This window comes from Salmo trutta, chromosome 4, assembly GCF_901001165.1.
Source record: "Salmo trutta chromosome 4, fSalTru1.1, whole genome shotgun sequence".
Classification (NCBI taxonomy): domain Eukaryota; kingdom Metazoa; phylum Chordata; class Actinopteri; order Salmoniformes; family Salmonidae; genus Salmo; species Salmo trutta.
The window spans coordinates 34336835-34408923 of NC_042960.1; the positions used below are offsets into that span (position 1 = coordinate 34336835).

The 72089-nt window shown below is 42.9% G+C and overlaps 1 protein-coding gene across 2 annotated transcripts; it reads right to left on the reverse strand.

Moving 5' to 3' along the window:
- Positions 1-8242: 8242 nt before the first annotated feature.
- On the reverse strand, positions 8243-58774 carry LOC115192275 (rhophilin-1). Of its 2 annotated transcripts, XM_029750586.1 has the most exons (16): positions 58576-58774; positions 58231-58324; positions 46960-47075; positions 40981-41109; positions 36372-36447; positions 36214-36291; positions 35748-35872; positions 34044-34210; positions 33580-33767; positions 30676-30832; positions 30374-30499; positions 28169-28363; positions 16511-16587; positions 9474-9620; positions 9193-9345; positions 8243-9059 (listed from the first exon to the last, which is right to left on the reverse strand). In XM_029750586.1, the coding sequence occupies exons 1-16, from the start codon at positions 58602-58604 to the stop codon at positions 8850-8852; spliced, it is 2067 nt and encodes a 688-aa protein (XP_029606446.1). In that variant the 5' UTR covers positions 58605-58774; the 3' UTR covers positions 8243-8849. The 2 variants fall into 2 exon arrangements, with proteins under 2 accessions (XP_029606446.1, XP_029606448.1); XM_029750588.1 differs by lacking the exons at positions 46960-47075; positions 58231-58324; positions 58576-58774 and adding an exon at positions 41198-41639.
- Positions 58775-72089: the final 13315 nt, after the last annotated feature.

Below are 72089 nucleotides of genomic sequence, written 5' to 3' on the forward strand. Positions count from 1 at the left end.
CATCTCTGCACCCCACACATTCAATTATCTGTAAGCTCACTCAATCAAGTAGTACATTTCAAGCACAGATTCAACCACAAAGACCAGGGAGGATTTACAATGCTTTACAAAGAAGGGCACCGATTGGTAGATGTGTAAAAAAATGTTCATTAAATAACAGCAGATGCTGAACATCCCTTTGAGCATGGTGTTTATTAATTAGGCTTTGGATGGTGTATCAACACGCACAGTCACAACAAAGTTACAGGCATCCTTCCTAACTCAGTTGCCGGAAAGGAAGGAAACTGCTCAGGGATTTCACCATGAGGCCAATGGTGATTTTAAAACAGTTACACAGTGAAACTAGGTACTCCACAATACTAACCTAAATGACAGAGTGAAAAGAAGGAAGCTTGTACAGAATAAAAAAAATCCAAAACATGCATCCTGTTTGCAACAAGGCACTAAAGTAATACTGCAAAAAATAAAAAGGAATACAAGTGTTAAGTTTGGAGGTTGCTGCATCATGTTATGGGTACTGTATGCTTGCCATCGGCAAGGACTGGGGAGTTTTTAGGATAAAAAGAAACAGAATACAGCAGAGGCAAAATCCTAGAGAAAAACCTGGTTCAGTCTTCTTTACAACAGGCACTAGGTGACAAATTCACCTTTAAGCAGGACAATAACCTAAAACACAAGGCCAAATCTACACTGGAGTTGCATACCAAGACGATTGAATGTTCCAGAGTGACCTAATTACATTTTTTAATTAAATCGTCTTGAAAAATCCATGGCAACACTTGAAAATGGCTTTCTAACAATGATCAATAACCAATTTGACAGAGTTGAAGAATTTTGTAAAGAATAATGGGCAAATATTTTACAATCCAGGTCTTCAAAGATCTTAGAGTCTTACCCAGAAAGACTCACAGCTGTAATTGCTGCCAAATGTGTTTCTAACATCTTTTGTCTCAGGGTGATTACTTATCAAAAAATATATATTAGTGTTTTATTTGTCATAATTTTTCAATAAATGTTCTTCCACTTTGACATTACAGAGTATTTTGTGTAGATCGCTAACCAAAAATGACAACTAAATCCATTTAATCCCACTTTGTAACACAACAAAATGTGGAAAAAGTCAAGGGGTGTGAATACTTTCTGAAGCCTAAAATGTTTCTAAATAATCTACAAGATCAGAGTATTCTTTAAATCTACCAGTTGGGTGTGAAACGGAGACGAATATACATATATTTAGATGGATTTCTTTCATTGATCCCTATATTCTTAAACGATGTATTCTAGCAAGTCTGTCAACAAAATTTGAAATAAAGGTACACACTTATTTAAAGGAATGGCTTAATATAAATGTGCTGAAAACCCTATTGAATGAAAACTCAATGAAAAAATCTGTTGGCCAGCAAGCGGGAGGGTTTTCAGCAGTTGAATTACATTTATTCAGTGCGCATTTCACACCTGCATTAAGTAAGTCTGAATACCAACTATTTAGAAGTGCATAGGAAAGTTGTACTTTTACTAAATGTGAATCAGGCCCTATGAGAACAACCAGAAAAACTACAATAATATAGTTTAAATCTACTGACACAAGACAAAAAATACTTCTCACTCTCAATGAGTCTGTCCACTACTATGCATGTGCTGATGTACTACATGTCTCTACATGTGTGCAGTAGCCTAGCTCTAGTGTGCATACATTGGTTTGTTTGTTGCTTTGTTTATTTATTTATTCTTGGTGAACAGGAGTACCTCTAAATTATGGAGTAGCAGTCCCCTTTCTCTCCTAAAGAAAAAATAACATCTGTCCGCCAAATGGAGAGCTTAGTGGTATTGTATAATTAATGGTAAAAGCCTCCAGAGCCAACCATAAAATATACATCTACTAGTCTGGACCTCGATAACAAAGAGAGAGAGAGAGAATGTGGAGGGAGGAGAGGAGATGGAGGGTGAGAGAAACAGTCAGTGAGGTAGAGAGAGAAGGAAAGAAGAGTTTGAGGAAAAAGGTTGAAAGGAAGCACATATAAGTATATTTCTCTCTTTGTAGCAGTGAGTGGATTGAAGAAGGGGTTTGTGAAGATATAGTACGGTCACAAACTGACTCTCTGAAACTGTGAGTCTCACGTGGTACCCCTCCAATCCTCACCTTCATCCAACCCCACCCTCTATCCTTCTCCAATACCACACTGCCCCTTTCACTACCCTCCAACTTTCCCTGGGGCTGGAAGTGTACAAGGCCCCTGCGTTGACGCCACAGTGTCATTGGGTGGCTGGTGATGTGTCATAGGGAGGCTGAATTTGCGGGTGTTAAAATCTCGGCTTTGAGGTAAATAGTGTTGTGAGTGTTATATCTGAGTGTTGATTCAAGTGGGGTTAACACCAGTAGGATTGAAATTGACAAAACATGCGGCGAATAAACAAAGTGTTGTCCAGGTGGTGTTGCTATTACTGAACTGTGATTAGTTAATTTCCATTAACTGTCTTGGAGTGAAAAAGACATAGGAGGGGTCTCATGATCATATTTCCCAGCATGCTTTGTTGCAGGTTGCTTTTTATAATAGTTTGTTTAAATAGCTATGTTTCTGCATGCACATTGATTGATGAATTGATCTTATACAGCACAAAGATAAATAACATACATTTTTCTAAACTAATCCAATCTGTAAAATGTATTTCACCCATTATTGAGCTGGTTGTTCCAGTTTAAGGTTTAGGTAGGGTCAATTATCAATCTTCTCTACATTGGCAGTCATTTTAACTGCAGATTGCGGGTGATGCCAAGTTCAAATTGTTGGATATTTTTTAACTCCGGCTAGATTCCAATGGGAATTACATAACACTTTACAAGCCAGCATAATATGACTTGCCAATGTGACCACTGCAGTAGCCTGAAACTGCAGTAGTTTCAGACTACTGTATTAGGATAAAACTAGGCTGTCGAAGTACGGTATTGTCAACAATACATTTTTACTGTAATCGAATGATGCTAAAATATTATTTTAGACACTCACTTGGTGAAGGCTACAGGAATGACATCCATTAATGCAACAACCATGTCTCTGTCACTAGCAAACACAGTCAGGGGTGGTACAGGTACCTCTAAAATTCACTCGAAAGGCAACCTGGAAAATAAATATGTACACAATAAATATGTTTACACCCTACAATGTTAAAACAACACCCAACAACGTGATACACCACAGGTGTTAATTCCCTAACACTGAAAAGTGTAACAGCATCAGCTCTAATAAAGAATGGAATGGAATCCAGATTGATTTATAGTTGGTCAGCTGAGAACATGCAGAACCCTGGACCTCGACACCAACACAGCATCTGATTGGCTGTCAGGGTTGAACAGGAAGATAGGGTGGAAGTCCTTAGCTAAGGGTAGCGTAATGTAACCCTAACCTATTCAAAATACTCACTCACACACCTCACCGACAGACAGAAATAATCTGCTGCTCAGAGGATACACACATCACACATACACACTCACCATGAAGCCAAGTTGTAAATTAAAGTGTTAGTGATTCCTTGTTCTATGATTGTTGTCCACCCTGAATGTACTTTTTTTTAACCTAAAAATGCATATTGCTCACACACACACACAGATGCGTGCGAAAACAAACACTGCAGACTTCCCTGGGTTATCATCGTGTGGTGCTGGGCCTTGGCTTGGGTCAATAATTCCCAGCTGCTTTGTTCATTGATTACTGATTGAAAAATTGTTGTCTGAGGAGTAAACACAGGAGCACTCTGCCTAAGGGTCAGAGGGGAATACAGATCCACTTAGATTTACAACTGGACTGATAGAGAATGTGTGTGTGTGAGAGAGAGACAGAGAAATAGAGTGAGTGTGAGTATGTGCATGCACAGGGTAGTACAGAGGCATAGAAATCTGTGTAGATTCATGCAAGAAGGGTTTTAGGAGAGCATCATGGCATACGTGACCTACTAGGGAGATGCCTTGCCTATTTATCTTTCTACTCTGTTATTTATTTATCTAGAGATGGGATGCCCGAGAGAGACAGTCCCTATGAACTGAAAAAAATCTATCTGTTTTCAGATCTCTCTGTGCCTCAATATTTACATGCTGGCTTCTTTAGTGATAACCATGGTACACATGTTATACATATCTATCACATGCACAATACACACACTTCAATGGATCAAAGCATTTATTTTACAAATAGCAATGTTTTCTATAATGGGTTCCCTATTCCTCACAAATTTTCATACATACACTACATGACCGAAAGTATGCGGACATCTGCTCGTTGAACATCTAATTGCAAAATCATGGGTATTAATATGGAGATGGTCCCCGCTTTGCTGATATAACAGCCTCCATTATTCTGGGAAGGCTTTCCACTAGCTTAAATTCTTAAATTCAACCACAAGAGCATTTGTGAGGTTGGGCACTGATGTTGGGCAATTAGGCCTGGCTCGCAGTCGGCATTCCAATTCATCCCAAAGGTGTTTGATTGGGTTGAGGTCAATCAAAGGTAGCATCCTGTGCAGGCCAGTCAAGTTCTTCCACACCGATTTTGACAAACCATTTCTGTATGGACCTCGCTTTGTGCATGGGGGCATTGTCATGCTGAAACAGGAAAGGGCCTTCCCCAAACTGTTGCCACAAGGTTGAAAGCACATAATCATCTAGAATAACATTGTATGCTGTAGCACTAATATTTCACTTCAATGGAACTAAGGGAACTAGCCCGAACCATGAAAAACAGCCCCAGACCATTATTCCTCCTCCACCAACTTTACAGTTGGCACTTTGCATTGGGGCCGGTAGCGTTCTCCTGGCATCCGCCAAACCCAGATTCATCCGTCGGACTGCCAGATGGTGATTCATCACTCTGGAGCAGTGGAAACGGGTTCTCTAGAGTCCAATGGCAGCGAGCTTTACACCACTCCAGCCAACGCTTGGCATTGTGCATGGTGATCTTAAGCTTGTGTGCGACTGCTTGGCAATGGAAACCCATTGCATGAAGCTCCCGACGAACAGCGCTTGTGCTCACATTCCTTCCAGAGGCAATTTGGATCTCGGTAGTGAGTGTTGCAACCAAGGACAGATGATTTTTACGTGCTTCAGCACTTCGTGGTCCTATTCTGTGAGCTTGTGTGGCCTAACACTTCGCGGCTGAGCCGTTGTTGCTCCTAGATGTTTCCACTTCACAACAGCACTTCAATTGACCGGGGCAGCTCCAGCAGCGCAGAAATTTGATGAACTGACTTCATGGAAAGGTAGCATCCTATGATGGTGCCACATTGAAAGTCACTAAACTCTTCAGTAAGGCCATTTGACTGCCAATGTTTGTCTATGGAGATTGCATGGCTGTGTGCTCAATTTTATAGACCGGTCAGCAACAGGTGTGGCTGAAATAGCCGAATCCACAAATTTGAAGGGGTGTCCACATACGTTTCTATATATAGTGTACATCTGTCTGCTTTAAAATACTCTCACAAACCAATCTGGCCCCATCTGACACAATAACCTGGATTATAGTGACACCTGCTGGAAACCACTGAACAAAAATTATGCTGGTCACTATTTCTATGCTGGTAACTGAACATAACAACCCTGAGAACCACCGGAACCTGTTAGCGTCAATGGAGACAAATCAGTGAGAAAGAGAGAGAGAGAGAGAGACAACGCATTGGTCCACTCCTTTAATTCATCAACAAAATTCTGTGCAAATACTTCACAAATAACACACATAAAAAGCATTCACGTGCATGCACACGCGCACACCTCGAAAGAGGAATTGATGGTTGATCATATGAGCAGCCAGCCATGATTAGTGTTTCTCATAATAAACAAAAGAAATACAAATCCCTTTACACAATTACACTCACTCAAACAAGAGACCACAGAACACAATGGCAGACTTAATTCACAATCTGAAATAAACATCTCATAATCATTAGAGAAAAAAAATACATAAATGTATTAGAATTTAAAATAGTATTTGCATCCAAATATTGAAAATGTTAACATAAAAAAAATGTGTCTAACAATTTTGTGTCAGCTTTTCTCTATGCTTACATTGATAGCTGGTTTCTACATGGTAGACTGTCCATTCTCCTATTTAACTACTAAGTACCAGACATATAAAAGTCTTTAGTCAATCCCCTAATGTGCATATTATCACGTTAACCATTTCAGTGTCACGACATACGTAGAGCGTTAGTTTTTCCCTCCTATGAAGTCCCGGTGCAATAGAATGTCGTCCAAAACTAAAACATCAGTAGAAAAACTAAAAATACACATAACGCAGGAGGCTGCTGAGGGGAGGACGGCCCATATGTCTGGAACGGAATTCATGGAATTGCATCAAACACACGGAAACCATGTGTTTGATACCATTCCCCTAATTCCGCTCCAGCCATTACCACAAGCCTGTCCTCCCCAATTAAGGTACCATCAACCTCCTGTGACATAACCATTGAAGTGCCTTGTGGGTAGTCATTTGTACCCAACAATCAAGATGACAGAAAGAGAAACAAAGAAAACGGTTACATCAAAAACACTGGTAGGAGCACAGAATGCAGTAACATGGCTACCGCTGTAAACTCTGTGTGCTTCAAGAAGATGCACAAGGCTTTTTACGTGTCTATTTTCAAAGCATTAAGCTAAGAACATTAACAACTTCATAGTTAAGAACACTATAACTACATGGAATAAACTGAAACATTCTACAAGAACCAATATCACTCCATAAAAACACAACCTTATGGAACAATCCTTGGATAGCTTTTCAGAATTCACAGATAAATTGGAAAACTAAATGCATAGAAACTGTAAATGACTTGGCAACAGGAAATACATTTTTTCCATGACAGAATTGAAGTAATTATGGACTGACCAATCTAGTTTCAAATACATGCAATTTAAAAGTTACAATTTTTTTTGGGACATCAGAGCAACCTGGAAGGAATTGTATTTGAGTCAGATAAGGATGTTCATATGATAGGGATGATATACAAAACCTTGCCAGGAGCATATCAAACTGACAAGCTCTTAGAAAAAAAATAAACTATTGGAACCAAAACTTAAAAAGAACAAGATGGAGGGAAAGTTGGAGCATAACTAATTAAATTACAGTTAAGGAAAATGTATGCTTAAGCCAGTATAAACGTATCTATAGAATTGATACAGTACAAGAGACAAAATTCACAAATTCTACAGCACAACAGCAGAGTCATGTCCCAAGTGTAAAACTATAATGGGTGTGTTCATAATTTCACTCTGGAGTGCCAGAGAGTGAGCTCAGAGTGCGCTCTGGGTGTTCGTAATATTCAGAATGGATATCAGATTGTCTATTGTTAATGGCAAATTCAGAGCGCACACTGGACACTCTGGCTGAGGAGTAAGGTTGATCCGAATGTTCTGACCTCACAACGACAGTCAAGCACCCAAGCTAACTGGCTAAAGTTGGCTAGCTTGCTAGCTACTGTACTTCCAGACATAAATGAGAAAACACCTCATTCTGACCATTTTACTCACCCTAGCAGAGCTGGTTAGGGTGTTTTCATGTTGTCTAGAGCATTGGTGACTGTAACTGTGCTGCTGACAACAATTGAATTACGTTTTTGGCTGATGTTTACTGACACCATTCATATTCAATGGGTGTTCGTAAATTCATCAGTTATTCTGCATTCTGGCGCACTCAGACCAGAGTGCTCTGAAATCGGAGTAGATATCCAGAGTGAATTTACAAACGCATCCAATGACTCAATAATCCAGTCTTTTTTGTGGGCGGAGCTAGAAAGTTGGCTGTCAGAAGTATTACAATGTTACTCTTAATCCGTCAGTATGCATATTTCAAGACATGGAATATGGGGGTGTCGTGAGATACCCAATGGGCTGGACGATTCTTTTCTCAATCAATCACTTAGCAAAAAGGTATATTAAAAATGTGGAAATCAATTCATCCGGCATCATTAACACAATAGAAAAATCTAATGATTTATTGTAAAAAAAATTAAAGTGAGTGGGCTACGGAGAGAAAGAAATGATGCAGTTTGAGGCCATGTGGCGGAAAATTATGTGGGCGCTGGAGATGGGGGTGTGTGCTAATGGGTCTGGGCAGGTGTGATGTAGTTGATGTTTGTGTGATGTCATTTGTGTGCTTTGTAAAACATCAAATAAAATTAAATCTTACAACAACAAAAAAGAAGATTCACAATGATCGAGCTTGAGAAAGTAAGAGTTAAACTCAGGTCCTGAATGGATGTAGGTGTGATTGTTGTTTTTACTGTTGAGAGTAACCTCATTAAGACTGGAGTGGAAAAGCAAGACTCTGGGATACAGTAAACAGTAAAACAACATGTTTTCAACATTAAGACAACATGGTGACGTTGTCTTAAGACCAGAGGCTGTAGTTTGACAGTAAGTCCAGTTTATCTTCTTTCATCTCTCTAATGCCCTTTAGCTGTATAGTAAGTCAGCTACAATAATACTGGGCCACAACTATTAGTCTATTTTAAGACGTAATTTACATGATGCTCTTAACCCCTTCAGTGACATATACCTGCAGTTGGCTGCTCTCTAAAACCACTGTAGTTTCCCTGCACATCTGGACATAGAATCCTCCTCTTCTCTTCGAACAATTCTCCTATTGGGAATGTTCCTTGCTTTGCTGCAATAATGCATTACAATATCTAGGAATATCCAGTCATATACAACTCATCCTTGGATTGGAACATGTCCCTTTGACATTCCCTGAGTGGTTTGTCTGTCTATAGCACAGTCTGAAATGGCACCCTACTCCCTAGTGCACTACTTTTGGCTGGAAGTGCACTGTATGGAATCGAGCACCATTTCAGCTTGCCCTCTGTCTATCTCAGTACATGGATTCACTGTCTCTGAGGTTTCCAAACGGCAGACTGAAGGTGCTGCCCAGTCTCTTGGTGACTCCTCCTCCTTCCCTGTTTTTCTTCCTGTTCCAGTTGAGTAAGGAGACGGAGCTCTGGCCCTTAGCCCCACCCATGGTCCGTTGCCAAGCGTTCTCCTTGTCTCCACTGGGGGAGAGCATCACTGACCTCCTCACCACCTGAACACACAACACACATTACTGATGCACCAAAGCACTCAAACACACACACAGTAATACATACAAATCACTCGAACACAAATACAGACCCAACTACCTGTGTTTCGTGTGTGTGCAGTGCTATGAAACATACCTGTGTCTCGTGTGTGTGCAGTGTGATGACGCTGAGCTCCACTCCTCGGTCACTGCAGCTCTTCAGGTTGTGGACCACCTCTCCATGTTTAGCCCACTTACAGTTCTCTCCATCCACCGCCACTATGTAGTCCCCCTCTCTCAGACCTGCCTCCTGAGAACACACACATACACAGTATATTTCAGTGGTGCGTGAAATACTGTACATTTTCAGTTCGAGGAAATAGGAATAATAGGAATGCAAAGAGGGTTAAGACGAGAGACAGGGTACTACTATCTCACCTCAGCACATCCCCCCGGCACTACTCCAGCCACCAGAACAGGAGAATCTCCTCTGAGAGTTAGCCCCAGACCACCCTCCCCTCGCTGGAGACACACCAAACGCACTGGCCCCCAGCGCGCCCGTGCACAGAACACTGACAAGGGACCCTGCAGGGGAGACAGCGAGAGACCATCTTCATTATGACTCATCATTCACTTAAAAAACATCAAAATCAGTCAGTCATCGGCGTCATCATTTACATTTAACTAATTTAGCAGACGCTCTTATCCAGAGCGACCTACAGTTAGTGCATTCATCTTAAGACAGCTAGGTGGAATGAATGTCATCATCATTTTCATCATTGTCACCATCATCAGTCATACCATTTCTATTTTATTTATTTATTTAACTTGGCAAGTCAGTTAAGAACAAATTCTTATTTATAATGATGGTCTGCCAAAAGGCAAAAGGCTTCCTGCGGGGACGGAGGACAAGACAACACAGCATGGTAGCAAAACAACATAACATGGTACCAACACAACAACAGGGTAACAGCACAAAACACAGTATAAACATTATTGGTCACAGACAACAGCACAAAGGGCAAGAAGGTAAAGACAACAATACATCACGCGACGCAGCCACAACTGTCAGTTAGAGAGTGTCCATGATTGAGTCTTTGAATGAAGAGATTGAGATAAAACTGTCCAGTTTGAGTGTTTTTTGCAGCTCGTTCCAGTTGCTAGCTGCAGCGAACTGAAAAGAGGAGGGATGTGTGTGGTTTGGGGACCTTTAACAGAATGTGACTGGCAGAACGGGTGTTGTATGTGGAGGATGAGGGCTGCAGTAGGTATCTCAGATAGTGGGGAGAGGCCTAGAGGGTTTTATAAATAAGCATCAACTAGTGGGTTTTGCGACGGGTATACAGAGATGACCAGATTACAGAGGAGTATAGAGTGTAGTGATGTGTCCTATAAGGAGCATTGGTGGCAAATCTGATGGCCGAATGGTAAAGAACCGCTAGAGAGCACCCTTACCTGCCGATCTATAAATTACATCTCAGTAATCTAGCATGGGTTGGATGGTCATCTGAAATCAGGGTTAGTTTGGCAGCTGGGGTGAAAGAGGAGCGATTACGATAGAGGAAACCAAGCCTAGATTTAACCTTAGCATGTAGCTATGATATGTGCTGAGAGGACAGTGTACCATCTAGCCATACTACCAAGTACTTGTATGAGGTGACAACCTTAAGCTCTAAACCATCAAAGGTAGTAATCACAGTGGTGGGGGGCATTCCTCTTACCAAACCACATGACCTTTGTTTTGGAGGTGTTCAGAACAAGGTTAAGGGCAGAGAAAGCTTGTTGGACAATAAGAAAGCTTTGTTGTAGGGGGTTTAACACAAAATCCAGGGAGGGGCCAGCTGAGTATAAGACTGTATCAACAACATATAAATGGATGAGAGAGCTTCCTACTGCCTGGGCTATGTTGTTGATGAAAATTGAGAAGAGCGTGGGGCCTAGGATCTAGCTTTGGTTACTCCCTTGGTGACAGGCAGTGCCTGAGACAGCAGATGTTCTGACTTTATACACTGCCCTCTTTGAGAGGTAGTTAGCAAACCAGGCCAAAGACCCCTCAGAGACACCAATTCTCCTTAGCCGGCCAACAAGTAAGGAATGGTCTACGGTATCAAAAGCTTTGGGCAAGTCAATAAAAATAGCAGCACAACATTGCTTAGAATCAAGGGCAATGATGGTGACATCATCAGTGACACATACATAACCTGAGTGGAAACCAGATTGCATACCAGAGAGAATACTACAGCCATCAAGAAAGCCAGTCAGTTGATTACTGACTAATTTTCCAACACTTTTGATAAACAGGGCAAAATAGAAATTGGCCTATAACAGTTAGGATCAGCTTGATCTCCCCCTTTAAATAAAGGACGCACCATGGCTGCCTTCCAAGCAATGGGAAGCTCCCCAGAGAGGAGAGACAGGTTAAAAAGGTCAGAGATGGGCTTGGCGATGATCAGGGCAGCAACCTTAAAACTTCTTGCGGATTAGTGGGACGCTAGCGGTGAAATTGCAGAGCGCCAAATTCAAATTAAATTACTATAAATAGTAAACTTTCATGAAATCACAAGTGCAATACATCAAAATAAAGCTTAACTTGTTGTTAATCCAGCCACCGTGTCAGATTTCAAAAAGGCTTTACGGCAAAAGCAAACCATGCAATTATCTGAGGACAGCACCCACCACACAACTGCATAACAAATCATTTTCAACCAGGGAGTTGCGACACGAAAGTCAGAAATGGCACTATAATATATGCCTTACCTTTGAAGATCTTCTTCTGTTGGCACTCCAAAAGGTCCCAGTTACATTACAAATGGTCCTTTTGTTTGATAATGTCCTTCTTTATATCCATAAAAACTCAGTTTAGCTGGCGCGCTTCAGTCAATAATCCACTCGGTTTCCCTCCTTCAAAATGCATACAAAATTAATCCCAAACTTTACCAATAAATGTATACAAACAAGTCAATCAACGTTTATAATCAAACAACAGGTACCCTAATACGCAAATAAACAATAAAATTTAAGACGGAGAATCATTAGTCTTTACCGGAGAAAAATACCAAAGAACGCGCTCTCATTCACGCGCTTGGAAACACTACAGCCAAAATGGGAGCCACCTAGAAAAACTCAAATTTCTGGCTAATTTTTCCAAAAACTAACCTGAAACTCTTTCTAAAGACTGTTGACGTCTAGAAGAAGCCATAGGAACTGCAATCGGGCACGATTTCACCCTATTATAAAAGTGCCAGCCATTGAAATCAGTGGTAGGATGACTTTTTTTTTTTGGGGGGGGGGGGGTGGTTTGTCCTTGGGGTTTTGCCTGCCATTTCAGTTCTGTTATACTCACAGACATTATTTTAACAGTTTTAGAAACTTGAGTGTTTTCTATCCAAATTTACCAATTATATGCATATCCTAGCTTCTGGACCTGAGTAGCAGGCAGTTTACTTTGGGCACGCTTTTCATCCGGACGTCAAAATACCGCCCCCTATTCCAAAGTTAAAGAAGAAAGAGTCTAAACCATCTAACCCAGATGTTTGTTTTTTTTAAGTCAAATTTAAGGAGCTCCTTTAGCACCTCTGACTCAGTGACCGCCTGCAGGGAGAAACTTTGTAGTGGGGCAGGGGAAAAAGAGGGAGGAGCATCGGTGCTAGTCACATTAGAAGGGGTGGTAGATGAGGAAATGTTGGGTGGGCAAGGAGGCATGGAGTCGATTACAAATCCTGACTTAACGAAGTGGTGATTAAAGAGCTCAGCCATGTGCTCCTTGTCAGTAACAACCACATCATCAATATTAGGGGACATGGGGTAGCTGTGAGGAGGAGGGTTTATTCTCCAGGTCGTCACCCGTTTTCCAGAACTTCAACCGTTTTCCAGTTACTTTAAGGAGAACTGCTCCTTAAAGTAACTAACTTTGGCCTTCCGGATAGCCTGAGTGCACTTAGTTCTCATTTACCTGAATGAGAGCCAGTCAGCCTGAGTATCCGTGTGCCGAGTGATTTGCCAAATGGAATTCTTGACGTGGAGTAACTCTGCCAGATCATGGTACAACCAGAGGCTGAACCTGGTTTAAAACTCAAATTTTCTTTATGGGGGTGTGTTTGTTAACAATACCACTGAAAATATTTTAAAAAAGAAGTTCCAAGCGGATTCGACAGAGGGAATCAAGCTGATTCTATATCAATTACAGAGACCAGGTAATGAAGGAATGCTTGCTCATTAAAGTTTTTTTAGGAAGCGTATATGACCAATCAGGACAGGTCGTTTCACTGAGCAGCAATTACGTACACAGGCTGTGATCACTAAGATCATTACAGAAAACACCAGACTGATACCCATCAGGATTATTTGTAAGGATCACATCAAGGAGAGTAGCCTTTTCTGGGTGTTTGGAGTCATATCTCGTGGGATTGGTAATAATCTGAGAAAGATTTAGAGAGTCCCATTGACTTAGGACTTGGTCAGGTGGTTTAAGCATGTCCCAGTTTAGGTAACCTAGCAGGACAAATTCAGATTTAGCTTTACTTCATTGGGATAGGGGGCAGCATTGGGAAGTTTGGATGAAAAGCGTGCCCAGAGTAAACTGCCTGTTACTCAGGCCCAGAAGCTAGGATATGCATATAATTGGTAGATGATTTGGATAGAAAACACTCCAAAGTTTCCAAAACTGTTAAAATAATGTCTGTGAGTATAACAGAACTCATATGGCAGACAAAAACCTGAGAACAATCCAACCAGGAAGTGGGAATTCTAAAGTTCGTAGTTTTGTAAGTGAATGCCTATCCAGTATCCAGTGTCTGTGGGGTCAGATTGCACTTACTAAGGCTTCCAGTAGATGTCAACAGTCTTTAGAAGTTGTTTCAGGCTTCTATTGTGAAAGGAGTGAGAATAAGACCACTCGGAGCAAGTGGCTCAGCTGAAAGCCATGAGTTGTTTATCGCACGTGGCCGTGAGCACGCCGTTCGTTCTCTTTCCTATCTAATGAAAACGGTATTGTCTGGTTTAAATATTATTGAATATTTATGATAAAAATATCGTAAGGATTGATTATAAACATCATTTGACATGTTTCTACGAACTTTAATGGAACTTTTTTGACTTTGTCTGGAAGTTGTGAGCACGCTTTGTGCCTTTGGATTACTGAACTAAACGCGCGAACGGAGGTATTTGGACATAAAGAGGGACTTTATTGAACAAAACGAACATTTGTGTAACATGGAGTCCTGGGAGTGCCACCAGATGAAGATCAAAGGTAAGTGATTAATTTAATCGCCATTTCTGACTTTTGTGAGTCCTCTCCTTGGCTGGAAAATGTCTGTATGGTTTTTTGTGGCTAGGCGCTGTCCTAACATAATCGCATGGTGTGCTTTCGCCGTAAAGCCTTTTTGAAATTGGACACTGTGGTTGGATTAACAAGAAGTTGATCTTTAAAATGGTGTATAATACTTGTATGTTTGAGGAATTTCAATTATGAGATTTCAGTTTGAATTTGGCGCCCTGAAATTTCACTGGCTGTTGTCGAGGTGGAATGCTAGCATCCCACTAATCCCAGAGAAGTTAATGGGCCAGGAGAAAGCTTAGAGTATTCAGGGTACAGGCCGGTGCTGATGGTGGACGATAACACCCAGCAACAGTCAACAAAGAGCTATTTGAAAGTTTAACGCTTAACACCAGCAAATCAAATAGTTTGGGGACAGACTTGGAGTAGACAACCGAGCAATGAATGTGTTCCTTGGTAAAAGATTGCCACTCCACCACCTTTGGAAGATCGGTCTTGCCAAAAAAGGTTATAACCAGAAAGGTTAACATCAGTGTTCAAAACAATCTTTCTTAACCATGTCTCAGTAATGACCAACACATCTGGATTGGAGCTGTGAACCCACACTTTCAATTGATCCATTTTAGGTAATAAGCTTCTAGTGTTAACGTGCAGAAAACCCAGGCTTTTACGAGAGCAGAAATCAGTGAAGCAAATATCAGAGCACAAATCAGAATTGGAACTAGCAACAGTATATGGGCCAGGGTGTACATGCACATTTCCAGATATCATCAGCAGTAATACAATCAGGGCACGGCAGAAGACAGGCAGATCTCTACAGTGTTGATTTATGACACTTGAATGTGCATTAGATGGCAACAAAATCATATTGTACAGCAATTTCATCAGGTAACATGAATACAAAGAGGTGGTTAGAATAGGATGGGAGGCCAAAAGTCTGTGTAACCAATAGAGACTCAGAGTCCTGAGTGTGGGAACAAACAGTCTATCCCAAGGTTGGGTAAACAATGAAGTTCATAGTCAACAAAGCACGCAGGAGCCATGAGGCAAATAGCATAAAGCACAAGAAAAAAATAACGACTTGGGGCTAGCCATTGTAAGTTCAGAGTCACTCGCCCCAACAGTGCGTGTGTGCTGGAGGCGAGCGAAAGATCGGGAGAGGGTGGAGTGTGTTGGGGGTACCTGTACCAGACAGGGAGAGACAGCACTTGGCAGACAGTGAACAGAAGGCTAGGTGGAATCCAAGCAGCAGTCCAGCAGGCAACGGGAGTAGGTGTCACACCCACTTAGGAGAAGCTTTTTTTGGGAGGCAGATTCCTTGTAGAAAATTCCAGCCCATCTAGCTAACGTAGCTAGCAAGTCTGTCAGTTTTTTTTCCACGTGGAAAAGGAGGTCGTTAGCTAGCTATATCTCTTCAGTTTTGGCGAATGGTCCTTTACGACGTCCAAACAAAGTTGTCCTGTGGTTGTTGTATTTTGGAGATTATATTCTGATGTGATTAAAGCAACAATATTGTTTCTTATTGAGTTAATTTACAATTGAAGTGTCACGGCTGCATATCAGTTCAAAATAGAGGTGAATCCAGGGGGTACTGTATTGTAATGACCTCTGCACAGATGGAGGGGGCTTTAAAGGCCTCTGCATTTGGGTGGGGAAGGCTGTGAAACTCCCCTATCATTGTTTGGGTTAAGGGCTTTGACACTTTTCACTTCACACCTCAGTGCTAATTGTCTGATGTGTTCTGTCCTAGCACCCTTGGTAGCCTTAACTTAGCATTCAGTCCCTATAAAGTAAAATATATCACCGTAATTTATTTTCTTCTTGGCTTTAAAAGTAGCTTCAGACTAAACATTACACACTCAGTTCCAGGTTGGATGGTGTTTTCAGGTTTCTTGTGCTTCTTTGCTGGTCGTTGGTTTGCCAGAGCATTTGGTGTACAGACCTTGGAAATAAGAATCTTTGGTAGTAGGAATCCTTCCAGGTAATTTTGGCCAAAATCAGGTTGTAGGTTTGGAGTTTTGATTTGGAGTGAAGGTTATGTTGTGGGGTGTAGAATCCTGTATATGTCCTTGCGGAAAAATCCATGTTTACCTAAATCTATCTTTTTGTAAAAACATGCTGGAAAATGCTCATGATCTCTCTCTCTCTCTCTCTCTGCACTCTTGTGGACCACCAAAAATAATATTAAATAAAGACTTACCAGCCTTCGGAAGATGTCAGTGACTTGGACAGTGGAGAAATTGGGTGGAATTATATCAGGCTTCTGCTGTGTTTGAGCTGAGGAAGAGGGAGACAAATGATCAATTACTGTTTCTCACAGATACAGGTAAATCGGCCAAAATAAAGGAAACACTTGAGTAAATGAGGGATACAAAGTATTTTCAAAGCAGGTGCTTAGGGTCATATATAAAAATGCCCAGTGCCCCATTATTTGTGTGTGTGTGTGTGTGTGTGTGTGTGTGTGTGTGTGTGTGTGTGTGTGTGTGTGTGATTAGATCTCAACCCAATTGAACACTTATGGGAGATTCTGGAGTGACGCCTGAGACAGTATTTTCCAACACAATCAACAAAACATAAAATTATTGAATTTCTTGTAGAAGAAATGGTGCACAGCACACTGGCCAGTGTTTATTTTTCAGTGTAACATTTCTAGCCTTATGATACAAGTATTGCATAGTCATAGATTATAATGATAGCATTTGCCTTGCTACTCACTCAGTGAAGGCCACAGGCCTTTAGAATGAAATAATTAAAACAACCATGTCTCTGTCACTAACAAATACTGTCATGGGTGGTAACTCTACAATTCACTCAAAAAGAAAAAGCAACCAGGAGAATATGATAATTAGGCTTTACACAGTATAGTTTTAAAACTCCAAAAAAATGATTTACTGTAACACTAAAAAGTGTTAATTTCATACAGTGAGAAAGCACTGTGTCATCAGGGCAAAGGGTGGCTACTTTGAAGAATCTGAAATATAAAAACTATTTTGATTTGTTTAACACTTTTTTGGTTACTACACGATTCCATGTGTTATTTCATAGTTTTGATGTCTTCACTATTATTCTACAATGTAGAAAATAATAAAAATAAAGAAAAACCCTTGAATGAGTAGGTGTGTGAATTTTTGACTGGTTCTCTCTGTGTGTGCGCACACACACACACACACAGTTATTTATTCGCCTTCATAATGCATCTTAATTAAAATAGGACAAGTTTGACTAGAGCGCATTTAACTCTGGCCAATACTATACAGTGCATTCGGAAATTATTCAGAACCCTTGATTTTTTCCACAGTTACAGCCGTATTCTAAAATGGATTAAAAAAAAGTGTTCCTCATCAAATCTACACACAATACCCTATAATGACATAGCGAAAACATTTTTGAAAATGTATTAAAAAGAATTGAAAAAATAAATACCTTATTTACATAAGTATTCAAACCCCTTGCGATGAGACTAAAATGAGCTCATGTGCACCCTGTTTCCATGGATCATCCTTGAGATGTTTCTACAACTTGATCAATTGATTGGACATGATTTGGAAAGGCACACACCTGTCTATATAAAAAGGTCCCACAGGTGACAATGCATGTCAGAGCAAAAACTAAGCCATGAGGTCAAAGGAATTGTCCGTAAAGTTCCGAGACAGGATTGTGTCGAGGCACAGATCTGGGGAAGGGTACCAAAAACAAGTCTGCAGCATTGAAGGTCCCTAAGAACACAGTGGCCTCCAACATTCTTAACTTCTCTAGAGTAGGGGGCAGTATTTTAACGTCCGGTTGAATGGCGTGCCCAAATTAAACTGCCTGCTACTCAGGCTCAGAAGGTAGGATATGCATATTATTAGTAGATTTGGATAGAAAACACTGACGTTTCTAAAACTGTTTGAATGATGTCTGTGAGTATAACAAAACTTATATGGCAGGCAAAAACCTGAGAAAAATCCAACCAGGAAGTGTGGAAATCAGAGGTTTGTAGTTTTTCAAGTGATTGCTTATACAGTATACAGTGACTTAGGATTCATTTTGCACTTCCTAAGGCTTCTACTAGACGTCAACAGTCTTTAGAACGTTGTTTCATGCTTCTACTGTGAATATGGAGTGATCAAGAGGGCCTGGAAGTTGATGAGTGAGAAAATGACATGAGCTCAGAGGCTGAGTAGTCTGTGCTGCATAACAAAGGAAAACCAGGCAATATCTCAGAGGAATTATTTCAGAGTAAGTGTCCTCTGGGATTGATTGCTGGTGGAACCAGTTTAGAGTAACCAAAAGTCTGGTTGGTTGGATTGATCCCCAGCAGACCAGTGAGGTCAGTTAGGTGAGGGACCAGAGCCAGCGGAGTCTGTGTGTCGCTGTTTGAGTCTGAGTGAGATACTTGAATAGATTAAATTGGGCATTAGAATAGACAGGTATGCCCTGGCTTACAATCGTTAGATGTTATTGTGAGAGTTTTGTAATACCTGACACTTCACCACAAGTGGAAGTTAGAAAATACAAAGTTAGATTGGACTTTTGGGACCGTTACACAATTAGATAGGCGACACAGGTATTCTGTAGGTAGTTTTGCATATCTAGATAGACAAAAAAGGATCTATACCACCATTATTGCAGTAGGTGAAATTCTCGTGTGGAGGCAACACCCTGCCCTAGGCCCATCGAATATACAATATTTTGATAATGGTATGGGTTTTCCTGTGTTTTTGGAAAGAGTCTAAAGTATAAACAGCGCTAAACGGTTTTCTTTGTCTACCACTCTGTGTGTGTGTGTGTGTGTGTGTGTGTGTGTGTGTGTGGAACAGGCACCATGGGAGCAAGGGACATGGTATTCCAGATCCCCCCCCCACAGGGGCCCTGAAGGTCATGGCAGATAAGTGGGGAAGGGACATTCTGGACCAGGTGCAATTATGGCATAGGGAAGGTGGTTTTCCATTGACAGGGACACTGAGTTTAACAATGTTAGACAAAGTCAGGGAGAGAGTGTATGGGTTAAATATAGAAAATGGGAAAGAGGCAGAAAGGCATGCATAAAGACAGGATCCATTTAGGGGACAGCCCCATCAGAATATGGTAGTGCAGACTGAGGAGGAAGGGAAAACCGATAAAGACGAGACAGTGAGAAAGAACAAAAAGAGGATGAGAAATTTCCCCCCATCTACCCAGTGCTGCCAGCACCAGTGGCCGCAGCCGGGGGAGGGGCCAACTACCATCGAACTACACCCCGCCAGTCGACTCAGACCCCCCCCCCACTGCGCCTCCTCCCGTGTTTCTTGGGTCCTCTTCTTTGCCGCAGCAATGGGCAAGCTACTCATGGGCTTGGGCCTGATGGGGAGCTCGGGCATGGATGGAGGAGTGACAGGAGGGACCAGACAAAAGTGAAGGAGACAGCAGCCCCCATCAGATGACGGCGTTGACACATCTCTTGTTTCTCCCCCCCTCAAGGATCATCTTCGAAGAATGAAGGATCTGAAGGGCACACCTGCTACGTTTCAGCAATATCCTCTGATGGCGTGTCCCAACCCCCAGCAGCTGATGACGCCGCGGCAGCGGACTGGACCCCCATTGCCTACATTCAAAGGACCTGGAGGCACGATGAAATCAAATACATTGTTGAGGACCTGCCTGACCCTAGCAAAGATGCAGTACAGTTTGCAGCAGAGATTTGAGTTTTAGCTGGACAATACAAGCCCTCAGCGGCTGAAATAGCTCACATCTGCAAGAAGAAGCTAGGGTTGAGGTGGGCTGATGTACAAGGAGACTTTGATCTCAATGAACTATGGGCAGAAAATGGTGGGTACCAAGATCAGTTAACAACTTTGATGGGTAGGGTCACGGCAATGTATCCGGCCAAAACCGATTGGACAGCCATTCGAGCATGCAAGATGGGAGAGGAAGAGACACAAGAAGACTTCCGAAAAAGGTTAAAGACCTGTTTTAGGCTGCACTGTGGTATCAGGCCGAATGAAGCGGCCTATGGAGACCTGCTGACGGACTTCCTAGTGAGGGGCCTGGCACCTGACCTGGAGAGAGTGGTGAGAACGATGTGCATCAGTTGGGAGACTAAGCCACTGGCAACTGTGGTGCAACACTAAGCACGCTGAGAGACAGCAGTGCACCCAGGTGAAGGCACGGGTCAAGAGGGAGAATCTGAAGAGTACCGAACTTAGGAAGGCTCAGCTGACGTTCTACCAAGGGGCAGCGGGTCAATGCACGGCTGGAGGAAGAAATTGCTACAACTGTGGTAAGCCTGGCCATTTTGCTGATAGCTGCCCAGAAGGACCTCAACAAGCAAAGATGGAACGACAGGGGCGGATCCAGAGGCCTCCCCTCGAGGAAGAGGTCCACTAGGAGGACAATCACTGTGGTATCCCCCTGCCCAACAACAACCATGGCAGCAACCAACCAACCGAGGGAGAACATTGACGGGTGAAGGAGGTAGTAATTTAGTTAGAATCGTCAGAGCTACCAGAACATTTGTTTTTAAAGAGTTTAGCCAACAGTGGAGGCTTGCGTCAATGGTGAGTCAATAATATTTCTTACTGATACGTGAGCTGTGATGTCTATGATTAACTGTAAGGCTAATGAAAATCTCCCATGTCTAGTGAAACAGTCAAAACTGTAGGGGGCTTCAGGCCTCCCATTCAGAGAGCATGTAATCATGCCTCTGCCGGTCTCCTTTTGTGAGGAAAAGTGTCAACATCAATTTCTCTACTCTGACCACTGTCCTGTCAATCTGATGGGCAGGGACCTCCTGTGTAAACTGGGCATCAGCATAACATGTGGCCCAACCGGTTTAACCGTTATTCATGAGGAGGAAGAGGGGGAGCTATTGATGTTAATGTCTTTGAGTTGTGTGACTGGTATTACGCATGGGACGTTGATAATGAGGTGCCCAACATTGCCCCATTGGGGCCACAAGGGAAGATTCATGTCTGAAGCAGGCTTACATTGCACCTCCATTTCTCGCCATTGACAAGAGACCTGAGATATGAGAATAAATGGCTGTTAGAAAATGTAGCGCCAGAATCTATCCAGTGTGAAGGTTTGTATTGTAGCAGTGATTTCTGTGCTTTGGGGTTATTCTAACCCCTGCACACAAAGAGCTCTACATGTTTGTAGAGTGAGGGAAAAAAAGTATTTGATCCCCTGCTGATTTTGTAAGTTTGCCCACTGACAAAGAAATGATCAGTCTATAATTTAAATGGTAGGTTTATTTGAACAGTGAGAGACAGAATAACCACAAAAAAATCCAGAAAAATGCATGTCAAAAATGTTATAAATTGATTTGCATTTTAATAAATAGGCCATGGTGGCGAAGAATTTACAATATAGCAATTAAACACTGGATGAATGTGCATGTAGAGATACTGGGGTGCAAAGGAGCAAGATAAATAAATAAATACAGTATGGGGTAAGGAATTTGGAGTGGCTGTTTACAGATGGGCTATGTACAGGTGCAGTGATCTGTGAGCTGCTCTGATAGCTGGTGCTTAAAGCTAGTGAGGGAGATATGAGTCTCCAGCTGCAGTGATTTTTGCAGTTGGTTCCAGTCATTGGCAGCAGAGAACTGGAAGGAAAGGCGGCCAAAGGGGGAATTGGCTTTGGGGGTGACCAGTGAGATATACCTGCTGGAGTGCGTGCTATGGGTGGCTGCTGCTATGGTGACCAGTGAGCTGAGATAAGGCAGGGCTTTACCTAGCAGAGACTTGTAGATGACCTGGAGCCAGCGGGTTTGGCGACGAGTATGAAGCGAGGGCCAGCCAATGAGAGCATACAGGTCGCAGTGGTGGGTAGTATATGGGGCTTTGGTGACAAAACGGATGGCACTGTGATAGCCTCCAACACTCTACTCAACAAATTGGATGCAGTCTATTTTAGAAATGACATCCCCGAAGTCGAGGATAGGTAGGATGGTCAGGTTTACGAGGGTATGTTTGGCAGCATGAGTGAAGGATGCTTTGGTGCGAAATAGGAAGCCGATTCTAGATTTAATTTTGGATTGGAGATGCGCAATGTGAGTCTGGAAGGAGAGTTTAAAGTCTAACCAGACACCTAGCTATTTGTAGTTGTCCACATATTCTATGTCAGAACCGTCCAGGGTAGTGATGTTGGACGGGCGGACAGGTGCTGGCAGTGATCGGTTGAAGAGCATGCATTTAGTTTTACTGCATTTAAGAGCAGTTGGAGGCCACGGAAGGAGAGTTGTATGGCATTGAAGCTCGTCTGGAGGTTAGTTAACACATTGTCCAAAGAAGGGCCAGAAGTATACAGAATGGTGTCGTCTGCATAGAGGTGGATCAGAGAATCACCAGCAGCAAGAGTGATATCATTGATGTATACAGAGAAGAGAGTCGGCCCGAGAATTGAACCCTGTGGCACCCCCATAAAGACTGCCAGAGGCCTGGAGAACAGGCCCTCCGATTTGACACACCGAACTCTGTCTGAGAAGTAGTTGGTGAACCAAGCGAGGCAGTCATTTGAGAAACCAAGGCTGTTGAGTCTGCCGATAAGAATACGGTGATTGACAGAGTCGAAAGCCTTGGCCAAGTCAATGTAGATGGCTGCACAGTAATGTCTCTTATCGATGGCGGTTATGATATCGTTTAGGACCTTGAGCATGGCTGAGGTGCACCCATGACCAGCTCTGTAACCGGATTGCATAGCGGGGAAGGTACGGTGGGATTCGAAATGGTCGGAAATCTGTTTGTTAACTTGGCTATCGAAGACCTTAGAAAAGGCAGTGTAGGATAGATATAGGTCTGTAGCAGTTTGGGTCTAGAGTGTCACCCCCTTTGGAGGGGGGTATGACCGCGGCAGCTTTCCAATCTTTGGGAATCTCAGACGATACAAAAGAAAGGTTGAACAGGCTAGTAATAGGGGTTGCAACAATTTTGGCAGATAATTTTAGAAAGAGAGGGTCCAGATTGTCTAGCCTGGCTGATTTGTACAGGTCCAGATTTTGGAGCTCTTTCAGAACATCAGCTATCTGGATTTGGGTGAAGGAGAGATGGGGGAGGCTTGGGCGAGTTGCTGTGGGGAATGCAGAGCTGTTGACTGGGGTAGGGGTAGCCAGGTGGAAAGCATGGCCAGCCGTAGAAAAATGCTTATTGAAATTCTCAATTATCGTGGATTTATCGGTGGTGACAGTGTTTCCTAGCCTCAGTGCAGTGGGCAGCTGGGAGGAGGTCCTCTTATTCTCCATGGACTTTAGTGTCCCAGAACTTTTTTGAGTTTGTGCTACAGGATGCAAATTTCTGCTTGAAAAAGCTAGCCTTAGCTTTCCTAACTGCCTGTGTATATTGGTTCCTAACTTCCCTGAAAAGTTGCATATCACGGGGGCTATTCGATGTTAATGCAGAACGCCACAGGATGTTCTTGTGCTGGTCAAGGGCAGTCAGATCTGGAGAGAACCAAGGTATGTATCTGTTCCTGGTTCTACATTTTTTGAAAGGGGCATGCTTATTTAAGATGGTGAGGAAGGCACTTTTAAAGAATGACCAGGCATCCTCCACTGACAGAATGAGGTCAATATCCTTCCAGGATACCAAGGCCACGTCAATTAGAAAGGCCTGCTCGCTGAAGTGTTTTCGGGAGCGCTTGACAGTGATGAGGGGTGGTCGTTTGACCGCAGACCCATTACGGATGCAGGCAATGAGGCAGTGATCGATGAGATCTTGGTTGAAAACAGCAGAGGAGTATTTAGAGGGCAAGTTGGTTTGGATGATATCTCTGAGGGTGCCCGTGTTTACGGATTTGGGGTTATTTCTGGTGGGTTCATTGATCATGTGTGTGAGATTGAGGGCACCAAGCTTAGATTGTAGGATGGCTGGGTGTTAAACATGTCCAAGTTTAGGTCACCTTGCAGCATGAGCTCTGAAGATAGATGGGGGGCAATCAGTTCACATACGGTGTCCAGAGCACAGCTGGGGGCAGAGGGTGGTCTATAGCAAGCGGCAACGGTGAGACTTGTTTCTGGAAAGGTGGATTTTTAAAAGTAGAAGCTCGAACTGCTTGGGCACAGACCTGGATAGTAAGACAGAACTCTGCAGGCTCTCTCTGCAGTAGATTGCAACACCGCCCCCTTTGGCAATTCTATCTATCTTGTCGGAAAATGTTATAGTTAGGAATGGAAATTTCAGGGTTTTTGGTCGTCTTCCTGAGCCAGGATTCAGACACGGCCAGGACATCTGGGTTGGCAGAGTGTGCTAGGGCAGTGAATAAAACAAACTTAGCGAGGAGGCTTCTAATGTTAACATGCATGAAACCAAGGCTATTGCGGTTACAGAAGTCAACAAATGATAGCGCCTGGGGAATGGGAGTGGAGCTAGGCACTGCAGGGCCTGGATTCACCTCCACATCACCAGAGGAACAGAAGAGGAGTAGGATGATGGTACGGCTAAAGGCTAAAAGAACTGGTCGCCTAGTACGTTCAGAACAGAGAGTAAAAGGAGCAGATTTCTGGGTATGGTAGAAAATATTCAAGGCATAATGTACAGACAAAAGGTATGGTAGGATGTGAGTACAGTGAGGGTAAACCTGTGCATAGAGTGATGATGAAAGAGATAGTCTCTAGAAATATCATTTAAGCCAGGTGATGTCACCGCACGTGTGGTAGGTGGAACTAAAGTGTTAAATAAGGCGTATTGAGCAGGGCTAGATGCTCTACAGTGAAATAAGGCAATAATTACTAACCAAAACAGCAATGAACAAGGCATATTGACGTTAGCAACAGGCATGCGTAGCCGAGTGAACATAGGAGTCCAGTGAGTGGCTTCCGGCTGCTAGCGGCCGGGGCTAGCAAAAGGGCCTTGGAGGGATGTTGCGACGGAAGAAAGTCTGTTGTGGCCCCCTCGTGCTATTATGTCGGCAGACGGATCAGCAGGGTTCCGTGTGGTAAACCAGGCCAATTGGCAAAAAAAAGAAAAAAAGTGTAGTGGCCAAAGAATTTGTCCGATGGGCCGATGTGCTCTGGATAGCTAGCAGTCTGTGGCTAATATGTTAGCGGATGGGCATTCAGTGGAGAACACGACGGCGGAGCCAGTTGAGAGAAACCCCCTCGGGCGAAACACGTCGGTGGTCCACTCGTGATGGGTCGGCGGGGGTCCAAAATAGGTATAGTAGCCCAAGGAGTGGCTGATGGACCTCTTTGGCTCGCCGGGAGATGGGCCTAGCAAAACTAGCGCCAGGCTAATTGGTTCTTGCTTCGGGACAGAGATATTAGCCAGGAGTGGCCATTTGGATAGCAGTTAGCTAGCTGCGATGATCCAGGTGAAAAAAAGGTCGGAGCTTGCGGTAGGAATCCGGAGATATGGAGAAAAATAAGTCAGATTTTCTCTGGTTTGGGTTGCGCTGTGCAGACTGGCGAGAGTTGTCCGTGCTAGAGGTAGCTGATGACCGCTAGCAGTGGCTAGCTGACTACTAGCTAGTTAGTAGTCGGAGTTCCGGTTCAGAAGACGGATCAGTAGGGTTCCGTGTGGTAAAACTAGGTATAGTGGCCAAAGAATTTGTCCGATGGGCCTCTTAAGCTGACAGTCCGATGTGTTCTAGACAGTAGCGGGCCGCAGTTTGCTAGCAGCCAGTTAGCTGGTAGCAAGTTAGCTGGCTAGCTTTTGATGGGGGATCCGGATTCTTAAGTATAAAATAGCAGATCCGTACCACTTTGGGTGAGGCGGCTTGCAGGAGAGTATATTCAGTCCGTAGATGGAAAGTGATATTAAAATATATACGAAAAAAACCCCAAGGAAAAACGATGTTAACATGGGGTAGGAAGGGACAAGACAATAACACACATCCGACTGCTACGCCATCTTGGAACATAGCGATTGCCTACGGGCAAGGGATAAGTATGATTTTGGCAGGATGAAGGGGGCTGAGCCCCTTGTAGTCAATCCCAAAGATACCAGGCGCCCTTCCAGAGCACAGAATCCACTTAGTAAAGATGCTAATTGCAGGTATCACACATGAACATGCTCACTGTTAGAAAACAGAGCGTTAGTCCTGTGTCCATAGTCACCTTGCAAAACACCTATCTTGCAAGTAAGAAAGGACTCGGACACGAGCAAACACAGCATCACCTATGTGGTTCCCAATCCTACTACACTGTTGTCTGCAGTTCCAGCAAATTGGTTTTCAGTTATTGATTTGGCTAATGCGTTTTTTTAGCATCCCCGTGGCACCAGATTTTCAGTTCTGGTTTTCTTTTACGTTCCTTGGCAAGAGATTTACTTGGACCGATGGTCCCCATGGGGTACACGGACTCCCCCCGCAATTTTTTAAACCGCATTGGCACAAAATTGAGGGTTTCCTTCCTCCGGAGGGGAGCACTCTAATACAGTACGTGGATGACTTATTGCTATGCTGAGACTCTCCAGTCCTGTGAAACTGACACAAGAGCTCTGTCAGAGAACGGCCAAAGTACCAAAAGAGAAGTTGCAACTAATCTCCCAAATGGTTCAATATCTGGGTGATGATATCACTCCCAGCTGGGCACAGAGAGTGCAAGCCATTCTCTCTGTCTCACAGCCTGTTACCAAGCAACACATGATGTCACTGACTGGTATGGCAGGGTATTGTAGGGTGTGGCTGTCTGACTATGCTGAGGTTGTCCAGCCTCTCTCTGATCTCACTTATGGTCACAAAATGGCTATGAATGATAAGATAAAGTGGACCCCTGAGGGTTTAACGGCCCTGACAAAACAAACAACTTATGACTACTTCCCCATGCTTGGGGCTCCCTAACCACTAAACCATTTAATCTGTTTGTGTGTGAGAAAAATGGTTTGGGGTCTTCTGTTTTGACACAGGAACATGGAGGAAAGCAGAGACCAGTGGGTCACAATCCTAAACAATAGGACAGTGTGTCGAGAGGTTTGGTGTGTTGTTTAAAGGGCGGTGGCTGCTACTGAAACTGTGTTAGCGTGTGCAGATATTGTGGCTATGTGCCAGTTAACTGTTCACGTCCTACATGCGGTCCATGCTCTTATTTCACAGGCAAAGAGAGCACACCTGACTCCAGGGAGAATCAGAATGTGCTACTTGCAATGTCTCATGTGACCCTGAAGAGGTGGACTGTGTCCAATCCAGCTACACTGTTGCCGACCCCTGATGACGGAGAACCTCATGACTGCACATGAAGATGGTATCCAAACCAAGGTCAGACTTAACTGATGTACCAATACAGAATGCTGATTTGGAATAATTTGTGGATGGCTCAGCTCAGAGGTCTGACAAGGGAGAACCACTTGTGGCTTATGCTGTAACAGCATCTACCAAACTTGAAAGTGCTAAATTACCCTCACACCTCAAGCTGCTGAGTTGTTTGCTCTTATGAGAGCTTGCATTTTGGCTAAAAGGACAAACTGTTACCATTTACACTGACAGTAGATATGCATTTGGCGTGGTACATGCTTTTGGAACCCTCTGGAAGCAGCGGGGTTCTCTCACGTCATCAGGTAAGACAATCTCACATTCGAAATCGGTTGACAACCTTTTAAAATTTTTGAAAATAATATTTCCCTTTATTTGGAATGGCAAACCAGATCAAGTTAAATGAGCATATTTATATAATATTATAAATAATATTTCTATAATTAAAACTTTTAAATATTAAGGCATTAAGCCTCTCAAAGCCTAAATTAAACTGTATATACAATTTCAGTACAAGTCGGAAGAGTCAATAAAACTCTTTTTCAACCACTCCACAAATTTCTTGTTAGAACATCTACTTTGTGCATGACACAAGTCATTTTTCCAACAATTGTATCTCTTTACTGAAAAACTTGCTCTCACACACACACACACACACACACACACACACACAGTCTAATTACTGGTGCTCACACTTACAAAACACACTCACAGTGTATCTCGGGAGCCTCTGCTGTCTCATCGAAGTCGTCCTCTCGGTCCATCTCAGAGTATTTGTCCAAAGAGCGTTTGTGCACGAAGGAGAGCACCTCCTGTAGAATATCCATCTTCCTTAAGATCTTACACAGACCGTGTACTCTCATAGCTTCCTCATGTCTGATCAATGCACGACGCAGGTGGGCCTTACCTAGAGCACGCACGCACACACAAACACACAGGAAAAGCTTTAGCAGGACCTCAAAGGCCATGCTTGCAAATCAAATATAGATACAGTTGAAGTCAGAAGTTTACATACACTTAGGTTGGAGTCATTAAAACTAGTTTTTCAACCACTCCACAAATTTCTTGACAAACTATAGTTTTGGCAAGTTGGTTAGGACATCTACTTTGTGCATGACACAAGTCATTTTTCCAACAATTGTTTACAGACAGATTATTTCACTTATAATTCACTGTATCACAAATCCAGTGGGTCAGAAGTTCACATACACTATGATGACTGTGCCTTTAAACAGCTTGAAAATTCCAGAAAATGATGTCATTGCTTTAGAAGCTTCTGATAGGCTAATTGACATCATTTGAGTCAATTGGAGGTGTACCTGTGGACGCATTTCAAGGCCTACCTTCAAACTCAGTGCCTCTTTGATTGACATCATGGGAAAATCAAAAGAAATCAGCCAAGACCTCAGAAAAAATTTGTAGACCTCCACAAGTCTGGTTCATCCTTGGGAGCAATTTCCAAACACCTGAAGAGACCACGTTCATCTGTACAAACAATAGTACACAAGTATAAACACTATGGGACCACGTAGCCGTCATACCGCTCAGGAAGGAGACGCGTTCTGTCTCCTAGAGATGAACATACTTTGGTGCGAAAAGTGCGAATCAATCCCAGAACAGCAGCAAAGGACCTTGTGAAGATGCTGGAGAAAACAGGTACAAAAGTATCTATAGCCACAGTAAAACGAGTCCTATATCGACATAATCTGAAAGGCCGCTCAGAAAGGAAGAAGCCACTGCTCCAAAACCGCCATAAAAAAGCCAGACTACGGTTTGCAACTGCCAATGGGGACAAAGATCGTACTTTTTGGAGAAATGTCCTCTGGTCTGATGAAACAAAAATAGAACTGTTTGGCCACAATGACCATCGATGTTTGGAGGAAAAAGGGGGAGGCTTGCAAGCTGAAGAACAAATCAAATTTATTTATATAGCCCTTCGTACATCAGCTGATATCTCAAAGTGCTGTACAGAAACCCAGCCTAAAACCCCAAACAGCAAGCAATGCATGTGAAAGAAGCACAGTGGCTAGGAAAAACTCCCTAGGAAAAACTCCCTAGAAAGGCCAAAAACCTAGGAAGAAACCTAGAGAGGAACCAGGCTATGAGGGGTGGCCAGTCCTCTTCTGGCTGTGCCGGGTGGATATTATAACAGAACATGGTCACCATTCCAACCATGAAGCACGGGGGTGGCAGCATCATGTTGTGGGGGTGTTTTGCTGCAGGAGGGACTGGTGCACTTCACAAAATAGATGGCATCATGAGGAAGGAAAATGATGTGGATATGTTGAAGCAACATCTCAAGACATCAGTCAGGAAGTTAAAGCTTGGTCGCAAATGGGTCTTCCAAATGGACAATGACCCCAAGCATACTTCCAAAGTTGTGGCAAAATGGCTTCAGGACAACAAAGTCAAGGTATTGGAGCGGCCATCACAAAGCCCTGACCTCAATCCCATAGATTTTTTTTTTTTACAGAACTGAAAAAACGTGTGCGAGCAAGGAGGCCTACAAACCTGACTCAGTTACACCAGCTCCGTCAGGAGGAATAGGCCAAAATTCACCCAATTTATTGTGGGAAGCTTGTTGAAGGCTACCCGAAACATTTGACCCAAGTTAAACAATTTAAAGGTAATGCTAGCAAATATTAATTGAGTGCATGTAAACTTCTGATCCACTGGGAATGTGATTAAATAAATACAAGCTGAAATAAATCACACTACCATTATTCTGACATTTCACATTCTTAAAATAAAGTGGTGATCCTAACTGACCTAAAACAGGGAATTTTTACTAGGATTAAATGTCAGGAATGGTGTAAAATTTAGTTGAAATATATTTGGCTAAAGTGTATGTAAACTTCCGACTTCACCTGTATGTGTTTGTGTGTGTTGGTGAGTGCGTGCGTGCGTACATTCTCACCCAGTTTGCGTCTCTCCTCAGGGTCTCTGAGCACCTGGCTGAGTGGGGGTCCAGCAGGATTACTGACATGGAGCTGGAGGAGAGCCTTCTCTCCCTCTTCATCACACTCTTCTTCATCAATGGACTCTACGGGACACAACACACACTGGCAGGTAGACACACATTTACAGGAATACACACACTCATACTAAAACACACACACAAACAGGACAATTTCCCGAACCACCACGATCGTCATTCCTGTCATCATCAATATCAGACTCAACTCAACACACACCCACACACTGCACAGTGGTACTTACGTGTGCGGTCACAGAGAGCGACAGCAGCATAGTAGTGTGAGAGAGCTCTGAAGTGTTCTGATTTCACCTGAACCATGGAGGCCCAGGAGAATGGGACATAGTCCTTCACTAGGGGCTGAGACATGGTCTGGAGCACCAAGCTATACACGTCTGATACCTATAGCGAGAGAGAGAGAAAAAGAGGGATGAAGAGAGACAGGAGAATGGAACATAGGCCTTCACTAGGGGCTGAGACAGGGTCTGGAGTACCAAGTTACTGTAAAACATCAATTAAACACAGTCTCAAATAGCCACCTGTCCCTTTTAATAGCCGGTCAACGGCACACATTTCAGCAAATAAACACTGTTTCAAATAAACTCTAGGTCTAAATAAATTATTTACGAGTTCACCATGAATTGTTTACAAGGTTTAATGTTTGATTTGTTACATTAAATAATTCAGTAATGACTCAAAAAAAAAAAAAAAATGGCAATCATCCGTTTTTAAATCGCCAGTAAGAAACTGCTAGCAGCTGAGAACTGCTAGCTGGCAAGCACAAAAACAGTAAACAACTTAGGGAGTACATACACCTAGAAAATCAGATCGCCATCTAGTGGCAAAAGTAAGAACTGACAAAAATGCACAGTTAAAGAGGAGAATAATATTGTTCTGTCAAGGAAAAGTTTTATAAATAGAACAATATTATTCTCCTCTTTAACTGTGCATTCTCTCATATACATATATATATGGGAGAGAGAGAGAGAGAAATGTGACAGTGTGCAAATCATAACACAGTGCAGAAAAGTGAGAAATTTATTAAAATGCTGGAAGTGATGAATGCTGAAATTAAACAATTAACTATGCAAAGCAGCAAAAGCTGTGCATTAAATAGACAAATAACTCAAATAGAAGCCTGTCTGTAATAAGTGCCTGTTGAGTTCAGTGATTTAAACAAATAAACGCCCGGGCTATTAATTTAAGTTTTACAGTATATAGGTCTTATACCTACAGAGCGAGAGAAAGAGCGGGATGAAGAGAGAGAGAGAGAGAGAGAGTCAAGAGAATGGAACATAGTCCTTATCTGGTCTTTAGCACCAAGCTATAAAAATCTGATACCTACAGAGAGAGAGAGAGAGCGAAAGAAGACACAGGACAGGCTGTGCTAACTCTGCTCCCGGGGAAAGGTAGAGAATGAGCAGGATTTCCTACTACACTGTGACAAATACTTACACCTAAGATAATCTTTCTTTCTAAAAACAAACTAATTTGAAACTATAAAATGATTTTAAAAAATGTATTGGATGAAAAACCAAAATGTGTAGTTTGGGCAGACAAGGTCAGTATGTGGCCTCCTGCCACAACCAGAGGGCCAGTCAGTGAAAAGTACAATGCAACAATAGTATTTGCAATTTTGTTTTGTTTTGGCTTTCATACACTATACATACAAAAGCATGTGGACACCCCTTCAAATCAGTGAATTCTGCTATTTCATCCACACCCGTTCCTGACAGGTGTATAAAAATCGAGCACACAACCATGCAATTTCCAGACAAACATTGGCAGTCGAATGGCCTTACTGAAGAGCTCAGTGAGTTTCAACGTGGCACTGTCATAGGATGCCACCTTTCCAACAAGTCAGTTAGTCAAATGTCTGCCCTGATAGAGCTGCCCAGGTCAACTGTAGGTGCTGTTATTGTGAAGTGGAAACGTCTAGGAGCAACAACGGCTCAACCGCGATGTGGTAGGCCACACAAGCTCACATAACGGGACTGCCGAGTGCTGAAGCGTGTAAAAATCGTCTGTCATCAGTTGCAACACTCACTACCGAGTTCCAAAACGCCTCTGGAAGCAAAGTCAGCACAAGAACTGTTCGTCGGGAGCTTCGTGAAATTGCCTAAGATCACCATATGCAATGCCAAGCGTCAACTGGAGTGGTGTAAAGCTCAAGTAGGAATAATTGTCTGGGGCTGTTTTTCATGGTTCGGGCTAGGTCCCTTAGATCCAGTGAAGGGAAATCTTAATGCTACAGCATACAATGATATTCTAGACGATTCTGTGCTTCCAAGTTTGTGGCAACAGTTTGGGAAAGGCCCTTTCCTGTTTCAGCATGACAAAGCCCCCGTACACAAAGCGAGGTCCATACAGAAATAGTTTATCAAGATTGGTGTGAAAGAACTTGACTGACCTGCAGAGCCCTGACCTCAACCCCATCAAACTCCTTTGGGATGAATTGGAATGCTGACTGCGAGCCAGGTCTCATCGACCAACATCAGTGCCCGACCTCACTAATGCTCTTGTGGCTGAATGGAAGCAAGTCCCCGCAGCAATGTTCCAACATCTAGTGAAAAAGCCTTCCCAGAAGAGTGGGGGCTGTAATAGCAGCAAAGGGGGGACCAACTCCATATTAATGGCCATGATTTTGGAAAGAGAGATTCGACGAGTAGGTGTCCACATACTTTCGGTCATGTAGTATACCATGCCATGTGGCTTTTCAGTCATGTACAACTAGCCTACTACAATTACTTTTATTTAATGTTGTTCTCATTACTATTGTTAAGATCATTACCACTACTACGAGTACTAGGCCTACTATTAGTCTGACCATTGTTATACAGTATGTCCTTTGACAATGTAAGTCATTTAACTTGCCATGTGAATAAAGTCTGAGAGTGAGAGAGTGAAACATAGTCCTTAACCAGGGTTTGGGACATGGTCTGGTGAACCAAGCTATACACATCTGTCACCTACACACGTGCATGTAGGCACACAGACAGAGGGGGACAGAGAAAGAGAGTGAGGTGAACAGAAGAGAAGTCCTTAACAAGGGCACTGGATCAAGGTCATGAGCACCAGTGACAAGAACATGTTGGCTATCTACACACACACACACACACACACACACACAGACACACTGGTCCCCTCACTCGTGCGGCCTCTTGAGCCACTTGTAGCTGGGAGGTGAAGTGTGTGTCCTGCGTGGTGAGTGTGACCCTTTCGAACACACACTCCTGCACTTGGGCGATCATCAGCCGGACCAGCATGCATAGCGACGGGCTGCTCATATCCAGACTGGGAGCGTTGGAAAAGTTCTCCTTCAGGAAGTTAAATGCACCTAGACACACCCAGATTTTATACACTTTTATAGTTTACAGTTTTATACAGAAAAATACTAAAAACGCAGAAAAAAAATTATTCATACAAAGAGAAGATGACAGTTGCATATGAAATGTATGATCTGCAGTTGTGTCTGAACTCCAACTGTGGTGTGTTAATGTGTAGAATCTCAGGCACTGGTATTCCCTCCCCAGGGCCCCTTGTGGTTGTGTTCCTGTAATAGTAGTTTGTGTGTGCATGCCATGTTTGTGTGTGTGTGCGTGTTTAGGGCTACCTGCAGCCCTCTGGAAAGCGTCTATAGCCCTGTCTATGCCAGCTGCAGCAGAGCGGTCCTGTCTGGCTCCTATCTGTGTGTAGAGAGCTCCCACGTTGAACAGCACACTTCCCTTCTCAAATGCCAACGCACGCTGGCATGACGGCACACCCGTCAGAGAGTCATACCTAGAGACAGTGGGGGGGACACGAGGGGGATAGAGAGAGACCGAAAGAGAGCGAAGGAGAGTGAGAAAGGGGTGTTTAGAGTAATTCTAAACTTAAAAAACAAGAGCGAAGATTGGTGAGAGAGACACAACTCCAAGGTTAGGAGTGACTAAGAAAATAAAGGTTGAGTGGGTGTGCCTTCAGAAAGTATTCACACCCCTTGACTTTTTCCACATTTTGTTGTGTTACAGCCTGAATTTAAAATAGATTACATTTAGATTTTGTGTCACTGGCCTTAACACGATACCCGATAATGTCAAAGAAGAATTATGCTTTTAGAATTATTATTTACAAATGAAAGGCTGAAATGTCTTGAGTCAATAAATATTCAACCCCTTTGTTATGGCAAGCCTAAATAAGTTCAGGAGTAAAAATGTGCTTAACAAGTCACATAAGTTCCAATGTCTCGCAAAGAAGGGCACCTATTGGTAGACAAAAAATAAAAAAGCAGAGACTGAATATCCCTTTTAGCGTGATGAAGTTATTCATTACAATTTGGATGGTGCATCATTCCGAACTCAGTTGCCGGAGAGGAAGGAAACCGCTCAGGGATTTCACCGAGGCCAATGGTGACTTTAAAACAGTTTGAGTTTAATGACTATGATAAGAGAAAACTGAGGATGGATCAAGATTGTAGTTACTCTACAATACTAACCTAAATTACAAAGTGAAAAGAAGGAAGCCTGTACAGAATAAAAATGTTTGTAATAAGGTACTAAAGTAAAACAAAAAATGTGGCAAGGAAAATAACTTTATGTCCTGAATAAAAAAAGTGTCATGTTTGGGGCAAATCCAACGCAACATATAACATGGCTGCATCATGTTATGGGTATGCTTGTCATTGGCAAGGACCAGGGAGTATTTTAAGATAAAAAGGAAATGGAATAGAGCTAAGCACAGGCAAAATTCTAGAGGAAAACCTGGTTCAGTCTGCTTCCCAACAGACACTGGGAGACAAATTCACCTTTCAGCAGGACAATAACCTAAAACACAAGGCCAAAATATTCACTGGAGTTGCTTACCAAGACGACATTGAATGTTCCTGAGTGGCCTAGTGACAGTTTTGAATTAAAATTGCCTTGAAAATCTATGGCAAGACTTGAAAATGGCTGTCTAGCAATGATCAGCAACCAACTTGTACAATCCAGGTGTGCAAAGCTCTTAGAGACACCCAGAAAGATGTGATTGTAACATGTATTGACTCAGGGGTGTGAATACTTATCTGAAATGAGACATTTCTGTATTTCATATTCAATAAATTAGCAAACTTTTCTAAAAACATGTTCTCACATTGTCATTATGGGGTAGTGTGAGAAAATAATATATTTTATCAATAACAACAAAATGTGGAATAAGTCAAGGGTATGAATACTTTCTGAAGGCACTGTATGAGTCAAGGAGAGGGGGGGAACACAGAAAGGTTTCTGTGTGTGTGTGTGTGTGTGTCCTTTCTGAAGGCACTGTAAGTGAAGAGTTTGTGTGAGACTAAGAGTCTGACCAGTGGAAGTGGACTCCTAGTGTTCTGTGTGGGGGGAAGAACCTCTGGTCCAGATAGTACAGCTGGTTATAATACTCTATCAGGAGCTCCAAACCTGCCTCGTTACGACTGGGGGTACGCATTGCCTGATGATTACACAGAGGCATATATTAGCACGCACACACACACACACACACACACACACACACACACACACACACAATCAATGCAACATATGATGACATGACTATATAACAATACATTTACAAGCTATGTTAACAACAACATTAATATGTGAACACATTTACCAACTAAAACATACTCTGTTTTGTGAATAAACAATTATCATATCATTTACACAGCCAGTGTATAAATGATATGATAGTCAGAATTATCAAACATTTAGCCGGCCAGTTTATATTGTTAGTGATATAGCTAAAGCTACTAGGTGGCAGTGCTTTCAAGAACGGTTGACTTTTGTTCTAACCTGTCTGAGCTCCATAAACTCCTTAGTTTCCTTCTCAAACAGAGAGCTGTCCTCCCTGTAGTGCTCACAGATATATTCCTGAGAGAGAAGAGGAAAGGACAAGCTCAGTCACTTCAAAAGAGAGAGAGAGAGAGCAAGAGGCATATTTTTTTCCTCACCTTGAGGGGAACAGTGAGGTCCACTTCCTTTGTCTCCTTCAGACCCAGTGGGATCATGGGAACATTGATGGCTTCACTGAAGGACAGAGAAGAGAGATCAACATGTGTGTGAAATGACATATCATATACCTCAACAGACAAACCCAAATCTACCTCCCCCACACCATCCCTATTATGACAGTAACCATATTGGTCAGTAGCCCCTCAACCCTCCACCCCCTCCTAACCGTTCCACCCCCCCTGCCTGGTAATTACAGTTTTTATAATTACTTTGGTACTATTTTCACGAGTATGTGGTGTTTTTTTTTTAAACTATTTTTGTATTCATATGATTGGGACTTACTGACTTATTATGTCCAAGTGAATGGATTGCTTATCCTTTAACATCATGCAGTGTGTGACTGCTGCCTTTCAAATCGGCCCTATGCAGTGGTGTCTGGAGAAGTGAGTATACTCACATTTTGCCAAAAATTCCCAAATGGCCGCCTGAAGGAAAGGCGTTTGAGTTTTCCTATAGATTTTCACTGTCAAAATCACTATTAAAGGTGTTGTCCTTTAATTCAAATGAGCAAAACAAATGCCCTCCCCATTGATACAAATCAGCATAATATCATTCTGTCAGGTAGGTCTAATTTGCAGCAAATATGTAATTGTGAAGTTTTTTTGGGAAAGCCTTTAGAAAATGTTCACGCAAACAGTGCATAATGACTGCGCTTCGCAAATCGCCTACTAACCAAGACTTCAGACCAAACTTTTTCAATGCCTGGTTTGCATACCCATTGTTTTCCTAGTTAGCATTTACTGGTAGATATAAGTTGAAACGTCTTTCCTACCTACCCCACAGGTGTTTATAGATAACTCAATCAGTTGGAATACGGCGATACGAGCGCTTATTTAAAAGAGCTCTCCGTAAGCTACGCTCAAGTGGGCACAGCTAGGCATGTTGCACTGGGGACAGAAAATACATTTTACACAATGGCTCCGCCGTGGTTCTGTGTAGCCTAGTTATGCAAATATATTTGAGATCAGTGTATTGCAGTTAATTTCGTCTGACTTAAGTCAAATATCTTTGGAGTAGTAAACATGGAGCCAACAACGAGTCCCAGACAGTTCGCAAAATATCATACCAGAGGGGGCATCGTTTACTTCGCTACGTAAATTATTGGGATCAAGTATTTGGAATACATTGAGCTCATTGACAAAACAGACCATGGGACGCTTTTTCATACAAAAGGTCCGCGGTGGGTCTGTAAATGATGTGATTATATTGGAGACTGGTTTATAGCAGTGAATGTCATCTATTCATTTACTCCTATTGTATTTCTAAGTAGAAGCCACATCAGCCAGGGAACCTAATTGTTCTCACTTTATGATAGAACATTCAGATGTCTGCCTGACTGTGGGGCTCTTTACCTGAATTATTTACAACAAAACTACTTATTTTGCTCAAATTGAGATATAATTAAATTGTGTTACTTTGAAGAGACGGGCCTACAGTTTGAGGAGTGGTTTACGGAGCGCTCTTTAAAATATGTGCTCGTTTCCATAAAGCCAAGGTCCAATAGGGTCGCCGTAAACATGTCTAATATAGATATAAAGACTGTACAATTTCCCCGTGTCTATCCTTTACCAATAGTGAGAGCGCAACTTAACAACAATTCCCCCCACTCCTCCATGAAAGTAAAAGGACAGTAATGTTACTTGTAAAGTAGAAAGCTCAGGTTTCAATAGGCGATACGATAATGTTTCAAGAAAGGAGTGTATATATTTGGCCTGCCAAAGCGGTTTTATGCGCTGACTGAATGGAAGCTGATAATTATGTTTTTTTTTTACTCCGCTCGTCTCAGGAAGAAATTACGGAAAAACATTTTGGCATGGTGAATCCGAGCCTGACATTCTCAGTGGCCATTTTATTAGGTACACCTATCTAAACTCAGCAAAAAAAAATAAAAAAATGTCCTCTCACTGTCAACTGTTTATTTTCAGCAAACTTAACATGTGTAAATATTTGTATGAACATAACAAGATTCAACAACTAACACAAACTGAACAAGTTCCACAGACATGTGACTAACAGAAATTGAATAATGTGTCCCTGAACAAAGGGGGTGTCAAAATCAAAAGTAACAGTCAGTATCTGGTGTGGGCACCAGCTGCATTAAGTACTGCAGTGCATCTCCTACTCATAGACTGCACCAGATTTGCCAGTTCTTGCTGTGAGATGTTACCCAACTCTTCCAAGGCACCTGCAAGTTCCTGGACATTTCTGGGAGGAATGGCCCTAGCCCTCACCCTCCGATCCAACAGGTCCCAGACGTGCTCAATGGGATTGAGATCCGGGTTCGTCGCTGGCCATGGCAGAACTGACATTCCTGTCTTGCAGGAAATCACACACAGAACGAGCAGTGTGGCTGGTGGCATTGTCATGCTGGAGGGTCATGTCAGGATGAGCCTGCAGGAAGGGTACCACATGAGGGAGGAGGATGTCTTCCCTGTAACCCACAGTGTTGAGATTGCCTGCAATGACAACAAGCTCAGTCCGATGATGCTGTGGCACACTGCCCCAGACCATGACGGACCCTCCACCTCCAAATCGATCCCGCTCCAGAGTACAGGCCTCAGTGTAACATTCATTCCTTCTTTGATAAACACAAATCCAACCATCACCCCCGATGAGACAAAACCGCGACTCGTCAGTGAAAAGCACTTTTTGCCAGTCCTGTCTGGTCCAACGACGGTGGGTTTGTGCCCATAGGCGACGTTGTTGCCGGTGATGTCTGGTGAGGACCTGCCTTACAACAGGCCTACAAGCCCTCAATCCAGCCTCTCTCAGCCTAATGCGGACAGTCTGAGCACTGATGGAGGGATTGTGCATTCCTGGTATAACTCGGGCAGTTGTTGTCGCCATCCTGTACCTGTCCCACAGATGTGATGTCCGAATGTACCGATCCTGTGCAGGTGTTGTTACACGTTGTCTGCCCTTGCGAGGACAATCAGCTGTCCGTCCTGTCTCCCTGTAGCGATGTCTTAGGCATCTCACAGTACGGACATTACAATTTATTGCCCTCGTGCTTCCTTGCAGCATGCCTAAGGCACGTTCACGCAGATGAGCAGGGACCCTGGGCATCTTTCTTTTGGTGTTTTTCAGAGTCAGTAGAAAAGCCTCTTTAGTGTCCTAAGTTTTCATAACTGTGACCTTAATTGCCTACCGTCTGTAAGCTGTTAGTGTCTTAACGACCATTCCACAGGTGCATGTTCATTAATTGTTTATGGTTCATTGAACAAGCATGGGAAACAGTGTTTGAACACTTTACAATGAAGATCTGTGAAGTTATTTGGATTATCTTTGTAAGACATGGTCCTGAAAAAGGGACATTTCTTTTTTTGCTGAGTTTAGTACTGGGACAAACCCCCTTTGCCTCCAGAACAGCCTGAATTCTTCAGGGCATGTATTCTAAGGTGTGGCATTGAAACTTTCCTCAATTGGTATCAAGGGACCTAACTTGTGCCAGGAAAACATTCCCAACACCACCGCAACCAGCCTGTAACATTGACACCAGGCAGGATGGGGCCATGGACTAATGCTGCTAATGCTAAATACTGACTCTGGCATCAGCATGATGTAACAGGAACCGGGATTCGTCGGTCCAGGGAATGTTTTTCAACTCCTCAATTGTCCAGTGTTGGTGATTGCGTGCGCACTGGAGCCGCTTCTTCTTGTTTTTAGATGATACGAATGGAACCCATTGTGGTCATCTGCTGCAACAGCCCATCCTTGACAAGGACCGACAAGTTGTATGTTCCCGAGATGTCGTTCTGCACACCACTGTTGTACTGCGCCGTTATTTGCCCGTTTGGGGCCTGCCTGCTGGCTTGCGGGATTCTTGCCATTCTCCTTCGACCCCTCATCAACGAGCTGTTTTTGCCCACAGGACTGCCGCTGACGGGATGTTTTTAGTTTGTTGCACCGTTCTCTGTAAACACTAGACACTGTCGTGCGTGAAAAGCTTAGGAGGCCGGCCGTTTGAGACACTGGAACCGGCGTACCTAGCACCAACAATCATAATAAATAAATATAAGCTTTATTTAACTAGGCAAGACATACCATGCTCAGTCACTTGTTTTTCCCATTCTAACGTTCAATTGAACATCAATAGCAGTCGGATGAAGTAATAGTAAAATGTCTTAAGAATAGAATAATATATAATGTGAGCATTGTATTGTGAAAGGCAATTACTTTATATGAACATGTATTGCAATGCGAAACATGTACTTCTTGATGAAACACTGATTACGTTTGGTGAAAAAGTGACAATGATTGTGTGTTGTACTTAGTCAATTGAAAATGTGCTTAGTTTTGAAACGACTACCTTTTTGATGATCTGTTTTGTACTAAGAGTTGTGAAATTTGCACCAAAGCGACTGAACAAAAACTGTACTGAGTCTAAATCAAAGGATTTGCACCACTTGTGACCCTGAGCTTCAGCTGGGCTGGATTACTAGCGCCTCATTACTAGCATACCAGGCCACTCTCATTAGGCTATAATTAAAGCAAATAGGCCATCAGCGCATTGAGCGTTCAAACCCTACACCTCGGTATGTGTGTTACCTCTCTGTCTGGTAGACCTCCATACTGCTGTTGAGTTCCTCTAGTTCTTCCTTCAGTAGCTGCAGGTTGGAGTTGACAAAGCTCAGCTCTAGAGCCACAGTCTCCTTCACTTTGTTGTTAGTGGTGGCTCTGCAACACACAAATACATTCATATGAGACACCCTACCTGAAATAGGAGGATGTACTAACCAGACCATGAGTCTCTCATCATTGTCACCTTGTGATCTTTATCCAGCTCAATCCGGGTCGACAGTTCTGAATGGATGTACAGTAGCTCATACATCCTGTATTTACTGAGAAAAGGGCCTACTTCTTCTTCACTTTCTGGGGCCCCAAGCAGTTTGGAACAGTTAACAGCACACAATCCAATTACAGTACACACACACACACTTTTTTTTTTTTTACTACTACCCCCAATACACACCTTCACGTAACACACACACAGTCAAGAGGAACCCACTCATCCCAATTCTGTGATAAACTTGGGTGAGATATCTAGTCCCTTTTCCAAAAGAGGATTAGTAATCAACAAGAGCGAGTCTTTCAAGGACAAGCACAACAAACACACCAACTACATGCGACTTGTCCCCTATTATAAGGTTATCAATAACATTTAAACAACCTCTGTCATTACACACACACACACACCTTGAAGAACGCATCTGTAATTCCCTTTCCCCCTACCCCACAGGCTAATCCCACATCAGACCTAATACCCTCCTCTCCTCACCCCAAAAACATACACATCTCTCTCTCTCCAGGACAAGCCAGTTTCAATCTGATTATGGTTAGCTTTAAAGGCTTGCCATGTATCCCGCTTCTCTCTCACACACGCTTCCACGCATGATCTACGACAGACGGAAAAGAAACAACCAAGTATTGCTGTTAAACTGTCTGATACCACCAGTGTATATTGTGTGTCTGTGTTGAGTGAGTCACATAACTGTTATTTTACTCTAGGAAAAATATAAAAAGGGCCTGTGCGTGCTCATCACTTCAGTTAAGTCACGGTCACACCACCCCCAGTAAAATCCCCTGTACTGCTCTGATTTCCAGTAACGAACTGAGTGATGTCATCCCCTACGGGATTAGACTAGTTACTGTCGCTCGCAGTCTTCCTCACTAGAATTCCTTTCCCAAAGTAGATAACACACTGGCCTGTTAAACCAGCATGACAGCACATAATATGATGCTCTAATGAGATTAGAGCTGACCCCAATTATTCGACTGGTCGATAGGCTGTTGGTCGACCAAGATTTTTTTAGTCGAGCAGTAGCAAATAAATACACCCCCAAATTCAGAAAGTGTTCAGACCCCTTCACTTTTTCCACATTTTGTTACGTTACACCCTTATTCCAAAATTGATTCTTACATTTCCCCCCCCTCAATCTACACACAATGCCAAAGTAAAAAAATGATTTTGAAATGTTTGCACATTTATAAAAAATAAGACTGAAATCAGATTTACACAAGTATTCAGACCCTTTACTCAGTACATTGTTGAAGCACCTTTGGCAGCAATTACAGCCTGGAGTCTTCTTGGGTATGACACTACAAGCTTGGCACACCTGTATTTGGCGAGTTCCTCCCATTCTTCTCTGCAGATCCTCTCAAGCTGTCAGGTTGGATGGGGAGCGTCGCTGCAAAGCTATTTTCAGGTCTCTCCAGAGATGTTCGATCGGGTTCAAGTCCGGGCTCTGGCTGGGCCTCTCAAGGACAGACACTTGTCCCGAAGCCACTCCTGTGTTTGTCTTGGCTGTGTGCTTAGGGTCATTGTTGTCCTGTTGGAAGGTGAGCCTAAGCCCCAGTCTGAGGCCCTGAGCACTCTTGAGTAGGTTTTCATCAAGGATCTCTCTGTACTTTGCTCCGTTCATCTTTCCCTTGATCCAGACTAGTCACCCAGTCCCTGCCGCTTAAAAACATCCCCACAGCATGATGCTGCCACCACCATGCTTCACTGTAGGGATGGTGCCAGGTTTCCTCCAGACGTGACGCTTGGCATTCGGGCAAAAAAGTTCAATCTTGATTTCATCAGACCATGAAATCTTGTTTCTCATGGTCTGAGAGTCCTTTAGGTGCCTTTTGGCAAACTCCAAGCAGCTGTCATGAGCCTTTTACTGAGGAGTGGCTTCCGTCTAGCCACTTGTGTGCCTTTCCAAATCAAGTCCAATCAATTGAATGTACCACAGGTGGACTCCAATTTGTAGAAAACTCCAAAAGATGATCAATGGAAACAGGATGCACCGGAGCTAAATTTAGTCTCATAGAAACGTCTGAATACTTATGTAAATGTATTTATTTGTAATATATTTGCAAAAATGTCTAAACCTGTTATTGCTTTTTAATTATGGGGTATAGTGTGTAGACTGATTTATTTTATTTAATACATTTAAAAATGTGGAAAAAGTCAAGGGGTCTGAAAACTTTCCAAATTCACTGTATAAGAGGGGGATCTCGTGTGCCATACAGTGCCAGTCAAGTTTAGACACACATACTCATCCAAGGATTTTTCTTATTTTACATCGTAGAATAATAGTGAAGACATCAAAACCATGAAATAGCACACAGAATAATTTTGTAACCAAAAAAAAAAAGAAAAAAAGAGGCCCACTAAACGCAAACCAGATGGAATGGCGTATCACTGCACTATGCTGTGGTAGCCATGCTGGTTAAGTGTGCCTTGAATTCTAAATAAATCACAGAAAGTGTCACCAGCAAAGCACCCCCACACCTCGACCATGAAGGCCTGATTCTCGCAGTCTCCTCTGAACAGTTAATGTTGAGATGTCGGTTACTTGAACTCTGAAGCATTTATTTGGGCTGCAATCTGAGGTGCAGTTAACTCGAATTGACTGCAGACAATAAGTTTTCCTTTCCTGTGCCTGTCGTCATGAGAGCCAGTTTCATCATAGCGCTTGATGGTTTTTGCGACTGCACTTGAAGAAACGTTCAAAGTTCTTGACATTTTCCGCATTGACTGACCTTCATGTCTTAAAGTAATGGACTGTCGTTTCTCTTTGCTTATTTGAGCTGTTCTTGCCATAATGTGGTATTTTACCAAATAGGGCTATATTCTGTATACCACCCCTACCTTGTCACAACTAACTGGCTCAAATGCATTAAGGAAATAAATTCCACAAATTAACTTTTAACAAGCACACCTGTTAATTGAAATGCATTCCAGGTGACTACCTCATGAAGCTGGTTGAGAGAATGCCAAGAGTGTGCAAAGCTCATCAAGGCGAAGGGTTGCTACTTTGAAGAATCTAAAATATATTATATATTTTTGGGGTTACTACATGATTCCATGTGTTATTTCATAGTATTGATGTCTTCACTAATATTCTACAATGTAGAAAATAGTAAAATAAGAAATGTTTGCAGAGCGCACAACTTATGCTAGACTTGGTTTATGTCATTCCATTTACGAGTTTTGTTAATTTAGTAGTCTTTTGTTTGGAGCGCTCCTGTCAATGTTGAGTAAGGACACGCACGCATAGAAGTAGGCCAATAAATGCCCATTTGGGGATCTGATAGTATTTCTGATTGACTTAATGCACCACCACTAATGAGCTGTGGAGCGTCTCAAAGTAATGTTTTCTTCACCTCAAACAGCATGCCCGTTTTTACATCCATTGTGAATGACAATTCCTCAATGCATTCGAAAAATCTTTCCAGCTTTCTCCCTTTCGATAACCACTCAGCGTGAAAGGGAAAAATGTCATGCTCTGATCCAGTGGAAATGTCATAAAATAAGCCTACTCACTGGCACAGCCCAGAATATGTTATACAATGTTGCAAGGAGCTTCAGGTCAGACTGAAGTTAATAGTTGATACAATGTTTCAAGTTTGTTGCAGACGAACCATACATAGCCAATATAATTTATAGGATTTTTTTTAAAAATCAAAAAAAAAAAAATCAGGATATGTTCTACCTGCAGGCAGCAATGTTTTTATTTGTTGGCTTTATAGGCTATTTTTACATAGTTGGCAATAGAAGTTACTTTTTAGGTTTATCATTTTCATTTAGATTTTGATAGAATTTTGATTAACCACATGACAATGATTGAGATATGAAGATGTTATTATAAATTAAATTAAACGGTTCCATGAAAATGTGCAAATGAAAACCATAACTGGCACGCAGATCAGTAGAAATGGTAAGCTACATTGGCTCCTTGTGTAGCCTATTACCGGCAACTTCAGGAGAGTAATGGCAAAATCAGCAAAAGCCAGTCGGAGCAGGATGAGGATGGTCGGGACAAGTTCTTGATCTCTGGCTCCCTCGAGTCATTTGGGTCTTATTTCAAACAGTGAGCTTAAAGCATCAGACAAGCTCAATGCATATTTAGTTGATTATATGGAAAAATGTGGATATATTTGCATATAGTTAATTATATATGGCAAAGTAAATTGGTCGAAAGAAAAGATGACTTTCGTTCGACAGTTTTTTTATTTATTTTTTCTCTTTTGTCGGGGATAGCCCTAAATGAGATACACCCCTACCCTATTCTCCCATCATCCCTCATTAGCCTGTCACTTCATTCCCCTCCGCCCCCGAGCTCCTACCAACACAAACCAGTTTACTGACAACTCATCATCCATGTGTGCACACACACACACACGTTTGTCTGACTGGCTTTGAACCGGAGTTTCCTGCATGATGCCAAAATACTATGTGTTAACCTACTGAACTAAAGCCTTGTTTTCCAATAACAATCAGCGATGAGATTCCTGCAGACAGCTGCCCTCCCTGGGAATCACTGTTTCTGCCTGGGAATGGAAAGGGAAAGATGCAGCAGCGGGACACAAAGCCTGTTGATTGGTGGCTGACTGGGGGTCTATTTGTCTCTGTGACCTAGTCCCAAAAATGGGGGAAGGGCTGGGTGCTGCTGGTGGGTGTTACTACCCAGATCCCCTAGTACTCCCTTTTTAAAATGGTTGTCTCTCTCAAGCCAAGCTGCATATTCGGAAGTACGACAATGTGATTCATGTCCTAGCTTGAATCAACCCTGTTAACCACGACTCGACTATAAAACGCTGGTGAACGGGATACAGGGTGCATGAAATCTCTACTCATTCAATGACTAATCTTACTTGCCATCTTTCTCAAAACCTAATTAAGTCAGGCAAGGAAAAAAAATAAGAAATAGGGAGGGTTGACACACAAACAGGGGAGGATTGGTTCCTTCAATTAGCTTGATGTTGTTCATCTTATTAGATAATGACTCAGCCAAACAGACCACTACAACAGAAAAATAAAGCACACTGCTATAAGTACGTCCTACTTATCCTCCCCCTTATCATCTCCTCCTCCTTTCAGATGAATATGGATGTTAAAGTGAAACAGTGTCCTATTGCACCACCCCTCAGACCAATCCAACACACCATGTCCTTCAGTGGCTCCCACACTACTAATGGGGGGGTAGAGAAAAGGCAGAGAGGTGCTCTTGAGATGGTTTGGTTTGATGCACTTTAAAAACCTAGCTCAGCTTTGATGTCCTGCCACCAGCAACTTTTCTGGAAAGAAAAAAAACAAATTACTTTAAAGGAAAGAACGATAACAGGCTGTATTATAACTGTTCAAGTTCAGCACAGGTCAAAGAGAGGGAGTGTGTATGATTTACACTTGACAAAATACACTTCAAAATTGAAGGTGGAAAATAACAGGAATCAAACCTGCGGACTGGCAATACACAAAACCCACACACCATGGGACAAACGGTGACAAAACAGGATGGTGTGGGTTTTGGAGGTGTTCCCCATACACCCTAAAATAGTTGTATTTCCATCTGCTAGTGTTTGTATATGATAGAGCGCAATGTTTCCACAGGTAGTAGGGCTTGGGCTTCCTTTTTCCACCACAAGGGAGGGAGTGGATGCCCCCCAGAGCTGTGTACACACAGGATCAGAGACAGTATTCGACCACTTGTACAATGACCTGTCCCTTCCCTCACCCCTGCCCCCACCCCAGCTCACCTGAAGAGGTTTTCAGCCCCGGCCCTCATCCTCATCTCCTTGTTTATCTGCTGGTTGATACGAGCTCTACGGTGCTGCAGCTTACTGCGTTGGGTCTGGGAACAGGGATCACAACCCTGGAGAGAAAGAGGGGGATTGGAAGAGAGATTGCAGTTAATGCGTAACATGCTAGAACACAACATATGTCTGTATCGCTTCTTGCTTGTGTCTAAACCCTATGTGCAGTTCACATGCTTTTGTATATTAGTGTGTAATAAACAAATTGTACGTATAGAGTATTCCTAGCCAAACAGGTAGGGGTTGACGAACTATTCAGTACATTACACAAACCTGTCACAGATACACCTGACTGAGGGAGACATGCACCTGGTTAGCTTCCCTCCCTGACTAAGTATGGGTGACGAAGACCACCTGCCTCCAACACAGCTAGGATCAAATATCCTGTTGTCAATGTAATAGGCTCTATGTGGTGATGGTTGCCAGGAGACCAAGCCCCAGCAGATCTCGGTTGGTAGCCTGCTGTGAGGTAAGTCCTTAGACGTCATGGTCTACAGAACGGAGGAGACTTGAAGACCTCTTACACCTGACCTTTGCCTACCACACACAGAGGCATCTGTGCTCTTTTTATGCTCTAACTTCATCACCCCACCATGTCATGTGATCAACTCAAGGTGTGGCTCTGTGCCTCTACACGTGGTGTTCAGTTACAAGCTCTACACCTTCACATATGATCTGGAACTGAGGAAAGGAGTAGACCATATGATCCATGATTATGCAGAGCGCACTAATGGAAAGGCTCAAATGGGCTCTGAGATCACAGCTTAGAAGACACATGAAGCTGAGAAGAGGGTTTAAAAAAAAGTGTGCAATCACTATCACTGTTATGAGGCTGGGGTGCTGCTATAAGATCAAGTTTAGACCTAGACCAGGACTGTACTAGTGACTAGGATTAAACATTTTGGGAAATATTCAGAGGTGGAAACTGTCCGTGGGAATAAATGGAAATATGCAAATGAATATTAATACCATTTAAATGTGTTTTTTTGCATTGGATATATTTACCATATCATATAGAGACAAACAAACCTTTTACCTTATAAGTAGACAAATGCAAATTAGTAAATCCTTCCAATAGAAAAAAAAAAAGAAAAGTTCGTAACTAAAGTGTTAACTTTAATTAAATGAGATGACTCTTCACATGGGATGATTTCACTAAACAACAAAAGGGAATATTGAATGATCCCCAATAATCCATCACATCTCCCCAAAACATTTTCAACAAATATCTGTAAAATGATAGTCTAGAAACTAAAGCTTTGGTTGTCTTCCTCTCAGGCTTCCATGTCTTCTCCCTGGACCTCCTCAATGTCCACCTCTTGAACATCAGACTGAGGCCTCATCTTCACTGTCACTTTCCTACCTTGAGGATGGCTCGTTGTCAGGCTCAAAAAGCCTCAAATTTGCCCAGTTGGCCACACATTTTTCAACCCTTGTATTGGTCAGCCTGTTGCGTGCGTTGGTGTGTGTGTTCCCAAACAAGGACCAGTTACGCTCTGAGATGGCTGACGTTGGTGGGATTTGGAGGATTATGGAGGCAACAGGGGTAAGAGCCTCAGATCCACAAAGTCCCTTCCACCAGGTGGCTGAGATATGTTGGCACGACTGCCATATTGCATCTCCATCCCAAAGCCCTTGCTTGGAAGTGTACTTTGCCAAACTGCCAAGAACTGTGCCCTCAACCAGGCCAAGGTGGCGAGACACAGTAGTGATGACACCATAGGCCTTGTTGATCTCTGCACCAGACAGGATGCTCTTGCCAGCATACTTGGGCTCCAACATGTACGCTGCGGCGTGTATGGGCTTCAGGCAGAGGTCTTCATGCTTTTTAAAGTATTTCAGAACTGTAGTTTCCTCTGCTTGGAGCAACAGTGAAGTGGGAAGGGCAGTACGGATTTCTTAGATCTGCAAGCAGAGTCTGAACATCAGACAGGATGGCATTGTCTCCCTCAATCCTACTGCAATAGGTTTCAGGAGTTTCACGCTGCTTACCACTCTCTCCCAAAATACATCATCCAGGAGGATCCTCTTGATGGGGCTGTCCATATCGGCAGACTGATATGGCCATTTCTTGGAGAGACTCCTTCCCTTCCAGCAGACTGTCAAACATGATGGCAACACCACCTCAACGGGTGTTGCTGGGCTGCTTCAACGTGGTGCTCTTATTCTTCTCACTTTGCTTGGTGAGGTAGATTGCTGCTGTTGGATTCTGGAGTAAACTTTGAACATTGTTATACTCAGAGTATAGGAACATTGGTTACACAAGAGACATGAGGGTTGTATGTGACAGTATTGATAAGAGGAGAAACCGTTGAAGGCTCATAACTTAGTTCCCTGCTTAGCAAGAATGATGCAATGTTTAGAGATAAGGAGACTCCACCCAAAGTGGGGTATGAACACCACCACGGGAGAAGCCATGTCTTTGTCTGCATTACAGCTGTAAGACGCTTTGGGAAGAATTAAACTTGGTTAAGCTTCTCTAGTGTCCGTGAGTTATTTACTCTGAAAAATAAGAACTTAACACTGCTATAACTTCATTCACATACTTAACCATTTCCTTGGCTCTCTTGTAGTGTATCCATTGTTTTCAGTGGCATGTCGTCCTTGGGAAGCAGATTCAATGCATGAGCAGCACAGCCAATGGGTGTGATTGTGAGGAAAGGACTCCTCCACTTTAGACCAAGCAGCCTTCATGTTCGCAGCATTGTCTGTCACCAGTGCAAATACCTTATGTGGTCCAAGGTCATTGATAACTGCCTTCAGCTCATCTGCAATGTAGAGACCAGTGTGTCTGTTGTCCCTTGTGTCTGTGCTCTTGTAGAATAGTGGTTGAGGGGTGGAGATGACGTAGTTAATTATTCCTTGCCCACGAACATTCGACCACCCATCAGAGATTGCAATACAGTCTGCTTTCTCTATGATTTGCTTGACCTTCACTTGAACTCTGCATTCAGCAAATGAGTAGCTAAAGCATGTCTGGTTAGAGGGGTGTATGCGGGGCGAAGAACATTCAGAAATGTCTTCCAATACACATTGCCTGTGAGGTGAACCAGTTGAATACACAGCTCGGGCAAGACATTCATCAGCATTTCTCTGACTACGTTCTTCCATTGAGTAAAAACAAACGTCCGATTCCAGGAGGACCATGAGCTGTTGCTATCGATAAGATGTCTGATTCATCATTTTCACCTCGAATAGAAGTAGAGGGACTTTTGTCAGAGGTTGCTTGCTGTGAGTGTTGAGGGAACTTTATGCACGTGGCCAGATGATTCTGCATCTTTGTTGCATTCTTCACATTTGATTTGGCACAGTATTTGCAAATGTACACAGCTTTTCCTTCTACATTAGCTGCAGTGAAATGTATCCACACATCAGATAGTGCCCATGGCATTTTCCTGTAATGATTAGGAAAGAAATTAGTAAAAAAAACTAAAACAATTCCCTGTACAGAAATTGTTAAGCAGTTAATTCACTTACAAAGGAGTTGTTTAATTAACACTCCTCAGTTAGCAGGCTCAATCAAGCCAAAACCCACATGGTAGCAACAACTAACTAGCAGAAACTTAACAAGTTAGAAATTATTTAAAAACACACTTTACTGTAGGCTACTATTTACTAGTTAACGAAAAAATGTGTCAAAATATATATTCACCCCACCCAGTATAGTAATCAAAACTTACCAGAAAGCATGTAGTCCTTGGCTCAGACAGTGTAGTAGTGTGGGCTCAATAGCATCTCATTAGTGTGCAAGATCTTGAGAATCAGCTGTACATGTGGTAGAAGAGTGCACTGCACATGTGATGGAAGAATGCACCGTGCATGCAGAGGGTGGCAATTCCATTAAGGATAGTTTAAACAAAATATGCCACGTGTATTACACAAAAAAGGTTCACTGTTATAAGCCAACTTTTTTTTAGGAATTTAAGCAAAATTCCAGGGCTTAACTTCCAATGGAATATTTCTGGAAAAATGCAGGAAATTTACCGGAAAGTTTCCAACCCTTTGGAACCCTACTAGTGACCAATGATGCTGCTGAGGACTAGGGAATTTCATGTGACTATTAATTGTCATGCAAATGGTCACAGTTATTGTCATAGATGTGATGATTTGGCTTTTAAAATAATTACCAAAATATACCCTCATGTAAAAAAGAAACTGCTATTGGGTAAACTACCTACTTTCAACCCAGAGACATTTGCCCAGTAGTATAAAGTACTTTACTATTAATATTTGACAACTTTAACTTTACTACATTCCTAAAGATGATGTACTTTGCACTCCATACATTTTCCCTGAAAGTACTCGTTACATTTTGAATGGTTAGCAGGAAAGGAAAATGGTCCAATTCACACACTTATCAAGAGAACATCCCTGGTCACCCCTACTGCCTCTGATCTGGCAGACCCACTAAACACAGATGTCTGAGTGTTGGAGTGTGCCCCTTGTTATCTGTAAAAAAACAAAAAATAGTATTCTATAGTAAGTGTTCGTCTGGTTTGCTTAATATAAGCAATTTGAAATGATTTATACTTTTACCTTCGATACTTATGTATATTTTTGCAATTACATTTGATACTTAAGTACAGTATATTTAAAACCAAATACTTTTAGACTTCTACTCAAGTATCATTTTACTGGGTGACTTTCACTTGAGTCATTTTCTATTGAGGCATCTTTACTTTTACTCAAGTATGACAATTGCGTACATTTTCCACCACTGCATATGCCAATGCTACAGGTAGTTAGACATCTGATTCCACTGTAGTCTGATAACTGAAGTACAAGACATGTACAGTGCATTCGAAAAGTATTCAGACCTCTTGGCTTTTCCCACATTTTGTTACGTTACAGCCTTATTCTAAAATGTATTAAATAAATATTTTTCCCTCATCTACACACAATACCCCATAATGACAGTTTTTGCAAATGTATTAAAAATAAAAACAAATACCTTATTTACATAAGTATTGAGACCCTTTGCTATGAGACTCGAAATTAAGCTCAGGTGCATCTTGTTTCCATTGATCATCCTTGAGATGTTTCTACAACTTGGAGTCCACCTGTGGTAAATTCAATTGATTAGACATGATTTGGAAAGGAACACACCTGTCTATTAGGTTCCACAGTTGACAGTGCATGCCAGAGCAAAAACCAAGCCATGAGGTCAGAGGAATGGTCCGTAGAGCTCCGACATGATTGTGTCGAGGCACTGATCTGGGGAAAGGTACCAAAACATTTCTGCAGCATTGAAGGTCCCAAAGAACACAGTGGCGTCCATCATTCAATCCATCACAGTGGCCACTCCTAAGTAAACAAGCACATGACAGCCCGCTTGGAGTTTGCCAAAAGGCACCTAAATGACTCGGAGACCATGAGAAGATTCTCTGGTCTGATGAAACCAAGATTGAACTCTCTGGCCTGAATGCAAAGCATCACATCTGGAGGAAACCTGGCACCATCCTGACAGTGAAGCATGGTCATTGCAGCACCATGCTATGGGGATGTTTTTCAGCAGCAGGGACTGGGAGACTAGTCAGAAAAGAGGGAAAGATGAACAGAGCAAAGTACTGAGATATCCTTGATGAAAACCTGCTCCAGAGTGCTCAGGACCACAGACTGGGGTGAATGTTCACCTTCCAATAGGACAACGACCCTAAGCACACAGCCAAGACAGCACAGGAGTGGCTTCGGGACAAGTCTCAATGTTCTTGGAGTGGCCGAGCCAGCTTGTAGAGTCATACCCAAGAAGACTCGAGACTTTAAATCGCTAACAAATATGCTTCAACAAATTTCTGAGTACTTCTTTAAATGTGTTATTTCAGTCTTTTATTTTTACGACATTTGCAAAAAATTTCATTATGGTGTACCGAGTGTAGATTGAGGGGGAAAAAAACGATTTAATACATTTTAGAATAAGGTTGTAACTAGTGATGCACCGTCATGACATTTTTGGCCGATACCGATATGTTCCTTGCCCCAAAAAAACAATACAGATATTTAAAATATTAGCGGCCATTTAAGCATTCTAGTACAGTTAAATAGTTAACACACCCACACACAGACACAGCTGTCTAAGGCACTGCATCTCAGTGCAAGAGGCGTCACTACAGTCCCTGGTTCGAATCCAGGCTGTATCACATCCGGCCATGATTGGGAGTCCCATAGGGCGGCGCACAATTAGCCCAGCATCGTCCGGGTTCGTCCAGGGTAGGCCGTCATTGTAAATAAGAACACACGCAGACCACCACACTGACCAAAAAGTTATTTTGTTGGCATTTACGTATGTCCCATTACCAGTAAAACATAAATTGAAATCCTATTTCTTTCACTTACTTGCTGTGCTGTTTCAATGTTCATTTGTTCAGTCGTTTCATTCTCAACCAGGATTTCTATGGAACGCCGTTTGGGTCTTTGTGTGTCAAAAAAGATACAAGTCAAATAACACTATTTGACTTGTCAAATAAGCTTGTTGACCAATCAGAACCTGAATATGACTGCACGTCTGATGAAACAGTATGAAAATGTAATATCACAACTATAGTGACCAAAATTATCACGGTGATCAGTATTATCACAGTATTGTTAAAATTTCCCCTCCGATACTGCTGTGGGGGTATTGGTTGTGCTTTGTGGATCTTCCTGGACACAGCTGTCAGTGTCAACTTTTGCAGCCTCAGGTTCATCGAAAAAGCTAATTTTGAAGTGTGGGGGGGGGGGGGGGGGGGGCAATGAAACAAACCATGTGCATGACTCTCTTTGCCTTCTCTGTGTATCTGTTAAGGTCTTCTCTCCTTACACTTTTCATCTCCTTGGCTAGGGATGGCTCCGTATCCTTTTCCACCAGGACATCACGGGTGATGTGGTCCAGGACAGGCTTGATGGCTGACAGTGTCACTCGTGTCTCTGAGGCAAGTGCATCTGTGAGCTGGCACAGTTGTTCCATGACACTTGTCGACATCCTTGGGCATCAGATGCCATGCTCCTCTTTCTCCAGCCAGTGTCGCACAGACTAGCTGCTGTTGGCTGATGAAACGCTAAAGCATCTTGTGTGTAGATCCCCATCAGGTCACCACATCATGGATTACAGCCTTCTGTGGCATGTTGAGGGCAGCTTGCTTTTCTCTCAGTTCTCCCCTTATCTTCCAGCTCTGTGAGAAGCCTTGGACCAGATGATGGCAGGCCTTGACTGCTGTGTCAACTCTCTGAATTTTCAGAGCCTTTGAGATGGCCAGGTTCAGATTATGGCCAAAGCACCCAAGCCACAGATCTGGGAACTCTTCAAAAGCCTTGATCATGTTTGTTGCGTTGTCTGGTTATGCAGACCATTACGTTCTTGTTGATCCCCCACTCTTCCAGCACATTCTCACAAAACTCTGTTGTGAGCCGAGTTGATCTTCTGGGAAGAACTGTGTTTCCAGACAGTTTCATTCCAGTTGCCAGTCTGGGGTGAGGTAATGGATAGTGAAGCTGATGTAGGGTTGACCACCCCTGCTTTCACTGGTCCAGAGGTCAGTAGTTGCAGCAAACCATGTGCCTTGAGCCAAACTTTTTCCAACAAATCAGCTTTAACCTGGTCGTACAGGTTTGGGATTTCAGTCTTGGAAAAGAATGTTCGTGATGGCACTTTGTTGTGAGGCACGGCAATCTTCATCAGCCTCAGAAAGCCAGGCCTCTCAACAATTTGAAATGGCATCATGTCCTTTGCAATGTTATTTTAAAGGGCTGTAGTGAAGTTGAGAGCATGTTTTTGATGTGGGTGCATAAGCAGACTGCCTTTTAAATGATTGCTCGAGTGTCTGTGTCATAACTGTAGATGAGGGACTAGTAGCGTCACTGGGTTTGCCTGCTGCACACCCACTCTGTAAACAAGGGAATAGCAAATGTATTATTTACTACATCACACACAATATTATGTGTTGCATTTGACTATATGCAATGACCCCATGCACAATTTACATAAATACAAAATGGGTCTTATGACAGTGATAGTAATTGTAACAATCCAAATAGTTGACATAAATACAGGAGTCTTGTATATAGTGTTTCTCCTGTTGGAACACTTTTAGAACCAAGTCGACGACTGACGGATTTTAAATGAACAAAATATGTTGGTTGGGTGACTAAACAGCATAACGTGTTATTGTGTGCAATGGGCGAATAGAGTCTGCAAACACACAACGCATACAGCAGCAGAACAACGTGTAGTGTTTTAACAAGAGTAGGTAACACTGAAAGCTTCAGCTTACATTATTTACAAGCTATTAGCAAGTTAGACAGACAAACCATGAATTTTTCCCCCATTTCGAAGTCGCCCACATCATGCATTGAGCTAAATGGTTACTTTATAACGAATGCAATGTAAGTTGTGGGTGGTGGTTACAAAGATGACTCAAGAGATTTGAAGTTTTGCCCCCCCCCCCTATATACTGCTCAAAAAAATAAAGGGAACACTAAAATAACACATCAAAGATCTGAATGAATGAAATAATCTTATTAAATACTTTTTTCTTTACATAGCACATTCAACTGACAACAAAATCACACAAAAATAATCAATGGAAATCCAATTTATCAACCCATGGAGGTCTGGATTTGGCATCACACTCAAAATTAAAGTGGAAAACCACACTACAGGCTGATCCAACTTTGATGTAATGTCCTTAAAACAAGTCAAAATGAGGCTCAGTAGTGTGTGTGGCCTCCACGTGCCTGTATGACCTCCCTACAACGGCTGGGCATGCTCCTGATGAGGTGACGATGGTCTCCTGAGGGATCTCCTCCCAGACTTGGACTAAAGCATCCGCCAACTCCTGGACAGTCTGTGGTGGATGGAGCAAGACATGATGTCCCAGATGTGCTCAATTGGATTCAGGTCTGTGGAACGGGCGGGCCAGTCCATAGCATCAATGCCTTCCTCTTGCAGGAACTGCTGACACACTCCAGCCACATGAGGTCTAGCATTGTCTTGCATTAGGAGGAACCCAGGGCCAACAGCACCAGCATATGGTCTCACAAGGGGTCTGAGGATCTCATCTCGGTACTTAATGGCAGTCAGGCTACCTCTGGCGAGCACATGGAGGGCTGTGCAGCCCCCCAAAGAAATGCCACCCCACACCATGACTGACCCACCGCCAAACCGGTCATGCTGGAGGATGTTGTAGGCAGCAGAACGTTCTCCACGGCGTCTCCAGACTCTGTCACGTCTGTCACATGTGCTCAGTGTGAACATGCTTTCATCTGTGAAGAGCACAGGGCGCCAGTGGCGAATTTGCCAATCTTGGTGTTCTCTGGCAAATGCCAAACGTCCTGCACGGTGTTGGGCTGTAAGCACAACCCCCACCTGTGGACGTCAGGCCCTCATACCACCCTCATGGAGTCTGTTTCTGACCGTTTGAGCAGACACATGCACATTTGTGGCCTGCTGGAGGTCATTTTGCAGGGCTCTGACAGTGCTCCTCCTGCTCCTCCTTGCACAAAGGCGGAGGTAGCGGTCCTGCTGCTGGGTTGTTGCCCTTCTACGGCCTCCTCCACGTCTCCTGATGTACTGGCCTGTCTCCTGGTAGCGCCTCCATGCTCTGGACACTACGCTGACTGACACAGCAAACCTTCTTGCCACAGCTCGCATTGATGTGCCATCCTGGATGGCACATCAATGACGTGTGAAATTAAAAGCTTATTTAACGCGTCAAATAGTGCTATTGTCAAAGTGTTATTTGACGTGCATCTTTGACACGCAAAGACCAAAATGGCGTTCCATAGTATGTCGTGAAGCTAATAGCAGTGACGCTATTACTGTTTTGCATATCGGCGTTAAACTAGACATCGGGCCGATACCGATGTTGGCATTTTTAGCTAATATTGTCCGATTCCGATATGTTCACCGATTATATTATGCATCCCTAGTTGTAACATAATAAAATGTGGGAAAAGTCAAGGGGTCTGAACACTTTCCGAATGCACTGTACATGTCGTCAACATGTAGGCCTACAATTGTCAGGAAATTAAAATAAAATGACGGCTGATGTTCTGTGGTCAGAGGCGATAGGACAGCCACACGCTGCTTTTAACTTGTCATCTGCATGGTGTGTTTTGTCCTTAAAGTCATCTGACTAGGTTCTTACTCATATAGTACAGAGAAACAAGGAAGAAACGGACCACAACATGGAACGAAAGGCCATTATAGGGTACGCTAACCCCAAAATAAGAAACTCTCCTTATTCCTCCCTTTTTCTCTCTTCCTCTCACAGCCAAGCCAACCTTCTCCCTCCATCTCCCTTTTCCCCCTCACTTTATTTCACTCTCCTCTTCGCTCTCCCCCCTCCCTTCATCCCGCTCTCTTAGTGAGGTGTTTGTTCTGTGAGTGTGCGCTCAGTAATCCTCAGAGTGCTTGTAGGGATTAAGGTGCTAGCCTAGCCATGCTTCAACCCCCTGCCTCCAGTATCCTGCTCCAGCTCAGCCATAGCCATGCTACAACCCCCTAGCTCCAGCCTTAGCTCAGACCCAGCTCTCCTAGATGCATGATGACTTCGGAGCAGCAATGTGATTGGTCAATAATCAAATACATCTAGGGTGTGTTGTATGGTTTTCAGCTTTTAACACATTAAAATGCAGGACCTGACACAAAATATGTTGAAAAAAAATTACACAAATGATGTTGTGCCACCACAGTGATTGTGTTAAAAGTTCACAACATGTACCATCACTAACAAGACACAGGGATGTGCTAAATAACATATATTTTATAAGTGTACCCCCGGCCAGGGGACAGCAGGTGGTGGAAAGGTGTAACCTGGCTCTCCCAGCAACATGCCATCAGTACCATATCTCCCCCTGGACAGCATCCTGCTACAATCTACCCCCCATGACCCAAGAGCAGACACACACACACCCCCCCCCCCCCAAGTCACCAAAGGTTTATCAACATAATGGCAACTCAATGCAGGACCAAGATAGCCCTCAATGAATATGTAATCAGTTCAGTAATTAAACTGTGTGTAGGCAATGCGTGTCAATTCTAAATAACTGAATGGTGCATTTCATATGGTATTGATAATGTGGAACACCTAAGCAGTATGCATTATGAAACTAACAATTAGGCCAAAATAGTATTGTCCTGTTCATAACAGATACACGTCCCAATGGAAAATGTACTTCAATATAAACGTGTGTTGGTACAGTACCGCGTTTTTCTAGCTACAACTGCGTACCGCTCACCTTTCTGAGACTCCCGTCGTGACTCCCCTGCTCCATCATCGGTGCGGGAAGCTCCAGCTCCTCGTCCGAGCCAGCGTCAGACATCTCCGGCTCTCTATAATAGGAATGCCCAAATGCCGTTTATTTAAACAGAATAAAAACCACCACTTTTCCCTTTCTACCTTAGCCACACCTACTACCAGTTATTGTCACGGTATTTATTTAGCTAGCATACCGTGTTTGAACTACATTGAAACTAGCAACAAGTGAACTGAGACTGAATGGATGAGCTCGTTCTGGTTAGCAGTTTGTTTAGCATTACCAGATATTGTACCACACAACTACACAACAAATATGCACACTTGCCTTGTCGCAGGTTCTTCTCCCATCCTCATCAAGCCAGGACGCTAGTAGGCAACTTGTTGAACCAACACTTTTGTAATTACAAATGTCCACAGGCCAGGGTCTCTTGCGGTCGAAGGGTAGTGAGAAAAATAAACACAGAAACTAACCAGAACAAATACTATCTGTTCCGCAAGACGTATTCTTTCACCTCTACCGCACCAACCCATCGAAGAGAAAAAACTTGCGGCATGGTCTAATTCCAGGAGGCGGTTCATATACATGAAAAATAGCCAATGACATAGCCCCCCTATTGATTCACGTTAATGTCGACGAATCCGAATATTATATTTCTCTTGCTGACAAGTAACACTGTCCAATTGTGAATCCTATGGGCGGTGACAACGTTTTGGAATTATAGTTGCCCATAACAACGCCTAGCTATGGAGGAAAGGAAAGCCTGGAGTAGTAAGCAACTCTGAAAGAATTCACTGAATGGAATCACGAGGGGCCACGAAAGGACATGGATAGGTTTTTGGTAATTTCGTCATTTAGGGACCTAAACCAAAGATGATCTATATATTGCCTAAAACATAAAAACATTATAGTCTATATCAAATAATATTACTTTAACAATACAAACAAAATAAAAATATATATTTTACACAATGACTGGATAGTTTTTTCTTATTTTTTACACTGTAGGGATGCCTCCTTGTTTTGGGTAAAGGAGTGTCATAGTTTTTGCAACTAATACAAATCACCATAGCAATTAATAATTTCAAGCATCCTAGTCTTAACCATGGTCCTAACCAACCAAATCTATCTATCTTGAACTAAACTAAACAATCTCCAAGGCTTCGTCCATTCTGCAAACCTAAAACAGGTCTCAAAAGTTAGGGATTGATTTGGTTGGTTAGGACCATGGTTAAGGCTAGGATGCTTGAAATGATGAATTACTGTGGCGAGTTGTATTAGATGTAAAAACTATGACACTCCTTCACCCAAAACAAGGAGGCATCCTTGGGGCCCAGTGGTAGGGGCTTCTATGCAAAGCTAGCCAATGTTCTATTTCTTCCTGCATCCATGCTGGATGTCCAGTATTATTACTCTACTCTGCTATTAAAATCATGTGTAAGTTTCAATATTTCAAATAAAGCAGTTTAAGGTAGCTACTAATTTCTTGTATTTCTTCTTCTTCAAATTCCTTTTTATATCTTCAACCAAATCATCTCCAAGGCTTTGTCCATTCTGCAAACCTTAAACAGGTTTCAAAAGTTATAAGGCATTTGAAGAAGAAAAAAAATACAGCAGATAATGAGTAGCTACCTAACTGCTTTATTTTCTTGATTATAAATATTGAAACTTACACAAGATTTTAATAGCAGAGAAGAGTATTAATGCTGGACATTCAGCATAGATGCAGGGAGATATAGAACATTAGCGAGTTTGCATAGAAGCCCCTACCACTGGGCCCAACCCAGTACATGCAGGAACATAGATATTGAAACAAGCAATTATAAAAATCAACCTGCAATAAAGCATGTTGGTAAATATGATTCATAATGGGTGTGGTTTTGGTTCAAAGTGATGTGTATGAGTTTCAGGCCCCTGTATTAGGGTAAAACTAGGCCCTCAAAAATAAGGCCTTATGAAATATGCATAGTATTGTGTTAAAAATGTATTATTATGATAACATATTCCCTTAGGATCTCACTTGGTGAAGTCCATAGGACCGAAAATGGATGAATGCAACAACCATGTCTCTGTCACTAACAAATACAGTCATAGATATAGCCCGTGGTTCACTCCAGACCTGAGTGCCCTTGACCAGCACAAAAACATCCTGTGGCGTACGGCATTAGCATCAAATAGCCCCCACGATATGCAACTTTCAGGGAAGTTAGTAACCAATATACACAGGCAGTTAGGAAAGCAAAGGCTAGCTTTTTCAAACAGAAATTTGCATCCTGCAGCACAAACTCCAAAAAGTTCTGGAACACTGTAAAGTCCATGGAGAATAAGAGCACCTCCTCCCACTGCACTGAGGCTAGGAAACACTGTCACCACTGATAAATCCACAATAATTGAGAATTTCAATAAGGATTTTTCTACAGCTGGCCATGCTTTCCACCTGGCCACCCCTACCCTGGTCAACAGCCCTCCACCCCCCACAGCAACTTGCCCAAGCCTCCCCCATTTCTCCTTCACCCAAAGCCAGATAGCTGATGTTCTGAAAGAGCTGTAAAACGTGGACCTGTACAAATCAACAGGGCTAGACAATCTGGACCCTCTCTCTTTCTAAAATAAAAAATGTGAAATTGTTGCAACCCCTATTACTAGCCTGTTCAACCTCTCTTTCATATCGTCTGAGATCCCCAAAGATTGGAAAGCTACCGCGGTCATCCCCCTCTTCAAAGGGGGAGACACTCTAGACCCAAACTGCTACAGACCTATATCTATCCTACCCTGCCTTTCTAAGGTCTTCAAAAGCCAAGTTAACAAACAGATCACCGACCATTTTGAATCCCACCGTACCTTCTCCGCTATGCAATCTGGTTTCCGAGCTGGTCATGGGTGCACCTCAGCCACGCTCAAGGTCCTAAATGATATCATAAGCGCCATCGATAAGAGACACTACTGTGCAGCTGTATTCATCAACCTGGCCAAGGCTTTCAACTCTGTCAATCACCACATTCTTATCGGCGGACTCAAAAGCCTTGGTTTCTCAAATGACTGCCTCGCCTGGTTCACCAACTACTTCTCAGACAGAGTTCAGTGTGTCAAATCATTGTCCGGACCTCTGGCAGTCTCTATGGGGGTGCCACAGGGTTCAATTCTCGGGCCGACTCTCTTCTCTGTATACATCAATAATGTCGCTCTTGCTGCTGTTGATTCTCTGATCCACCGCTACGCAGACGACACCATTCTGTATCCTTCTGGCCCTTCTTTGGACACTGTGTTAACTAACCTCCAGACGAGCTTCAATGCCATACAACTCTCCTTCTGTGGCCTCCAACTGCTCTTAAATGCAAGTAAAACTAAATGCATGCTCTTCAACCGATCGCTGCCCGCCCGCCCGCCCAGCATCACTACTCTGGACAGTTCTGACTTAGAATATGTGGAGAACTACAAATACCCAGGTGTCTGGTTAGATTGTAAACTCTCCTTCCAGACTCACATTAAGCATCTCCAATCCAAAATTAAATCTAGAATCGGCTTCCTATTTCGCAACAAGCATCCTTCACTCATGCTGCCAAACATACCCTCGTAAAACTGACAATCCTGCCGAGCCTTGACTTCGGCGATGTCATTTACAAAATAGCCTCCAACACTCTACTCAGCAAATTGGATGCAGTCTATCACAGTGCAATCCGTTTTGTCACCAAAGCCCCATATACTACCCACCACTGTGATCTGTATGCTCTCGTTGGCTGGCCCTTGCTTCATATTCGTCGCCAAACCCACTGGTTCCAGGTCATTACTAGGTCTTTGCTAGGTAAAGCCCTGCCTTATCTCAGCTCACTGGTCACCATAGCAGCACCCACCCGTAGCACGCCAGCAGGTACATTTCACTGGTCACCCCCTAAGCCAATTCCCCCTTTGGCCGCCTTTCCTTCCAGTTCTCTGCTGCCAATGAATGGAATGAATTGCAAAAATCACTGAAGCTGGAGACCCATATCTCCCTCACTAACTTTAAGCTCCAGCTGTCAGAGCAGCTCACAGATCACTGTACCTGTACATAGCCCATCTGTAAATAGCCCATCCAACTAACTCATCCCCATACTGTTATTTTTGTTGTTGTTGCTCATTTGCACCCCAGTATCTCTACTTGCACATTCATCTTCTGCACATCTATCACTCCAGTGTTTAATTGCTGAATTGTAATTATTTTCCCACTATGGCCTATTTATTGCCTTACCTCCTTTATCTTACCTCATTTGCACACATTGTTTATTAAAGTCCTTTTTTCTCTATTGTGTTATTGATTGTATGTTTGTTTATTCCATGTGTAACTCTGTGTTGTTGTTTGTGTCTCACTGCTTTTCTTTATTATAGATAGACTTCTCCCCATCTTAGCTACTACTGCATCAATATGAATGGTCCTGGCACACCAAAACAAAATGTGTCAAGGGAAGCCAGTTTGAATTTGGCTTCTCTCCAATCACATCGAGACCAATCATTGACAGAAACAACTTGAATTACTGCACCTCATTGTCCTCTGGTGGCTAGCTAGCTTGTTAATATTGGCCCTTTCGTAAATTAGCCATGGATGGAGATAGGGATTTGGACTTTACTTAATTCTCCATACTGGCCAATGATTATAACGGCAGTTGTGATCCAACCATAACTAAATTCATACATTGTGCCCCTGGCCTAAGAGGATGGAAGTTCAATAGGTAGCTAGATGTAGAAGGCTAATGTTGAAGAAGGTTAGCTAACGTTACCCATGAAAGGAAATTAGGCTAGAGAGCATTTTAGCCAGGTAGCCTATGACAACAAAAAATAAGTGTGTACCGTATGACAGAGTCATAGATCGTAACATGAAAAAGAGGAGGGTGGCATTGATGTTTCTTTACAAGTACATTGAGTCAACATGTTTTTTCTACTTGTACGAACATATACAAATGCGCACGCACACACACACACGTGTAACAGTATAGCTTCTGTCCCTCTCCTCGCCCCTGGGTTTGAACCAGGGACCCTCTGCCAACATCAACAACTGCCTCCCACAAAGCATCGTTAACCATCGCTCCACAAAAGCCGCTGCCCTTGCAGAGCAAGGGAAACAACTACTTCAAGGTCTCAGAGCGAGTGACATCACCGATTGAAACGCTATTAGCGCGCACCCCTTTTAGTTGTCACTGTATTAGACTAAGCACAGGTGTTTTTTTTGTATATACACTGCTCAAAAAAATAAAGGGAACATTTAAACAACACAATGTATCTCCAAGTCAATCACACTTCTGTGAAATCAAACTCTCCACTTAGGAAGCAACACTGATTGACAATAAATTTCACATGCTGTTGTGCAAATGGAATAGACAACAGGTGGAAATTATAGGCAATTAGCAAGACACCCCCAATAAAGGAGTGGTTCTGCAGGCGGGGACCACAGACCACTTTTCAGTTCCTATGCTTCCTGGCTGATGTTTTGGTCACTTTTGAATGCTGGCGGTGCTTTCACTCTAGTGGTAGCATGAGACGGAGTCTACAACCCACACAAGTGGCTCAGGTAGTGCAGCTCATCCAGGATGGCACATCAATGCCAGCTATGGCAAGAAGGCTTGCTGTGTCTGTCAGCGTAGTGTCCAGAGCATGGAGGCACTACCAGGAGACAGGCCAGTACATCAGGAGACGTGGAGGAGGCCGTAGGAGGGCAACAACCCAGCAGCAGGACCGCTACCTCCGCCTTTGTGCAAGGAGGAGCAGGAGAAGCACTGCCAGAGCCCTGCAAAATGACCTCCAGCAGGCCACAAATGTGCATGTGTCTGCTCAAACGGTCAGAAACAGACTCCATGAGGGTGGTATGAGGGCCCGACGTCCACAGGTGGGGGTTGTGCTTACAGCCCAACACCGTGCAGGACGTTTGGCATTTGCCAGAGAACACCAAGATTGGCAAATTCGCCACTGGCGCCCTGTGCTCTTCACAGATGAAAGCAGGTTCACACTGAGCATGTGACAGACGTGACAGAGTCTGGAGACGCCGTGGAGAACGTTCTGCTGCCTGCAACATCCTCCAGCATGACCGGTTTGGCAGTGGGTCAGTCATGGTGTGGGGTGGCATTTCTTTGGGGGGCCGCACAGCCCTCCATATGCTCGCCAGAGGTAGCCTGACTGTCATTAGGTACCGAGATGAGATCCTCAGACCCCTTGTGAGACCATATGCTGGTGCGGTTGGCCCTGGGTTCCTCCTAATGCAAGACAATGCTAGACCTCATGTGGCTGGAGTGTGTCAGCAGTTCCTGCAAGAGCAAGGCATTGATGCTATGGACTGGCCCGCCCGTTCCCCAGACCTGAATCCAATTGAGCACATCTGGGACATCATGTCTCGCTCCATCCACCAACGCCACGTTGCACCACAGACTGTCCAGGAGTTGGCGGATGCTTTAGTCCAGGTCTGGGAGGAGATCCCTCAGGAGACCATCCGCCACCTCATCAGGAGCATGCCCAGGCGTTGTAGGGAGGTCATACAGGCACGTGGAGGCCACACACACTACTGAGCCTCATTTTGACTTGTTTTAAGGACATTACATCAAAGTTGGATCAGCCTGTAGTGTGGTTTTCCACTTTAATTTTGAGTGTGACTCCAAATCCAGACATCCGTGGGTTGATAAATTGGATTTCCATTGATTATTTTGTGTGATTTTGTTGTCAGCACATTCGACTATGTAAAGAAAAAAGTATTTAATAAGATTATTTCTTTCATTCAGATCGAGGATGTGTTGTTTAAGTGTTCCCTTTTATTTTTTTGAGCAGTATATATTTTGGGGGGGATGGATCAACTTTAATATTCTAGCTTCCATTAATGTAATTGTCTGCCTCATTTCCAATCCCCCATATATATATTTTTTATCAATATATACAGTACCAGTCAAAAGTTTGGACACACCTACTCATTCTAGGGTTTCCTTTATAAATAAAATTATGAAATAACACGTATGGAATCACCTAGTAAACAAAAAAGTGTTAAACAAATATTTTTTTTTCTTAGATTTCAGATTCTTTGAAGTAGCCACCCTTTGCCTTGATGACAGCTTTGCACACTCTTAAGAAATCTCTCAACCAGCTTCATGAGGTACTCACCTGGAATGCATTTCAATTAACAGCTGTGCCTTGTTAAAAGTTAATTTGTGGAATTTCTTTCTTCTTAATGCATTTGAGCCAATCAGTTGTGTTGTGACAAGGTATGGGTGGTATACAGAAGATAGCCATATTCAGTAAAAGACCAAGTCCATATTATGAACAGCTCAAAATAATCAAAGATAAATTAAAGTCCATCATTATTTAAGACATGAAGCTCAGTCAATCTGGATAATTTCGATTGAAAGTTTCTTCAAGTGCAGTTGCAAAAACCATCAAGCGCTACGATGAAACTAGCTCTTATGGGGACAGCCACAGGAAAGGATGACTGCAGAGGAAAGGGTCATTACGGTTAACTGCACCTCAGATTGCAGCCCAAATAAATGCTTCACAGAGTTCAAGTAACAGACACATCTCAACATCAACTGTTCAGAGGATACTGCGTGAATCAGGCCTTCAGGTCGAATTGCTGCAAAGAAACCTCTACTAAAGGAGACCAATAAGAATAAGAGACTTGATTGGGCCAAGACTCACGAGCAATGGATATTTGAGATTTTTGGTTCCAACCGCCGTGTCTTTGTGAGACGCAGAGTAGGTGAACGGATGCTCTCCACATGTGTAGTTCCCATCGTGAAGCATGGAGGAGGAGGTGTGATGGTGTGGGGGTGCTTTGCCGATGACACTGTCTGTGATTTATTTAGAATTCAAGGCATACTTAACCAGCATGGCCACAACAGCATTATGCAGCGATACGACATCCCATCTGGTTTGTGCTTTTCAACAGGACAATAACCCAACAAACCTCAAGCTGTGAGAAAGACAGAGTGCTGCATCAGATGACATGGTCTACACAATCACCCGACCTCAACCCAATTGAGATGGTTTGGGTTGAGTTGAACCGCAGCCAACAAGCGCTCACCATTTTATGTGTGAACTCCTTCAAGACTGTTGGAAAAGCATTCCAGGTGAAGCTGGTGGAGAGAATGCCAAGACTGTGCAAAGATGTCATCGAGGCAAAGGGTGGCAACTTTGAAGAATCTACAATCTAAATATGTTTTGTTTTGGTTACTACATGACTCCAGGTGTTATTTCATAGTTTCGATGTCTTCACTATTATTCTACAAAGTAGAAAATAGTAAAAATAAAGGTGTGTCCAAACTTTTGACTGGTACTGTATACAGTTGAAGTTGGAAGTTCACATACACTTAGGTGAATGATTAAAACTTGTTTTTCAACCACTCCACAAATGTATTGTTAACAAACTATAGTTTTGGCAAGTCGGTTAGGATATCTACTGTGTGCATGACACAAGTGATTTTTCCAATAATTGTTTACAGACAGATTATTTCACTTATAATTCAATGTGCCACAATTCCAGTGGGTCAGAAGTTTACATACACTACGTTGACTGTGCCTTGAAACAGCTTGGAACATTCCAGAAAATGATGTCATCGCTTTAGAAACGTCTGATAGGCTAATTGACATAATTTGAGTCAATTGGAGGTGTACCTGTGGATGTATTTCAAGACCTATCTTCAAACTCAGTGCCTCTTTCCTTGACATCATGGGAAAATCAAAAGAAATCAGCCAAGACTTCAGAAAGAAATTGTAGACCTCCACAAGTCTGGTTCATCCTTGGGAGCAATTTCCAAACGCCTGAAGGTACCACGTTCATCCGTACAAACAATAGTACGCAACAATAAACACCATGGGACCACGCAGCCGTCATACCGCTCAGGAAGGAGATGCGTTCTGTCTCCTAGAGATGAACGTACTTTGGTGCAAAAAGTGACAATCAATCCCAGAACAACAGCAAAGGACCTTGTGAAGATGCTGGAGGAAACGGGTACAAAAGCATCTATTTCCACAGTAAAACGAGTCCTATATCAACATAACCTGAAAGGCCGCTCAGCAAGGAAGAAGCCACTGCTCCAAAACCGCCATAAAAAACCTATGGGGACAAATATCTTACTTTTTGGAGAAATGTCCTCTGGTCTGATGAAACAGAAATAGAACTGTTTGGCCATAATGACCATCGTTATGTTTGGAGGAAAAAGGGGGAGGCTTGCAAGCCAAAGAACACCATCCCAACCGTGAAGCACGGGGGTGGCAGCATCATTTTGTGGGGGTGCTTTGCTGCAGGAGGGACTGGTGTGCTTCATAAAATAGATTGCATCATGAGGTAGGAAAATGATGTCGCTATATTGAAGCAACATTTCAAGACATCAGTCAGGACGTTAAAGCTTAGTTGCAAATGGGTCTTCCAAACAGACAATGGCCCCAAGCATACTTCCAAAGTTGTGGCAAAATGGCCTAAGGACAACAAAGTCAAGGTATTGGAGTGGCCATCACAAAGCCCTGACCTCAATCCCATAGAACATTTGTGGGCAGAACTGAAAAAGCGTGTGTGAGCAAGGAGGCCTACAAACCTGATTCAGTTACACCAGCTCTGCCATGAGGAATGGGCCAAAATTCACCCAACTTATTGTGGGAAGCTTGTGAAAGGAAGCTTGTGAAAGGTTCAACAAGTTAAACAATTTAAAGGCAATACTAAGTGACTGTATGTAAACTTCTGACCCACTGGGAATGTGATGAAAGAAATAAAAGATGAAATAAATAATTCTCTCTACTATTATTCTGACATTTCACATTCTTAAAATAAAGTGATGATCGTAACTGACCTAAGACAGGGAATCTTTCCTTGGATTAAATGTCAGGAATAGTGAAAAACGAAGTTTAAATGTATTTGGCTAAGGTGTATGTAAACTTACAACTTCAACTGTATATTATGTGATATATATATATATATATATATATATATATATATATATATATACACACACAGTGCATTCGGGAAGTATTCAGACCTCTTGACTTTTTCCACATTTTGATATGTTAGTCTTAATCTAAAATTGATTAAATAGTTTTTCCACCTCATAGATCTTCACAATGCCCCATGATGACAAAGCAAAAACATATATATTTTTTGCTAATTAATAACAAGAAGATTTTAAGAAAATATCATGTTTACATATGTATTCAGACCCTTTACTCAGTACTTTGTTGAAGCACCTTTGGCAGCGATATCAGCCTCAAGTCTTCTTGGGTATGACACTGCAAGCTTGGCACACCTGTATTTGGGGAGTTTCTCCCACTCTTCTCTGTATATCCTCTCAAGCTCTATCATGTTGGAAAGTGGACCTTCACCCCAGTCTGAGGTCCTGAGGTCTCTGGAGCAAGTTTTCATGAAGGATCTCTCTGTGCTTTGTCCTGTTCATCTTTCCCTCGATCCTGACTAGTCTCCCTGTCCCTGCCGTTGAAAAACATCCCATCAGCATGATGCTGCCACCACCATGCTTCACTGTAGGGATAATGCCAGGTTCAGTCTTCGTTTGATCAGATCAGAGAATCTTGTTTCTCATGGTCTGAGAGTCTTGAGGTGCCTTTTGGCATACTCCAAGCGGGCTGTCATGTGCCTTTTACTGAGGAGAGGCTTCCACCTGGCCACTCTACCATAAAAGCCTGATTGGTGGAGTGATGCAGAGATAGTTGTCCTTCTGGACGTTTCTCCCATCTCCACAAAGGAACTTTGTAGATCGTTTGACCATCGGGTTCTTGTTCACCTCCCTGACCAAGGCCCTTCTCCCCCAATTGCTCAGTTTGGTGCTGCGGCCAGCTCTAGGAAGAATCTTGGTGGTTCCAAACTTCTTCCATTTAAAAATGATGGAGGCCATTGTGTTCTTTTGGACCTTCAATGCTGCAGACATTTTTTCGTAACCTTCCCCAGATCTGTGCCTTGACACAGTCCTGTCTCTGAGCTCTATGGACAATTCCTTCGACCTCATGGCTTGGTTTTTTCTCTGACATGCACTGTCAACTGTGGGACCTGATATAGACCGGCGTGTGCCTTTTCAAATCATGTCCAATCAATTGACTTTACCACATGTGGACTCCACTCAAGTTGTAGAAACATCTGAAGGGTGATCAATGGAAAGAGGATGCACCTGAGCTCAATTTTGATTCTCATAGCAAAGGGTCTGTAAAGTTATGTAAATAAGGTATTTTTGTTGTTTATTTTTAATACATTTGCAAAAATGGCTAAAAACCTGTTTTCACTGTGTCATTATGGAGTATTGTGTAGATAGATTTTTTATTTTTTTTAATCCATTTTAGAAAAAGGCTGTACCATAAGAAAATGTGGAAAAAGTCAAGGGGTCTGAATACTTTCCGAATGCACTGTATACTTATGTCATCTTTCATCTTTGCCTGGTGTTAGTTAGTTACTGGCTAGCTAGGTCTTCAGCCAGCATTGAACAAAGGGAGGGGGAAGGGTCTTTCAAAATTCTGATGCGGTTGTCATGTCAACACATCAATCAGTGCTGCTGTGAACTACAGCACAGAGACATGCCAAATGGGAGCTGTATATAACATTTTTTATATATAATTGATGCATTTTCAAGTTGCTTTGTGTTTCACCAAATTTACTTGAGATGATTTCCCTGCAACATTGTTCACTGCATCCAAGTTGCTTGACAAAGGGATTTCAAAGATTGTCAGTCAAGGCGAGCTCATAAATATAAGCTCCCCGCCCACTTCCCCTGTCTTTTCAAACATCCTGGTAGTTATCTATGAGAGAAAGTACTTTTCAGAATGACTGTCCAGGACCTTTAACCCCACTCGAATCAACACAGATATAGGACACACATTTTACCTCAACTGCCATTTTAACATCTGCATATTTGCTGTGTGTGTAGCCATGCATGGGTAGCAGTCGCCCCAAACAGCAGATCAGAAGTCAGTTTTATCACCGCCTATGATTAGAAATGCCAGCAAAACTTAACCCCAGATCTGTGGTTAAGGACAGCTTGGTGGGTAGGATCTGTAAATGTGGAAAGGTGTAGCAGGTTAAAGAGTGCTTTATTAGTAGTTCCTGTCAGTCATAGATAGACCTTGTTGCTTCCCAAATGGCACCCTATTTCCTATTAAGAGGGCTCTATGTATTTTGAGAGATGAGACGTTGAGGATTATAATAAATACCGCTTTGATGTCATACAAGCAAGCCAAACACCAACCAAATGTGCACTTCACAATTCCATTACAATGACAAAGTTTATGATCACGATGTTTTATGTATAGTTTCAAGATGTCACAACGTCATACCTTGGATTGTATTGAACAGAATGAGCCTATGTTTGTCTATTGTGAAGAAAATTTGCTGCGGCACACACATTGCGTAAACAACAACAGTAATTGCGTTATGGCGGGGATGCAGGGTTTTGTTCCAAACAAAACAACGTACAATGTGTGCTTGCTCCAGTTACTCAACGACACACATAGGAGAGCTCAAAAAAGCCCCTTATAGTTGAATACTCTTCTTTGAGTCATAAAAGTACATTGCAATTACTTTGGAACTGTGCTCACTTTGGAGACGTGTATTTTTATTTGCTTTTATTAAGGATCCCCGTTAGCTGCTGTCAAGGCAGCAGCTATTCTTCCTGGGGTCCAAACAAATTAAGGCAAAACATTTAATTAAATAAAACAGTACATATAATATTATTACACCACAACATATCTAAAATACAACATTTATAATACCACCATACATACGTGTGTGTGTGTGTAGAGTGCATGTGTTGGTGTGTGTCAACATATGCATGTCCTGCTATAGATGACATGTGCTGTCGTACATACGTACGCTACGGTCACAAGACGCAGGCCTCATTATGTCCCTAGAACTTCTAAGTAAACAGCTGGTTTCAGGGCTTTCTCCTATAGAGTTCAATTTTTATGGAATGGTCTGCCTATCCATGTGAGAGACAGACTTGGTATCGACCTTTAAGTCATTACTGAAGACTCATCTATTCAATAGGTCCTTTGATTGAGTGTAGTTTAGGCCAGGGGTGTGAAGGTGAACAGCAAGGCACTGGAGCGACGAACTGCCCTTGCTGTCTCTGCCTGGCCGGCTCCCCTCTCTCTACTGGGATTCTCTGCCTCTGACCCTATTACGGGGGCTGAGTCACTGGCTTACTAGTGCTCTTCCACGCCGTCCCTAGGAGGGGTGTGTCACTTGAGTGGGTTGAATCCCAGACGTAATCTTCCTGTCTGGTTTTGCGCTCTCTCAGGCTTGTGAGGTGGAGGAGATCTTCGTGGGTTATACTCTGCCTTGTCTCAGGGTAGTAAGTTGGTGGTCTGTTGATATCCCTCTAGTGGTGTAGGGGCTGTGCTTTGGCAATGTGGGTGGGTTGGCCTGGTTGGCCCTGTCTGGGGGTATCGTCAGACCGGGCCACACTGTCCCCCGACCCACCACTGCCTCAGTCTCCCAACTATGCTGCAATAGTCTATGTGCCGGGGGGCTAGGGTCAGTCTGTTACATCTGGTGTAATTCTCCTGTCTTATCTTGTGTTCTGTGTGAATTTAAGTATGCTCCCTGTAATTCTTTCTCTCTCCCTCTCTCCCTCCCCTCCTGGAGGACCTCAGGACTACCTGGCCTGATGACTCTTGGCTGTCCCTAGTCCACCTGATCGTGCTGCTGCTCCAGTTTCAACTGTTCTGCTTGCGGCTAGGGAACCCTGATCTTTTCACCGGACATGCTACCTTGTCCCGGACTTGCTGTTTTAGTCTCTCTCTCTCTCTCTCTCTCTCTCTCTCTCTCTCTCTCTGTGTGTCTGTCTCGACCTCTGAATGCTCGGCTATGAAAAGCCAACTGACATTTACTCTTGAGGTATTGACCTGTT

Bases quoted from the DNA above. Each gene is read 5' to 3' on its own strand.
- LOC115192275 (XM_029750586.1), bottom strand. From the start codon at position 58,604: ATGAGGATGGGAGAAGAACCTGCGACAAG. The intron at 33,768-34,043 runs GTAGCCCTAAAC...GGGTGTGTCTAG, and splicing joins CGCTTTCCAGAGGGCTGCAG to GTGCATTTAACTTCCTGAAG. The intron at 30,833-33,579 runs GTGAGGGGACCA...CTCTCGCTATAG, and splicing joins TGGCTCAAGAGGCCGCACGA to GTATCAGACGTGTATAGCTT.